Genomic DNA, 72,089 nt, shown 5'->3' on the forward strand with positions numbered 1-72,089 from the left:
CATAGTGTCTCTTCACAGCAGTAGAAAAGCAACTAAGAAATTTCCCAACAGTGTCATCAGTTAATGACATATGAGTTTTTGGGAGAAAATCCAAGTTCATAATATGCTAAACAAGGACTGAGTGAAAGAGGTAGTCAAATATATTAGTTGTTACCTAAAGAATAAATAGGGTATGCAGGGAAACACAGATGGAAAAAAAATTCCATGATTTTATTATTCTATACAGATAAATCTGCAACAAAAAATACAGATAACATACAGTTTCATGAAAACCAGATATTATAATGGATACAAAGCTGTCTTCCTTTAACTTAGAGATAACTGCCATGGATAGCATATGGTGACTTTGAAATCTCTCTCTCTCTCTTTCTCTCTCTCTCTCTCTCTCTCTCTCTCTATATATATATATATATATATATATATATGTGTGTGTGTGTGTGTGTGTGTGTATGCATGTATAAGTATATACATATATACGTATAGGTGTGTATGTATGTGTGTATATATATGATATATATGATATATATAATTACATATATCATTTAGGCATGTGATTGCTTGTAGCCCTCACAAGCCCTTTCAGACATTTCTTGAAACCAATAGGACCACCGACACAGCCCTCACTCCCTAGAAGATGAATATCAAAAGCACACCTTAATATTTACATTTGTCAGCAAGCACCATGGGTACTTTAGCTAAAGGATGTTAAATAGAAAGGGAAACTTAGGTTTCAGTCTGTTCACAAATTAGATTTATCTGATTATATAGTTGTTCTTCCAGAGTTAAAACCACTTAATGTGTCTATTTTCAAAGCTTTTTTGCATTAATTTTAGACAGAAGAAACTTTCTAATGTTCTGTGTAAAACTGGCTTATTTATGCCTCAAGCTAGCTTGAGTATAAAGTTTCCAAGGAAGAGAAACACAATAAAGCAACAAAAAAACCAAAAACACAATGGGACTCAGGAGCACCTCGCTGATCCATGATAGAATATTGACTCTTAATCCTGTGTAATTCTTATACAGGCAATTACAGCTGATGTGAGCTCTAGAGTACAATATTCCTATCAAGTCCAGAAGATAGTGCTTTGCTTCTGTATCCCTTGACCTTTGTCTCTTACAGACATTTCTGCTCTCTCTTCTGAAACATCCACTGATTCTTGAGGGAGAGAGGAGGGGTGTGGTATAAATGATTCATCTCTGAGCACTCCACTGACACTTATTTTCTGTACTTTGACCATGAGTGTCTGCATTAACCATTGACCACTATATGAAGAAGCATCTCTAATGAGTACTGGGAACTGCACTAATCTAGAAGTATACAAGGGACACAAGAGAGATTCTGTCCTCTGCTTACTAATTTCAGCTCTGTTTTACCACTAACTTCATTTAGCTTCTCTTCTGTGGAAGCCCATGCTGTAATCCCATACTCCTCCACTCTCTCATCTTTCATGGTGGCATCATCCCTCTCTGGCACTATGTTTCTCATAGTGTTTTCCTTCCACACAGACTCTTGAACAGGGTGACATCAACTGTTCTTTGCATGATCCATATCGTACCCAGAAAACCCTTGACTCTTTCCATTCTAAGAGTCTTCATTTCTATTTCTCTCAAGCTTCATCTTCCTTTGACCAAACTTTAGTCAGCTTGAGGCAAGAACATCAACCTGGAAGGAAAATGAGGAGCCTGCTTTCACCTTCTAGATACCGCTGGCTTTGTTCTCTCATCCTTATATATGCAGGCATTAATCTCGTCATGACCTCAGTAAGGATAACTACTCACTTTCGCAATCCTGGATGTTCTCCCTACTGTCACTTCCCCTCAGGGTGATGCTCTAATCCCTCGGTTTCCAGGCAACATAAGGTAAAAGTATGCCATAAAATAACCCTGTGTTAGCATCCATCAGCTCGACCCTCACTGCCACTGGTCATTTGTTTCAGTCCTTAGCTTCTGTGAAAGCCAAAGACCTACTTATCTCAAGCCCCCAGTTTAACCTGCTGTGCACATTTGCAACAAAATAAAATTTTAACACATTTGAAACCAGGAATACTCTTCTCAAGTAACCATTTCTCATTCCTTTTACTTTAAAGGGATCAATAAGCTCTCATTTTCTATACTTCTTGTTTTCAAGTTTCAGAGATTTATTGATCTGTGCAATAAACTCCAAAACATCAACAGGATTTTGTGCATTCATAGGAAAAATTTTCCTGCTTAAGTGGAAAATTGTGTGGATGGCTTCTGAAAAGTCCTTCGTCATAAGCAGTATTTTGGTGACACACCTGGTTTAAAAGACAGGACCTTCCTTCAGTTTGGTAGTCAATGATCACGGAGAGTTTGTTTTGCTCATCGGGATCAGTTTGTTTCAATGTTTTGGATTATTCTTCCTGTCCTAACTGATGTCTGAATTGAATAATGTCAGACATATCACATACAGTCATGCTCCAATCTCTCTTGTTCCAATGAATACAAGGAGAGGAAAAAGTCTGACTGCTTCTAGGACTTCCTGAAGATCTGATGGAATATATTTGCAGCAGAGGCTTATGCTTACAGAGACAGGAGAATAAGCCCAGCACTGCAAACTAAGCAGCCTTTCAAATAACCAATTTTCATGCCTTTTACTAAAAAAAAAAATCAATAATGTTTCATCTGTGTGTCTCTTAACTACAGTTCCCTTATTAACATTTAGCACGTGCAAATCATTTACTTAAAAAGAAGTAGCTAACGACCTCCATTTGGACAAATAGATTTACTAGCCTCTTACCCAGCTTTACACTGCTCAGTTGTTCAGAACTATTTCATCATTTCCACAAAACATTTGCTAACATACAAAAACTTGTTTTTTTTAACTCTTCCCTGGCTGCCATTTTAACTTTATTTTTCCTGGTATGTCTTGCCCTCTGCAAATATCTGTGATGTTATTACCACATGGTTTTAACACTTCCTAATTTCTATTTCTTTGCCCCTCTCATTTCCATGCCTGCTTCTCCTTTCGGCATCTACGGCATTAACACCAACCATCCTCTTTAGAGCTACAGTTTTTATACCTCTTTTGCCTGATGTCATTTTCCTCCTTTCCAGATCTCAAACAGACAATATTTTCCTTATTCTGATCCAGCTTCCAGGCTACAAAGCATCACCAGCAGTAGTGTAACCCAGCAATAATACCTCCATTTTGCATATATTTTAAGGGCAGCACTTGGGTTCTCCGGGCACTTTACCTGTTCTTTGATTGATCTCATATCAAACCTCTGTATCAGCATTCCCTGAAATTCATTCCTTGGAACACTAATGGTGTGGAATATTAATAATTTCTGTGTAAATAGGTGACTGTGAAAGAAATAAATAAGTTTGGAAATGTGGGATTAATGAAGGCAGCTAATTTTCTACCACAGAAACTGAGTCCTTAATAATTCTCATATATAATGTGAAAGGTATAATATGATTCATTTCCCAGTGTATTTTCCCTAGAAACATTTTTCTCATTGTCTTCTAGAATAATGTTTTGAAAGATATAGTTTGCTACAATACTGCAATTTAATATTAATCCATTTCTATTTTCTTTTGTCAAATCTCTTCCATGCATTTTCTAAACCCCAAAGCCTTTGTGGGCCTCTCAGTCTTAGTGGATGGGTTTTTATCCCTCACTTCTCTAAGCAAAAGGTGAGAATTGCATGGAAAAACCCTTTTATAAATTTATACCTCCATGTGCAATATGTAGTCACTCATCATTGTTCTGGTTTTTGATCCTGACCACAATCTTGCTTTAGCTCACCATCGTCATCTTCTTTCCTCATTCTCTTAGGAGTCTTAATCCTTTACCCCACACATGGGTTCACTGAAGTGCCCCATGCTAAAATAAGCAAACCAAGTTCAGCAAATAATCATTTGCATTCTTGAATTACCTTCCTGTCAAATTCTCGAAAGTCTAGTCTGAGATTGCTGCTTCCTTTCCTTCAATGTGTGCACAATTTACCCCCTCCAGTCAACCATCAGTCTTCACCGTAACCAGTATGATTATAAACGTACATAGGGTTTCATAACCGTCTGTCCAAAGATATTCTAAATATTCAACTCAAAGCATGCTCATCATTATTCCACTGAAGGCTGACTATCCTACTGTCTTCATGTTCTCGTCTCAAAGCCTTTCCCATCCATTTTCAGTCTCACTTACTGAATCTTCTTACATAATCCATAACCTTAGGAGCTTTGTAGAACTCACTCCTGCTCCTTTACCTCACTCTACTCTCCTCATCTAAATGGACTAATCTCTTGTTGTGTTTTGATTCATACACTTCTTAGCATCAGGTTTAATCAAAGGTATACAAGTCATCTCCATTAATATTCTTACACAGACGAGCTAATGATTTTCAAATCTTTCAAAGATGAATGGATACAGTCACTGGGGACAATACTTAGAGGCTCTTCACAAAAATAAATGTTCCAAGTCACATTTACTTTATCCCATACTCTCTGTATAAACTTGTTCCATACCACATATAACTCAAAAGTCACTATATTCACTTTCTGCATAATGCAATTTATATTGCATATTGGTCATCTAACTGCCAAACCTTTTCCCAGTACCCTAGTAAAAGCCTGAATCATGAAAAGGTACCTAATCCAATTTCTTGCAATCTTATATTTACCTCATAGGCACTTAGTATATGTAATTTTTTAATGTCTTTGTTTTTTCGAGACAGGGTTTCTCTCTGTAGTGTTAGAGCCTGTCCTAAAATTCGCTCGGTAGCTGGTCTCAAACTCCCACCTCTGCCTCCTGAGAGCTGGAATAAAGGCCTGTGCCATCACCGCTCGGCATATGTTTCTTAATAACATGTTTACCCCATCTCGTTAATAGAACTGACTTTGGACTAGTGGTTGCTTTGATTTGTATTATAGCCTTCTCATTCCCTGGCTTTTGAGTTTGAATAATTGAAACAGCAATTTCTTTGTATTTAAGTTTCTACATCTGTAAAGAAAAAAATAACAAATGCCCCTACCTTGCAAGGTTACCCGATTTAAGTAAATGCATGCAATATGCAATAAGAAATATCTGGTAACAGTCATTATCATAAGAATATGCTTTCATATTAATTATGATATGGACTGATTCATATAAAATTTTCATGCACTATAGTTTCTACTATCATTGGAACAGGCCAATAACTGTTCTAATAGAAAAGGTCTTCTCTAGACTAAGCTAATCAAAGATCCTATTTTGGTCAACAAGTCACTTAAAATTGACAACATCAATACTAATTTGAAGGCAAGAGTTGGAACAGACAAGCTTTAATTCACTCAAACTACCTCCTGAAAATTCAAAGTTGATTGTCTGTGTTATGGTATTTTATCACAGACTGCAGACTAGAGCAGTACTTTCCCTTAAAGACCTATGAACTTGTGTTGCAGTATTGAGGAAGGAAACTATGGTGGGTGGAGTATAGATCAAGTCCTAATACTAAGCATTGAGACAGGCACCAAAGTTTAGTAGAAAGCACCAGGGACTGTTGGATTTAGACTCAAAATATCTAATTTTGAAACCTTATTCTTAGCTTGCTAGAGTGAGGTTGCTTAACCAAAATCTTAATTTTTTGTGCAATCATGGGGTTATGATGTAACGAAAACTCCTTTATAAGGTAGTATTAAGGATGGAATAACAAAATCCTTCTCCATTTTTTCTTGCAGTGTGTGTATCAACTTTCACCTTTACTTTTTAGGATCATCATCATCATTTTCTCTTAACAGAGATCAAACTACCTACTAGCCTGTAATTAGAGGTTCAAACCATTGTATGGCTCTTATGATAGAGCATTCCAAATCAACCTGCATTGTACTTGCTTTATCCTACCGTATTTATTTTTCTTGTTGCTATGAAAAAATACTTTATAGAAACAACTTGAAGGAAAGAAAGGCTTGTTTGGGATCACAGTTTGAGTATATAATGGAAGGGAAGTCTCAGGGGCGGGAACTTGAGGTCACATTCCATTCACAGTGAGAAAGCAGAGAGAGATGTACAGTGATACTCAGCTCTGTTTCTCCTTTTTATTTAGTTCAGAACAGGACTTCTTCCTATGAAATGAACGGTTTGACTACTAGCCAAGGGTTTGACTACTAGCCAAGGGTTTGTCTACTAGGTGATTCTAGATCCTGTCAAGATTTTAACCAATATTAGCCAATGCACTTACCCTGTATTTCTTACACTACCCAATCCCCCATGTTTTTTTTTTCCTTAGGAGTGTCTATGTGGATTTGTTTTCCACATTGGATTTATAGAATTCAGTTGCCTTAACAAGATCTTCCATGACATGCATACTCCTTTCCTCCTTATTCTCACCTGCCATCATTCTCATTTACATTTTCCCTTGATACACTGAATTGCTCAGTGTTGATATACATTATGATGCCTGTTTAAGCTGTTCATTCTACCTAGAGAGTATTCATTTAGTTAACAAATAGTTGAGCATGCCTTTCTCTCCATCCAACATTGGGGATATAGCAGCAAACACGACAGACATAATTCACTCATCATTGTGCACATATATGCTAGTGGTTATTGATAATAAATGCATAAACAAAATAAATAATGTAATTACAGTGTCATTATGACAACAGCTATGGGAAATGAAGGGAGAACATTAAGATATGAAAGATGGTATTGCTTTCATCAAGATAGAGAGAAAGGTATCTGAATGTCATATTAGTTCTGCTAAAATTATTCTATTCACCCCACAGATGTCAGTCTCACACTTCACCTCTCCAAAAGTCTACTCCAACTTACCAGATTAGGAAGTCTCTCTCTCTCTCTCTCTCTCTCTCTCTCTCTCTCTCTCTCTCTCTCATTTCCCCCTTCCTACCCCCTCTCCTTGTTTCTCAGAACAACCATGTGTATTCAACAAATAATGTATAATTTAGTAATATGTGTTCAGTAGAGCAAGGACTCCCAATCAGGTGACTGGGGACATTAGAGCATCTATGGGTAGGCTCAGTTGTACTCAAAAGTTACTTTATACATGTATACATGCATTTTTCTGGAACAAATGTTAATACTGTTTCTCATATTCTCAAACAGTAAATGGTCCTAATGTCTACTGCTGAGTTGATGGTCAGTGAACCATCCGATTTCCTTGCCTCCTCATGAGCACCGCATTAGCTCTCCTTGGATGAGCTCTATCCCCGAGGTATTTGTGGCTTAATGCTGAATTAGTACCCACACTAATTCAGATTGCTAATGTACTTAACACCCCACTATTTAGTGGCTAAAATACAACAGACACTATGTAAAGCACAGTGGGATCTAAAGAGATGCAGTCCGAATATGGAGCAAAGGAAAGGCCACACACCATTTCCTCACACATATCCATTCTCTCCTATTTGGTCATAAACGCCTGCAAAGACAGAGTCACTTGCTGTGCTTTCCTCTCTGTCTCCCTTCAGCTCTTAATGTGCATTCCTCGTGTAGATGGTGCTCAGTAATATGCTATTCATTTGGTTCCCATTTTTTTGTCAGGGGAGTGAGTTGAATTTTGTCAAATCCAGTTAACAAGGATTTGGAGTGCACTTAAAGAAATGTAATTACATATGATTTATGAAAGGTAACAACCCAGAAAATACAAATTCCCTGAATTAATGGTATGACCCCCTCCTGTATCTGAATGGCAGTACCTATGTTGTAGTTCATAGGAAAATAAGTGAGCCTCCTGAGAGGGAACTAAAATAGCCATAAAAAGATATCTTGGGGCTAAATTTATTCCCATTGGAGGCCACAATAATGCAAAAGGGCATAATTTAGAAAGCAACAGGATTACTCAAAGCAATGACAGCTTCCTGGGGGAGCACTTAACATCCAGGAAAAGAAGGTATGAGAGGGAGGCAGTAAAGGGAAGAAAGGGGAGGGGTAGGAAAGCATGTGTTGTTAGTGGCCACTGAATAGCATCTTGATTGTTTGTCAAATGGGAAATTGTTTTATTACATTCATTTGAAACTGTCTCTGAAGTAATAATTCTAAATCCCTCTCCCTCTCTCTGTATAATTTCTTTCAAACACTCTTAGTCATAACTGGTCTAACTGAAAAAGAAACAAATTGCATTCCTTCAGCCATGAGTTGTCTTTCTTAGAAAAATAGTTGAAACCATGTCTCAAAACACAATGTATACATGTATAAAATTGCCAAAGAACAAAGAAAACTATTTATTTTTTCTCCAGATCATGTTAAAGACTTATTTTGCATCTTTTCAGCTTTTTAAATAACCAATTATGAGAATCCAAGAAATAAAATATCTAGCATTGCTTTTTTATGAAAATTCAGCTTTGTGAAATCATATTTGGGAAGAGGATTAAAAGGAATTTGTGCTCACTTTTAGACAAAGATTAAAGAAAATCATTTTGTCAAGTGTTATGCACAAATATACATGAACTACTAATAAACTGCTTAAAGAAAAACTTTCTTGAATAAGTTTTAATTAAGAAATGATTCAGTTCATTTATAATCATAATATTATTTGTGAGAGGGCAGGTACAAAATTTGACCTTTTAAAGAAGAATTCAGCTTCTTAAAATCAACATTTTTTTCTATAAACCTGTTTTGCCATTTCCCATTGCATGCAAAGATAAAAAGCCAGGATTTTCACATCCCCATAGATTTCTAATTTAATCATGGTTTATAAAGATGACTGTTCTGTTCTACCCAGAAAGAGAACTGTCTTAGTCACTGTTCTAATGATTTTAAAAGGTACTGTGACCAGAGTAACTCTTATAAAAGGAATTATTTAATTTAGTGCTGGCTTACAGTTTCAGAGACTTAGTCCATTATCGTCAATGGTGAGGGGTATAGCCGATGACATGAGTGGTGTTGAAGAAGTAGCTGAGATCTTTATATCCTGAACTGTAAGCAGAGAGAGAAAACCTGGGCCTGGCATGTGATTTTGAAACTTCAAAACCCACCCCTCTGACATACTTTCTCTAAAAAGACCAAACCTACTCCAACAAGAACACACCTCCTAATCCTTTTAATCCTTTCAAACAGTGCCACTTCCTGGTGGCTAAACATTCAAATATAAGATCCTATTCAAACCACAACAAGATCTGAAACTCCTACATATTCCAAGAAGACAAAAGTGTCAGTGAAAAGCCAAATTTCACATAAATAGCAACATTTCATACTGGCACTTACAGAGAGTCTTCCAAGTACAAGTCCATATATAAAAGATGACTATGGCACATATTCCCAACTGACAGATATCACATTGTATATCTGCATATAAAGTTTTCATAATTCAGCTCTAATACAACAAAACTATCCAGTTAAGACCCATTTTATTAATTAAGCATGTAAGTCATGATTATTTTATTGGTTATATCTGATAACTGCACTTTCTGAAATTCATTTCTCTAATCCATTTTCTACTAAAGTTTCCGATCATATTATCAAATCTCTTCTTATGCCTGAATATTTTTGAATGAATATTCAAATAATAATGTGAAATGTAAATCCATTAAGATTTTAGATTATGTTAACTTCCTTCAGAGATTACTTATGTTTCTTTCTTTATAGTAGACATTGACATTCTAAGAGCATCAAAAACTCTGGACCTGGACCCTTTTATTCAGATTTGATTTTAAAATGAAGATATGCTAGGTTTTAGGCCATATAGTGCCTATTACTAAGTTTTTCTTTGTACCTAGGACATATCTTATCGGGGTCCCAAGCTGAAACTTGGGCTCTTCTCAGAGCCTTCCTCTTTGATCTGCACTGGCCTTCATGTTTATGCTTTTGCTCCATTTTGCAAATGTTACTCTCCTTCTCAACCTCCTAGGTACATTTTGAGAATCAAGAAATATGTCACAGGGAACTAGGGAAACAGATCCTCATGTTTGCAATGTAAGCACTTTACCAACTGAGAGAAGTTCGTGCCTCGGAACCCACATAAAAAGACAGGCCTGGTGGTGCACAACTATCATTCAAGTGCTATGGAGGCAGAGAACAGAAGATACCTAGTGCTTACCTAGTCTACCTATCAAAATGCCTGATCTACCTATCACAATCAGTGAGCCCTGAGTTCAGTGAGTGACCATGCTTATTGTCTCACGATTAGCTACAGAATTATTGGTAATTTATAGCAGCTAGCAGAAGCACAACTAGTTGTTTTTTATTTGTTTTAAGCTGTGGCACTGATAAGCTCAACATGCTCCAGTGAATGACCCAAAACCTAAGACTATATATAGGTGGCATTAATGAGACTTCATCAGTTTAAAAAGAATGAAAACACAGAGTTGGATATGTGTGGAATGGTGGCTAGATGTGGGATAAGATGAGGGGATGGATGTGATAAAAATAAAATCTCAAAGGATAAAGATACTTTTGAAAAGCCTGAATGAAAACAATACCAGGTGACAAGCCAACAATGACAGGAAATCTCAATAGGCCTCACCCTTAGATGAAGAGCTACAGGTAAATGAATGCTGGGACAGAGAGAAATAGTCTTCCCCATGGGTGAGCTCCCTAATTGGTTGTTTAATGCCAAGTAGTCAGTGCTGAAACATATACATACAAGCAACACTAAATGAATTCTGCAAATTATGTGTGTATGTGCATAAATACAAAGTAAAAATGAAACAAAATGAACATGGAAAAATAAATAAGATAGTGATAAAGACACCCACTAACTATCATCTCTGGCCTCTGCTCACACAAGCATACATATGCACATGAACCTACTAATGTACTTATACAGACACACACATATACATGTACACACACACACATACTATGCTATGATAGTGTTTTCAACAGAAACAAAGCAATGAAATATATTGTTCTTTATTTTAATTATAAAACAAACACTTTTTAATATAGTGGATGAGGGTGTGGGAAGATAGTTCAGAGGGTAAGAGCATTTGTTCTGCAAGCATGAGTACTTGAGTTCAAATCTCCAGGACACACATACAAGACTGTGCATAGCTGTGCGTGGCTGAAACCCCATCATTAAGAACAGAGAGAAGAAGACCTCAAGAGCTCACTGGCCAGCCACAGCTATAAGATTCTGATTCAAAAAGAAATGTCTCAATATAATAAAGGAAGAAAAAATGATTGAGGTAGACACAGTATGTCCTGCTCTGGTTTCTGCATTTGGACACCTCACACACATCTGCTGGCATGCAGCAAACAACACATACACACACTCACACATACATACATACATACACACACACACACTCACATATACACACACATACATACACACACACACACACACACACACACACACCATTTTTAAGCATGCAGAATGAGTCAGTCTGTGGAAGAGTAGACCCAGTACAAGAACGAATCCTGTTTCTATTCAATTCAACAAGCCTAACAGGCCAAAATACACATCTTGTAATATTTTTTAAGTATGCTGGTTGGAAAATAACCAACCATGATTCTCAAAGTCAATATTATAGCCTACAACACAATAGAGAAAAGTACCCAGAACAAAGACCCTCAACAATGCAACAAGCCCATGTCAGATAATATCATTTCCCCTATTATCTGCAGGGGCTTAGAGACAAATCAATAAGCATGGAGCCAGGACCCTATCCACACTGCCACTGCCTTTATTAATATTGCTTTTTTCCTATTTCATTAATATTGCAAATACCAGTAAACAATTTGTGTTTAAACCATCCCCACTCTCTTTTATTAAGGGATGACAGTTTAAAAGCAAAGAAGAGTTATATTGGTCTGAATCCTATATACTTGAATTCTAGAATAATCCTCAATAGCAAAGCCATTTTCTAGCTAGATCAGTGAGTTACTTAGATCACATTCTGACCTTAGGAGGATAGAGTGCACAAGTAGAAAGAAGATCCAGGGGACTTTGTGTTTTAATAACTGTTGGTCACAGAAATAGTTCCATGCAATTCCATTCAGATGCTTATGAAAAAGTGGAAATAGCAATCCTCTTGGAGCTAGGATATCAGAGTTTGGGGGCCACAAGATAGCTAAATACAAAAGTTTAGTGAAATCCTTCCTCTCTGGATTGCCATCTCCTGTTCATTTGAGAGGAATTTAGGTATTTCTAAGAACCATTTTTAACTCTAAACATGCATGGTCCTAGCCTTGATTTTTATTTTTTGCAATACATAGGTTCTTTACAAACTTCCTCAGCTTCTATGCTACTAGAATTGCTTATGGGCCCTACCTCTGCTTGATAGTTTTATATCAACTTGACACAAACTAAAGTCATTGGAGAGGAAAGAACCTCAACTAAGAAAGTGCCTATTAAAAAATCAGGCTATAGGCAAACCTATAGAGCATTTTCTTAATCAGTGATTGATGGGGGAGGGCTCAGTCTATTGTGAGCAATGCTATCCCTGGGCTGGTACTACTGGGTTCTATAAAAAAGCAGGTTGAACAAGCCATGATGTACAAGCCAGTAAGCAGCACCACTCCTTGGCTTCTGCATCAGCTCCTAGCTCCAGTTTCCTGCCCTGTTTGAGTCACTGTCCTGACTTCCTTCAGTGATAGACTAGGATATTAAAGCATAAGCCAAGTGCACCCTTTCTTCCCCAATTTGCTTTGGTCATGGTATTTTGTTGCAACAATAGACACCCTAAGACACTATCCCTTAGTGTCACTCAGTGACTCGGGGTACCACTAGGTTGCTAATATTGATCAAATATCAGTAACTATGTAGCCATGTCAACATTTTTAAATTTTTGCAGCTTTTTGGGGGTTGGTGTCTAAAAATGTTTTATAAGCACCATCGACTGGCAAAGAAAGATTTTGAGGGGGATTAGAATGCGAATGAAGTAATGACAGAAAGATATCAAGATACATGAATTAATTTTAAGCAGTGGAGAAGCCACATGTATTATCAGTAGAGCCTTGCTCTGTGAGGAGCAGAATACTATTGGAACACCCAGTGGCCCTTACCCAGAACACATTTATTTTTCATACAGATAGTCTTTTATCTTCTGGAAGACTTAGACAGCACAGACTGTCTGCTGCTATGACAAAGAATGGTGCCAGATACTGGAACAGAGATGGCAAAGTTCATTCACATAAAGTATTGGGTAGGGTCTACAGTGCTGATATTAATGGGGCTGCAGTACTGAGGTAAATTGCTATGACTACAGAGACAAGAAGTAAGAAGAGGGAAGGGGGAATTAAAATGCTCAAGGAAAGAGGCCAGTAGGCACAAGGCAAACAGAAGAAAGTAGAACAGATAAATAAAATGATCATGAACTGAGTTCTTATGGTTTCTTATTATCAAAATTAACACTGCTTTATAGTCAAGCCCATGAATTTATTGCATGCTTTTTCTGAACCAGAAATACTGTAAGGCAGAGTAAATCTATTTAAAATTTTTGAGATAAAATAATTTACTCATTCTTGGCACGCAACAGTTGGTCACATATTTTTTTCTTTCATATTTTAACTGCCTGCCATTGTCACTTCAGAGCTGTTCTGACGGTTCTGGTGCTTCATCCAACTCATATATACATTTTAAAATCACTCAATGGGTGTGTATATTCAATCTAGTAATAGGTGGCTTTCTTTTCTTTCTTTGCTTTTCAAAGTCTCCACTACAGGAGGTGGCGCCAATAGTAGAGGGGCTCACTGAATTCACTGTTCTTTGTCTCCAATATTGTTGTTGAGGTACCAGTATCCCTTAGAGCCTGATGCTCAGGTCAGCCATCTGGCCAAGCCTTCCCTCAATCTTCTTCTGCTTACAGAGAATTCTAAGTACATTACCTCCACTGTGTAACACGTTCCCAAATGTACCATAAAGTATAGTGAAAAGACTATATGCTTTGGACAGAAGTAGAGGAAATCAAGTCTAGGTACTGCAACAATTCAGTTGTTTAGCACTGGGGAAACAGGCGTGATGATTCATGCTTTTCAGGCTAGCACCCATTAGCAAAATAATGAATGTAAAGACCCTGGAACAGCATAAACATTCAAGTAACACACATTGTTATTGTAATCATTGTAACAAAATATTCTTCCACTTTCTGTTGTTAGAGTAAAATACCTAAAACCAAATGACTTATATAGAAGTTTACTTGGCTCTAAGATTTGGAAGCTGGAACGTGCTAAAGCATGGCACTGGCATCTGCTTAGCAACAGGAGACAGCCTTGTCACGACAGCGTATCATGGCAGAAAATATCACACAGAGAGGCAGGGCCAACATGTTAGCTTGAGTCTTTCTTCTTATAAAACACCCATTTTTCATTATGGGGGCTACACAGGCATGATTTCATTTAATTTCCTCCAAAAGACTACAGTTATAATACCTTAACACATTTTTCGGTGTTTCATTTCCAACAAATTAAATCTATAGGTCACATTCAAGCCCCAGCAGCAGTAATTGCTACTAATATTATAATTGCTCTTGTTTCCCCCTCCATCAGCCTAGAGCTGCATGATCATTTAGCATACAGTTAGGTCAGTGGCAATGTCTCTGGCTCACCATGCAGGAATTGCTTATTCTCAGATTCCCCTCCTACCTGTCTTAGTCTACATCTCCCTATGTTCTTGAGTCTTCTAAGCTGACAGCAAAGCAGGCTGCAAGCCAGAATTCACCAGCAGGGACAAGGGGCTAATGGCCCGACCAGCTGCAACATCTAACCCTAGAGAGAATAGAGAAATGAGGGCACCAAATATATAAATAGGCCCTGTCTGGACAGCTCATGAGAATTATCAATAAAGGATTGAGGATGCTTTGTGTGTTCATGTCTTCTTGGTTATGGGAATGATGGTTGTGATGTAGCACATCCACTTAATTGCTTTAGCCCATCAATTACTGCCAAGGGAGGGCAGGCAGCATGGCCAGATGCCAGGGAAGATCTGTAATTGATAGTCACCGAAATAGCATAAATCAGGTCTCACATTAAGTATGAGCCATTAAAAAGGAAGTTGTACTGGGAACAGGCAGGTACTACATCAGGTTGAACTCTCTCCCACTTTTTAAAACTTGACTGTAGCAATGCAGCCTGGCATTGCACTATTTGATGTACCCGTGAGGAAAGCCACCCTCAATTGCAGCGTTTGGACATCAATTATCAGGTCTCAGGTGGAAGGGCTCCTGTCCCTTTCACCTCTTGTCATACCTTCAGAAGGAGTTGCTGACAAACATGAAATGCCAAGTCTCAAAATGTCCCCTCACCAACCTTTTGAAAGTTAACATACTGTCCTGTCTAATAAGATCTTAATTGTCACTATTCCTTATAATATAGCATTAAAAGCTCACAACCAGGACTCCATTGTAAGTAACATCATCTCAGATTTCAACTTACAATGTTAGCTGCCACATGCCACTATATGTTGTACTTGGGTGTCTGTGGTCTATTGAGTTAACTGTTAACTTTTTTCCTAGGTTTTTTCACATTTGCTAAGTCCTCTTTTCTTTGTCCCGGGCCATTTTAAACTCCATTATTAACATATGGGTGACAGATAATAGAGAGTCTATGACCAGCTTAAGTGCATGAATCTTCCTCTTTTAATTTTGTTTTTTTTTTCTTAGCATCACTCACATAGATCTGAGGGTTTTTTTTTATCCTAGGGCTACATGCTCCCTGAAGGCAGGAATCATGCCTTGCAATGGCATCCACTACAAACACTACAAAAAGTCCTAGTAATAATTAGCAGCATTATACCAGTCATTACCTGGTAATAATTGAGTGTAGATACATGATTTCAAGTAAATGGAACATGTAGAGAGCTCTATACTTGTTAGCTGCATTCTCATTGCTCTCATTTCCAGTCGCAATTCCTACAACTAAGAATGCATTTGAACCATCAAAGGCACTACACATATATTCATAGGGTCATAATAAATTTCCTAAAACTCTTAGGTTCCTAAGTATTATAGAATTTAGAATATCTTTTAGGTTTTCAGAAAGAAGATACATTAGTTTATACAATAAGCCACATCCACAGCACGATCTAGATAGGGCAGTGGGTAATAATCAAACATATTAAGCCACCTGTAGTGAAACAATGGTACATTCACTTCAAGCTGGATTAATGAAGAACAAAAAATGCCTCATAGAACAGATGACACTGTGCTTTCAAATCAGTTGGGATACCAAATTTACAAAAACAAGCTAAGCATCATATTTTGGATCTTCAGACCATGGATAGACATATGGATCTGCACTATATAAAAACAAGTTGAAACAGACAATCTTCACCCTCAGGGTCCATTTCAGAGCAGGAAAATGTTTGTCTAACTCCTAGGTCATGTTGGTTCTCTGGGTCTTACATCAAATTTGAACAATGAACACCCAATGGTCACAGACATTCCCTATTCAATATATCTTCTAAGGAGGTCAGTCATCTTACCTCACTTCATTTTTTAGCTTCAAGATGTGTACGGATAAAAAGGATAATGGTACAGTTACAAAGCCAAAGCTGGCAACTGGCAACTCTGCCATGCACACAGAACTGTGACCTTGAGCAAAACCATTCACCATTCTTTTATTTTTGAGATTGTAATGTATCAACTCCCCTCTTCTTTATTCTTGCTACAAACCCTCTCATGTACACATCCTTTTTTCTTTCAAATTTATGGCCTCTCTTTTTTCATTAATTGTTGGTACATGTATATGTACATGTACACACACACACACACACACACACACACACACACACACATATATATATATATATATTCTTAAACAGAACTTGTTATATCTGTATAATGCTACTCATATGTATGGTTTCAGGGCTGGACATTTGGTATTGGATAACAAATTGGTGTGTTCTTCCCTGGGGAAGATTATTTCCCCTATTCTCAGCATTCCCCAGTTGCCATAATTCTTTATGTGGGGTTGAAGAGAACCTGTAACCATCACTTTAATAAACCTTCACCATTCTTAAGTGACATATCCTCTTCCATAAAATTAGTAAAGATACGTTTCACATATGGATAGATAGCTAGTAGCTAGAAGAGCCTTCCTTCAAGGTATGCCATTACCCATATTTTAACAGATAAAGGAGCTAGAGCTCAAAGGGTTACAGAACTCAAGTCCCCTTCCTCTCTATTGAGAAAAAGACAGTTGAGAGAATGGAGGGAGGAAAACTGGCAAGAAGCCAAAGTGCCAGAATGCACAATAGAACAATGATGACAATATTATAACAAGCTAGAAACCCAATGCCTCTGCCCAGTTATCTGCTAACTTTCTTACCAGGGTGGGCCAAAGCATCCTTAGCAAGGATAAGGTGTGAAATTAACAACTAAAAAGGAAAGCGATTGAGATACAAATATACCACTGTGAGAAAGAAGCAAGGACCACTTAATTGGAGAAATCAGGGGACATCCTTTACTCCCAGTTGAGAATGTAAATGATGTCCTCATCAACTCTTTTTTGGCAATATTTCTTAGTATTCAGAGCGCAGTTGTGTGGTCTGAAAACAATTTAAACTGAACAAAAACTAGCACTACTTTGACTGATTCTGATATTGGATTCTTCCCTTCCCCTACTTACAAACACAGTCTCTACGATGAGGACGCAGTGAGTCAATCTGATATATCTTGATGGTTGAATAAGCTCTTTGATTTTTGAATTATTTTGAGATTAACTGAATTTGAAATGTGGGCTGCCTGCAATGTCTTGCTGGCACAAAAAAGATGAGCTTTGTTATTGACAAAGAAGACTTGCAAACGATATTTTTTATCATTATTCTCCTGTGCTGAACTCCTATTTTCTTCGGCCTACCGCAGCTGCCTGGATAGGTGCTTCGAGGCCAGGTTCAAAAGTGCAATTTATAATCTTCTCTCTCGATTCCTGTGAACTGCTGCACAGTACGGGGTGACTCTTCTGCCTGGGAGAACAGACATACTTCTTGCTGCAATCAAGGAACATTGTCCATTATATTAGGGGTTTTGATAACTTGCATAATGCTCCAAATGAATAAAAGCTGTCATACAAGAATCATATTATTGGTAAGTTGAAGCAGAATGTCACTGGAGCTGCTTCAAATATTTGTGTGTGAGCCTTATATTTATGTCCTTGGTTCCAAAGGAAACCTAGTAATTTTTTATCAGCCTTTGGGCCTTAGTCTATGGATACCAAAATAATCAAGCATTCCTTATCTTTTATTTATTCTTTGTGCAACTGATACTTTTTCTCTTTTCCTTTCTCCCTGAACTTCCTTTATTGAACCCAGACTGTGCTATATACTGAAAATGACTGCTTATCTATCAACAAGACCACCACTGCCACCCTACAATCTCTTTTTCTTTGACATTTCCTCTTACTTTCAACACTCTTCTTTTCCAAATTCTTCAGGGATAGCTTATCCTGTAGTCTTCTTTGAGTTTTTCTTCAACTTATTTTTTTCTAGCTTATCTCATCCTACTTCCCCCTAAGCAAAAAAGAAAGACTCACTTGATTACTTCCTATACAGTGACTTCTTCATATGCATATAGCAAGCTATCCATGGTGTTAACACAACTAATTTGTTTATTTGGTGACCTGTTTGAAGATCTATTTGAATACATTGATAAAAATTAATTTTAAATGACTGGACAGCAATTTGCACAGGTCAGTATTTCTGGAGTCCTTTCACTCTGTGCATCGCATTACACCCAGCACACCCTAGGTCCTAAGCATTTATAAAATAAAGGATTGGGGACACAACTGTGCTAAAAGGAAAGGAAATAAAGAAAGTCAACGTGTTTCAGAAAGACTTCTTAGGAAACAATCTCCCAATCAGTCAACCAACTCTTGATCTTGATTAAAGTACGAGGGAGAGTCAAACACAAACACAACAATCCCAAGACCTACTCCCTTAAATAAATGACTGTAGGACATAGTGATGCCCCTGACAACTGACAAACAGCAACTTTCCTATGCATTCCAATGGGACCTCTGTACCAATACTATTGTCCAGTCAATGTGTACACCATTGTGAAATGATTCCTCCTTATTGTTTTCCCTACTGGTCCCAATAGGCCCCAAGCTGAACTCAGTAGGAAGAAACACCTCTTCCTCACAAACTACACTCTGCTTTTAGCCCATGTAGTAGAAGTAATGTGTACTCCTAGGGTCATATATAAACTCGACAGATATGACTGGTTTTGCTATTATCCCTACCATTACTATAATTGTAAGCAGCTTCAAGCAAGAGCTATGTCATTTCTATATCCCCTGGTGCCTCTAACATGATGCCTATCACACAGTTGATGCCCAATAAATATGTATTGGATTGAATTGTAGCAGCCAGCATCATTATAAGTATTAAACTATATTCATGTTTTCCACTTTATTTGCTACAGACATCCGCAGCTGCTTCCTTCCATGCAATTTTTCCTTTATTACTAAAGACAAAGAATGAAACTGTCACTTTAAATCCAATGGCCTTCCTTTTATTGAAAGCTAATCATCCACAAGGTTTTTCTCTCTCACTACTACCATACAAGAAAACAATTAGCAATATTTTTTCTGATGTCAGTAAACGACCTCAATATTAATCTTATCAGGCTTGTCTCTTTGGGGAGTTTATTCAGAAATCAATTTTGGTTGCATTATAAATCAAAAAGAAGAGAAAAGCAATTCTTAGCCTTCTTTTTTGCTAATGTGAACACATCACTTAAGTAATATCCTGATTAAAATCTGGGATTCTGTCACCGATGATCTATTCTGTTTTTTTTTCTTTTCTAGCTATATATTTAATTTGCTAATCTTCTGAAATCATTTGTTCCAATAATTGCTTCCAGATCTTCTATCTGCTAACTCATTTTCCACATGTTTTGGGTTCTATTTAACCCCATCATGTTGGATACATGAGCCATTATCTTCACTCTGCTTATGAGCTTAACATCCAATAATGGAATGTCCTATAAATCCAAGTTCAGTTCTGAAATTTGGCAGTTCATTAAATGTCTCCTTTGGGCACTCTTATCTCTTTTGTGTTCCTTTCGGTATTACCAAATATTGGTGAGTACAATGATGATGTGCATAATTGCTTTCTAAGTCATCACTTTTCTGTGAATCTAAGGACCCAAACTGGCTTTTGTGAATGTGCTAAGTTTAGCAAATTTTTTATCCAGGTTCCTTCTACTCATCAGGATGTTCTTGACCTCTATGACTCTTTCCACAACAATATGCTCAATTTCAAGATTGAAATGGGCCCCAAGTATACAAAGACATAGTCTCAGAATTGTCTAATTAGTTGGCAATGATGCTGTTTATACAGTTCCTACAGCCTCTATTTCTGTCAAGGTTCAGTACTCTTCAACCTTTTGGCCTCCAATGAAACATATCTGACTTCCACAAATCATAGCAGAAGAGTGTATTTTAAAAATTATTTGTGTATCCTCCCCTTTCTTTGATCAATATAATGCAGTTAAAATAGTCATTGTGGAGACAAGTTCATAGTTGAAGTTCTTTTGTTCATTTAGTACCCAATAGAATTATCAAGTATTAAGTGTTCTATATAATAACAGGGGTGAAAGCTTCCTAGTTAATGTTGCATGAGACATTTGGGTCAGATTGCTCAGCCACTGAAGTAATTTTGACCTCAAGACTACAATGAGCTTACTTAGGCTCTACTGATGTCACATTGACTGCTATAAGGGTGTAAACCAGAGAGTCAGAAAACAGGGAGATGACTGAAAAGTTCTTTTGAAACATTTAGGTAAATTTACTACTCATAGAATCTGACAAAGGGTATCTAACTTCTCTGAGCCTCAGTGTCTTTTATTGGAAATCAAATAAATTAAACAGAGGGAATAAATAAAAATCAGATAATAAAGTATATAGCACACACTGAAAAAATACATATTCATGTGTGATTCTTTTTATTATTTCTGAATACACTCTGACTTATCAAAAATATTTGGAGTCTTAGATTTAACAGTTAAAAGCTAATCTAGATGAAAATGGGTGTTTTCTAGGGTCAAAAGAATAGCAATAGAGATGCTAAAACGGGGTAAGTTTCTGGATATACATTTTAATGTAAGCATAAGATTTTATGCCTGATTAATCTGGAGTATGGGAGAAAGGAGTTAGAGATGGTAGTAAGCATTTTAGGTATAAGAAACCATAATTATCAATTACTAAAATAGGCAAAATGAATATAAGGTCACTAGCCATTTGATTCTGAGTCTTGGGAAGAACCTTAGCTAAAGGAGAAAAAAAGCATTAGCAGACAACATATAAGTGGTGGATAAAGCCATGTTACCAGATGAGATTACCAAATGAATGAAGTTAAAATGTATTAAATGTGGTTCCTTGTTGGAACTCTTCTACACAAACAAAGCAATCTTTGAAAACAATACTAAGACACCAGAAACTTCATCTTTCTCCCTTTTGTCATCCAGCTAAAAATAGGTGATTTTTCTTCACCATGAGCCTCCATCACAGTTTTTAGTCTCAATATTAGCCCAAAATAAATGGACTAAAACCAATTATGAAAAAATGAATTAAAAATAAAAACTATTATGAACTGATATCCAGTACTGAAAACTCAAATAACCTTTTTTTTCTCTTTATAAGTTGATCATTATAGATATTTCATAGTGATAGAAAATTGACTGATAGACTATTTAAACATAAAATAGGATAAAATTGTATCTTAATAGGCAGATGAATAACATGTTCCATGGGTGAGAGATTAATCTTTCATAACAAGTACTGCTAAAAACACAAACACAGTGAGGGCTGAGAATTAGCCAATGGATTTGGCAATTTACTGACTATTTCTGACTTTAATAAACCATTTCAGTGGAAAAGTAAGTATAAAAGCTTAAAGATATGTGAATTCAATAAAAGAATCTATCGAGAATCATTCATTACCCCAATAATAATTCACTTTGGAGGAAAAATTTCTCCCTCATTGTGGGTAGACTTACTTTGACAATTTCTTAGTTTTGCCTCTCTGATCCTCATGTAAATATTCAAAATGCTAGATCCTTCTTCTACCACCCCCACCATACATCCAGAAAGCAACCATGTGACAAACAGAGGCAATCATACGCTTTATCAATAATCTGAATTTTTAATAAGAGAAAGACGGAAAGAAAAGTCAATATTCATGGTGGATGTATGATGTGGCCTTCTGTTATGTGTTATTTTCATTGGTTAATAAAGAGACTGCCTTGGCCCTTTGATAGGACAGAAAATTAGGTAGGCGGAGTAAACAGAACAGAATGCTGGGAAGAAGGGAAGTGAGGCAGACGCCATGGAGCCAGCCACCAGGTCAGACATGCTGAATCTTTTCCTGTAAGCCACCACCTCGTGGTGCTACACAGATTATTAGAAATGGGTTAATATCAAGATATGAGAGTTAGTCAGTAACTAACTCTCTAGATATAATGGGCCAGGCAGTGCTTAAAGGAATACAATTTGTGTGTTATTATTTCCAGGGCTAAGCTAGCTGTGAGGGAACCGGGCCGGGTGAAAAGCAGGCCTGCCCACAGCTCCATACTACAGATGTAGTGTCTACAGCAGGTGCAGCAAATTTCTAACCAGACAAGCTCTGCGAGTAATTCCAAACAAGATACTAGTCCTAAATAGTTAGCCCTAAGCACATGCAAATAAGGGCAACATTATTTGGACAGGGTAGTGTGTGTGTGTGTGTGTGTGTGTGTGTGTGTGTGTGTGTGTATAGAAGAGGGAATGATTTTAAGAGAGGATCATTACAGGGACATGGGGAACTTGAAGAAGAAGCAATGAACATGTCCTATACTCATGTATGAAAACAGAAAATTAAAGATAATCTATCCTACATATACACGCACATACACACGGAGGTAAGCACAACTTATTGACAAATGATAGGATATTCTTTGAGTAATGTGGGGACACAGAGGTGAAAGTACATTGATTTTTGGGAAGGCCTGGATTGTCCTTGGTTTCTGCTAGCCAGCCCTCCAAATTTTTTCCCTCCCTTGCTCTCCAACAGTTAATATGACATTTCTGGCATGCGGCTTAGATTTCCCACTCCTATTCATTTCTAACCATTTGTCTGCTGATGAGGGTCACTTATCTCTTGGCACAATCTCAGAAACAACGGCAATTACTCACTCTATATTGGGACATAGACATGGATATAACTGTTGGTTGGTTGGAATTTATGTACAATCAGGGTGAGCCATATTGACCCCATTCAAAATAGTTGATGTAATAACAGCAAAAGATAAATTTAAAATAGAAGGAAAATAGAAAATTATCTCCATTGGCCCTCTTCCTCTTCCTCAAGGCTCATGGACTTCAATACACAAGAGGCTATGTGGGACATTACAAATGCATTATGTACCAAGAATGTGTGGCCATCTCAAAATATAAAATGCATCAGTGCTTCAAAAGATTCCATTCTCTTAAAAGTTTAAAGTGTTCAAAAGTCCCAAGTCACAGAATAACCATCCCCATTTCAAAAGAAAGGAAGAATGGCATATCAAAGAATAATTCAAGCAAAGACTAATCCCCAGCAGGAAAAACAACAAGTTCTGCCAAAATTAGGTCTTGTTCCTGGGAATTTGGATGGCATCATCTTGCTCTAGGCTTGGGTAGTATGTATTTCTTGTTATGTTATATATAACACATGTACTCTCTCTTCCTCCAGCTCCATTCTGTCCCCACAGCTTTCTTCAGAAGATCCCTCACAGCCCTACCATCTTTGAAATGAGCTCTGCACTGCAATCCAGGCTTAGCCTTCACAGCTCACTCATGAGCTCCAGGCTGAGACTCTGAAGCTCACTCATGAGCTCCAGGCTGAGACTCTGAAGATGCTATACATTGTCTTACCTCAACAGCTTTCTGCAACCTTGGTTCAAACCTCCATGAATCCATAACTCTTGCACTCTATATGCTTGCAAAATCAGCACTACATAGACAATGGCATCTAGTTCTGCTGCCAGTAGAACTGAAGCTTGGTCCCCTTAGACTACAGCTGCAGCTGCCTCTGAGAGTACCTGCCTGGTGAAACCTGGGAAAACTTCCCTCCATAGTCCTGTTGGAGCAGGATGCTCCAGATACTCTCTTTCTTTTACAAATAAGTTTCTAAATTAAACTTTTGCGACCAAATTTGTAATATTTTGTCCTGAATCATGGGTCGAATATTGTCATTAAGGAAACTCTCCTACTGCATGGATTTAAAATGTGAGGCTTTTCTTTAATTTCGCCAATCTCTTTAAAAATTGCAACCACTTTGCCGTTATCTACACTCTCTTCAATTTGCACCCCCCAGCTCTTTTCCTTGCCAAATTGTATATTATTATTGTTGTTGTTATAGATTTTCTTCCTCCTTCTCTCCATCCTCCCCTCCCTAATAGGCACATATACATACACAAGTTAACTAAGAGATGTTAGCAGAAACCATGCCATAGCTCACATGTTATGTTGCCTTGCAATTTTCTCAAGCAACTTGGTCTATTACTTTTCAATTAAGTTTCACTCTGAATTTTAAGACACATAGCGAACATAGTCAGATCTTAGCTAGACCCCTGGATACCAACTAACAGTGACCCACTTTTTCCAGCAAGTTTCACAGAAGTTCCATATCTTCCCACAATGGCACCAACAGTTTGGGACAAAATGTTCAAAAATATGAGCATAGGTGGAACATTTCACATTTAAACCATATTGAACAAAATAGGTCTTCAATAACTGTTTTAACAATAGACAAATTGAGTTTTTACTCTTCTTTGAGAAAAGAAAGATATTTTACATTGAATTTTTGTCATAGTTATTTCTTAATCCTTTGAGAAAAGGATTCTTTGTCACTATTTGCTACTGACTCAAAATAAGTCAAAGTTGTGATTTCTTCGTATGAATAGGACAATTGATTATTTTGTTACTGCATTAATCATAGGAAAAAAATATTTTTAAATCCAGGCATGTAGAGATTTTTTAAACCAATGTAGGAACCAAAAGAATAGAGAAAAGAAATGTGTATCTATGTGCATATTTGATGATGAAGTTGGTGAGAAGGCACAGTAGAGAAAGACACTATCATCTAATCCTGGCCACCTCAGGTCAGTCCCTAGAACTCATATAAAGGAATGATAGAACAAAGCTAGAACTATATAACTTAAAACCTAAACGCTCACCTACTCAGCTGTACTCTTGCCCTTTAATATAGCTATCATTTTATCTAAATGTGATTCTAGCAGTTCAATAGGTTGGAAATGTTTAATAATAACTTCAACAACATATGTGAGAATAATAAATTTAAAACTGTGTATACATAATATAATGCTATTGCAATATCAGTGGATATTGCCATCATTAGCTTATCTACTAAGCACTTAGTAAACACTCATGAATTCACTAATGATGGTACTAGAAGATGAGGAAAACTATGAGCATGAAGGTATTGTTTTTAACTGTAAGGCTCCTACAGTCCATGGACTGAGTGATAAATAGAGATTAAAAACAAAGAACTATAATTAAAGTGGACTTGACAGAGAAATATCTTCACAACTGTTATGATATATAGAGGCTTTTTAAAAAAAGGTTTTTAACTTACCCTATGAGTGGGGAGAAGAGGCAGAAACTATTTTCTTAGGACCATAGAACTATGCTGAACCTTCAACAAAGGTCATATTATGTGAACCAGGAAGGCATAGAGAAAGAAAGGTTTTCTAGAGAAAACAGATAGCATGTGCAGAGTATAAAAAGCAAGAATTGTTTAAGTGGAAGAATAAAACCTTTTCAACGGTAAGACTAGAAAAGTCAGCAAGATAAGGTCATATGCCATATTAGGTAGTGGTGTTTTATTCAAGATTTGCAGCTTAAACCAGAGGAGTGATAAGGTCAGGTATCATTATTTAGAGACTTCCCTGGTGGCAGCAAGGAGGGTAGATTGGAGGGGAAATATCAGAGGTCAATTACAAAACTATTATAATAATCTAGAAGTTGGGTGTAGGAGACTGTTAGTAGGGATGAATAGGGAGGACAGATACAAAGAAAAAGTCAAGCAGCCTGAGAGATATCCTAGATGTTGGAGGTAAATCTAAGACAGGGATAAGACATGTCTTTTTAACAGGGTAACTGGGTAACTGGTAGAAATCAAACGGAATGGGTTTGAGAGGGGGGAAGGTGAATTTCATTTCAGGCACACAGAGTAGAATTGCCGGTGAGATATTCAACAGAAGATGCCTGCAGGACACCAAAAATATAAGCCTGATATTTTAGGCTATGTTTGGGCCTAAAATATAGTTTTGGGAATTAGCAGCACATAGGTGAGGAGATGATGACATTGGCCAGTGAGGGGATTGACCTTGGCAAGCAATTTTCATCGGTAATAGCAGAAGGAGCCAGTTTCCAGAGCGATGAAAAGGGAATGCAGGCGTTAAAGCAGAGACAGAGTACAACCGACTCAAGAAGTCCAAATGAGAAGACAAAGGAATAACTGAATTGGAGGAATCAAGAAAGACATTTTGTTCATAGACTATGAGAGATTTCTGTTAAATGTTGGTTGCAATCTCTTTCAAGGTCACCTTAAGCTAGTAGCCCTACCGGCAAAGGGAAAAATTCAGATGTCTAGTCATGTATCACACAAAAGAAATTCAGCTCCCCAGTGTTTTGAGAAATGCAGTAATGACACTTCTGAAAGGTGAAGTTGACAGAAAGTAAGAAGGATTATTTAAGAATAAGACAAATAAACCGGTGATCCACTTATTGGTATTTTTGGATTGTTAATAAATGTTTAACAAAAAGGGGTTCAATAATTCAACATCACATTAAGCCAAAAGAATATTTTAAAACTGTCTGTAGCTGCCCATAAATTGAATTGTGCAGCATGTGATCGACTTCCTGCCAAGAACATTTGCTTGTTCCAACTTAGTCTGCTTTATCTAGATACAGTAATTATTTCATTTTGGCAAAGATGCTTGTTTGAAATTATCACTTACTAACCTTTACATTTTTCCCCTTCTGAGTTCTCCTCATATCCCATTGTCTGCTTAATAAGCCTGTTTATGACAAGGTCTCCATAGCACTGGCCTTCCAGAAAATATTTGTCTCCAGATAGAGGCTCACAGAGGGGAACCATAACACTGGTCACATGGGTCCGGTATGCAGTGTGCATAGGGTGAAAGAGCTGAGCATTTTATTAAGCACAAACAGTCTCTGAGAAAGGATGGCTGCTGCTCTTCCCAGTTCAACTCAGGCTTCTTGGGCTTCCACAACTCGGGTTGTATAGATGTTTTCAAAAAAATGTGTGGGAGGGAGCGTGGTCAGTCTGGCAGCTTAACTTAACCCTGATACTTTCTTCCCACAAGGTATCATTCACTCTGTCTCTGTTATCTGGCATCATGAGACAGTTCTAGTAAAAGAACAGCTTGCCTGATCAGAGAACTGCTTTTTTGTGTCTGTAAACCCACAGGATATCAAATGGCAGATACATGGCCCAACTACATTCCATACAGAAAAGGAGAATCCCTTCAGACAAATGAGAAGTACCCAACAACCCCCTGGGAGCATTTGGGGAAGAGTCAATCACAATTAAATAATATTAACAATTGCAATGTTAATGATAGGTCTTCATTATAAGCATCTTTTAATGTTTACTTTACTTTGAAATAAGCCAAAATTTTGGATGCAGACCAATTTGATCCTTAGAGTGGAAGCTGCCAGGCCTTTCCCTTATGCTTAGCTGCCTTTAATGGAGAGCCATCAACCAATAGAACAGTTCCTCTTTTGGCAAATGGCAGGCAGAGTCAGTCATTATGGCATCTAAGCTGCTTTGACTATTTCATAGTCACCTCTGGGAAACAATAGTCCATCTGCAGGGTACATTGCAACCATAACTATTGCTGAAAGCATGACCAAAAACTAGGAGCAGCTTTGAAAGGTTCTACTCTATGCAAGAGGAGCATGGATGAAATCTAGATGGCCCTACCCTATCTATTTCTGTCTCACTCAGAGCAGGAAGGGAATTACTTCTTGAGTGACTCAGCCAAAAGTCTGTGCTTGTTGCAATTATAACGTTTGTGACTGTTTGAGTGAGGCTTGTGATCACAGAAACTAGATGCTGTGCACATGTAGACTTATGGTGGTTGGTACCACAATCTATATTCTGTTGGAGTAGAGGGCCGCTTGTTGGTTCCCGGCCACTTAGCGCCGGAATAGTGACACAGAAACTGTATTAATTAAATCATTGCTTGGCCCATTAGCTCTAGCTTCTTATTGGCTAAATCTTGCATATTAATTTAACCCATTTCTATTAATCTGTGTATCACCACTTGGCAGTGGTTTACTGGCTAAAGTTCTATCTGGCTCCGGCAGTCTACATGGCTTCTCCCTGACTCTGCCTTTCTTTTTCCCATCATTCAGTTTAGTTTTCCCCACCTAGCTCTGTTCCCCCTATATCTCTGCTGTAGGCCCAATGCAGTTCCTTTATTAACCAATGGTAATCACAGCATACAGAGGGAAATCCCACATCAGCATACCATGTAGGCAACTTTCTATATAAGCAGACTATTTTCCATTACTTTCAGGTTATACTAGGAGGCTTCTCACCTTTATACTCGCCCCAGGTGTACATTTGTAAAGACTTCTCACAAGTAATCGCTTTTCACTTGTGGGCTTTAGCATGGGTAGAACGACAAAATGGAAACAAATGCCCAGAACTTGTGACCTCAATGGTGGCAGTAATGGTAGCAGAAGCAAAATAAAGAGGTACTTGGCAAGTTCCAGGGAGTCTCCAAGAGCTAAGAACTCCTATTCTACTAAGCTTAGAAGTCTAACACAAAAACCCAGCTCAGCATTCTTGAGAGAATAGGGCCTGATACTCAAGGGCAGAACTGAAATAGTAGGAGACAAATGAAGAGTTTCAGAGAGAGGCTATGAACAGACTCTGCAAGGAGCGAAAACTACAATGGATAGTGGAAATATTGAGAAAATGAGTGATAGAGAAGCCGAGAAGCTGAAATTATGGAAGAACTGATTTTGGGAGCTAATACTGAGAATGCTGCAGGTTCCAGTCACTAAAGAGTTAAAGAAAAACAGCAGGGGTGAAAGAGCCAAGGTTTCTGATTCCTAACACTCAGGAGCTGCAAGTCTAGCCAGTGGCCATTGGCACTCTAGCCTACTGCTATACAAATAGCTTCTACTGTGAGCACCTACAGCAGTAAGCTTGGGTTTTAGATTTGGAGGCATAATCCTGCAGTTTTAGGAGAGTCAGAAAGAGAGGGAGGAGGATAAGAAAAGGTACTGGGGATAGGAATATGACAACAATACAGTGTACACAAATAAGAAGCTCTTATAATTTTAAAAAATAATTTTTGCAAACCTCCATGCTACTACCACTTTACAGAATCAAAATAATTAAACCTCAAACATTAGCATTATCATCCATTCTAAAAAGGAAGAATAACCTTACATTAGCTTTCCTGAGAAAGAGAAAGGGGCTTTAACAACTAAAGTTTGGAAGAGAAAGAAACACATAGAATCTTGCCAGATTTGTCTTGTACTTGTTAGAACAACAGTCCCTGTCATAGGTAGGACTGACCTATTCATTAGCTACACTAAGCATAATTATGGGGCCCACAAAAATATTTTCTTTGATTCTTCTTTCTCCTTTTATTAAAAATAATTTTTTCTCACATAATATATCCTGATTACAAGTCCCCTTCCTCTACTCCTCTCAGTTTCTCCCAACCACCCTTCCCATCCAGATCCACCCCCTTTCTGTCTCTCATTGGAAAAAAAGCCTTTTAAGAGATAATAATAAAATACAATATAGTATGATAACAAAACAAAAACTACTACTTCAGAATAGAAAAAAACAAACAAAAAGAAAGAAGCCTAAGAAAAAGTGCAAGAAACAAATATAGACAGAGACCTATAGGATCAAAAGACAGAGAATATGTCTGTGTGTGTGTGTGTATGCAAAATAAAAAGATAAAATCTAAATAAAAGGAAAAAACTTGACATGACATTATGAGCCAAGAACCTTCAAAAACATTTGTTTTCTGTTGGCCATCTACTGCTGGGCATGCAGCCTACCCTTAAGAATAATCAACTTCCTCAATGATACTTCCTTGAAGAAAACTAAATTTTCATTTTCAAGTGGTTATCAATTGGAGATTACTTCTGAGTTAGGGATGGAGCTATGTATCCTCTTCCTTCACTTCTAGGACGCCATCTGATGCAGACCCTTGCAAGTCCAGTGTATGTTGCCTCATTCTCTGTGAGTTCATATGAGATTTGATCGTGTTGATTTAGAATGCCTTGTTTTCTCAGTGTCCTTCATCCCTTCTGACTCACTTTTTTGTCTCCTTTTCTCTAGGGTTTGATGAGCCATGGTGAGAGATGATAGATACATCCTTTTTATGGCTGAGAGGTCTAAGGTCTCTCATTCTCTGCATAATGTCTAGCCGTGGGTCTCTCTATATTTATTTCCTACTACTGCAGGTGGAAATCTCTCTGATGGTAGCTGAGCAAGGCACTGATCTATGAGCATAGCAGAATGTCATTGGGAATCATTTTATTGTTACATATTTTGCTTTGTTTTGTTTTGTTTTTAGATGAGTAGTATTTGGTTTTACTCTGGATTCCTGGACTATCTGGTCTCAGGTTCTTGGTTACCCAAGAAGTGTCAGGTATGGGTCCATCTCATAGAGTGGGCCTTAAGTTAAAAATCGTATTGGTTGGTTATTCTCACAAGCTTTGTGCCACCTTTAATTAGGATATCTTGGAGGCAGAACACAATTGCATATTAAAGAGTTTATGGTTGGGTGTTTTTATTTGTTTTATTAACAGAAGAGAAAGATAGATATTCAAGAAGAATTTCACTGCATAAAGTGAGTACATGACTGTTCCAAGGTTTGGTTTTTTCAGAAGTATCTGTAAGAGTCCTTAGCATGTAGAGAAAGTATGAGACTGAACATGGCCAGTAGATTGAACTGGGCCATGGGGAGTGGGACAAGAAAGCAAGGGAAAAAGAGAACGCAAAGAGGAGAGAAGGCAAAGAGGACCAACAGAGAAGAGAAAACAAATGATTGAAATGGTAGGATTATATAGGAAGGAGAAGGTAGGGGAAGGGAAGTTTATGAGCTAGAGAAGTTTAGGGTAGCAGGGCAGAGTGAGAAGAGCTAAGAGGAATCAAAGGCAGTGAGAAAGCCTGGAGGTCAGCATGTACTACGGTATGCTAATGGGCACCACAGTTAGCTATTTGCTTCTTTTGGAGCTAACAATAATGTCTTATCATATAATAGTAATATACTCATATTTATGTCAATATGGTAGTAAGATACTTTCAAATGTGTTCTTATGATGGAAGAGGTCTATGAAGGCAAAGTTTCATAGGGCTCAAAAAAGTCATAGCATGGAAGTGGACCCAGGTTGTGTTTTTAAGGAAGCAAAAACGAGGAAAGAGTTTGACATTTTAAGTACATAGCAGGAAGTTATCTGCAATAAGCAACATCTGTATAAGAAAAAAAGGAAGCCCAAAGAAACAGAGAGAACAGCTATGCTGCAAGACAAACTCAAGAACAGTCTTGGTCAACTACACAGGGAATCCTAGAGGCAAAATGGCCCTTCAGAGTTATGTCATGTTGACCTGAGAAGATAGTATTATTATCTCAACACAGTAAATATACAGTACTCTGGGGGATAAATATGACCTAGGCGAAGAAACCCACTCAAGCTAAAGAAAAACTTGAAGAGGACCACAGCTGGGGGTCTGCTGGCCTCACTCCCATTCTATCCTTGAAGAAGGAGCTAGACAGTGGACTAGAGTTTTTATTCAACCTCTTAGCCTCAGCCCAGAGGAGGAGTGTCCAGTAGTCAGGAATCAATACTATCTATGCTCGCTGGAAGCAGGGCCCACTGGCATTATAGCCCCACTTCCAGTCTTTTAAGAACAGCCACAGGAAAGACATCATAAATTAAATCAAATACATTATGTAGTGCATTTATTTTTATCTCAGTCTATAGCCCTTGGGTTATTTTTATCACCTTTTAAAGAAAATCCAGCTCTCCCTAGCCATCTCATCAATTTGTCGTTTCAAATTCTGAAATCTATATATCCATATAAAATTTACATCACTCCTAGCATATTTTTATCCTCACATAAAATTTATGTCAGTAGTGTTTTGCCAATATGGCTACCATAAAAATTTTGTTTAGACCAAAAGAGTAAGCTCTATACATTGTGGGTAATGGTTTCCTTGGAACAAGAATCAACAATAAGTTACAAGGCAGGGAGCCTGACGAGATGCCTTCTGCCCAGATTTATTGGCATGAACATGTTCATATTCTGATGAGATATGAAACAGAAAAAGTCCTATCTTACCCACAGTACCCTTTACACACCTGCCTTCGACAGGTGGAAAACCCAGAGAAACAAATAAAATCAGCATCAAGCAAAATGGAAGAATTAGTTGACTAAAACTTATTACAGGAAAGAGAAAGACCAAAGGAGAAGTGTGGTTCTGGAGAAGAGTTTGAGCAAATGCAGAGATTTGTTTTTTTTTTTAGAAGATAGCATTTGTTGATCTCCCACCTGCAAGTGGTGGAGGTAAGATCTCTTGCCAAATTTTTAAAAATTATCATTATCTGAGCCATCATTTCATGGAAGATACAATAAAATGGAAATGCCTATTTTCCTCTTTAGCACAATACCTGTCACCTCTTCCTTGGTTCTTCTCCTTCTAAGATTTAATTATTTGGAGGTAACTTATGAAAAGCAATTTCAAAATCTGTACAATGCCCATGTTAATTTTCTCAAGTATTATTTTTAACGGGTTTTTCACATTCTGAGTTTCTGATTACATAATCATAGACAAACTCCATGATCCGACTCTAGCAATTGACAGACACAGATTTGATTATGTGATCCTGAGTGGCTAGGGAAAGCTTTTTATTCTTCTTTCAAACCCATAATTGCCTAAGCTTTCTTTTGCAGCTGACTGCCTTTCGGCAACCCAGTTGGGTTTCAGTTTGCAGGCTGCTAACTCCTAATCACAAACTCTAGTTTGCGTGATGGATAAAACAGCCATGCGGCACTAAAACAACACACACGGATCAGCTTCCATTACAGAAAAATGGTGCAAAAACTAAATCTTATCTCTACTTCACAAAGTTCCTTATTCAGGCATTTCATGGCCCACATATTTAATTCCAAAGAATCTAATATAAGAAAATCCAATTTTATTAAGTATTAGGCCTAGATGATTTGAATGGAGATGGGTAAGAAGGAAGGAAAAGGCAAGACATTTAAACTCATACATTTGATCTAAAGAAAGAACTGCACAATACTTCCCAACATTCATACCCAGTACATTTAAATAGACTCGCAGGTCTAGATATGCTGGCTTGTAACCTGCTGAGTCATTGCTTTTATGTTCCTTTATTTTATTACTCTAGGGCATGGTAAAGTAGCCTGTATGTGAATATATTGACAGAATAAATGAACATAGAGTATGTATTGTAAAATGGAGCATAAATGTAGGCATTACTAGCTCTAAACAGTGACAAAATGTGCAAAAGTACTTGATGCAGAGCCCAGCACATGATACATGTTGATTTTATGAAGTTTTCTTAGTAAGTACAAGATATATCAAAGCATATGCAACAGTTAGAGGAAAAGAAGCGTATCAGTTGGGGTTCTCTAGAGGAAAAGAATGAATTAGTATACACTTCACAGAGAAGATTTACAGTATTGGTGCATATGATATTGTCTGAACTGTCCAAACACTGGAGAGGCTGAGAACCCAGTTGTTTCTCAGTCCATAAGGTTGTATGCCTCAGTACTCCCAATCTGGCAGCAAATGCCTGGAGGATTCCTAGAATCCTGAAGTGGAGTCCATCGGATGATCCTTGCAGCTGGGTATTGAAGGAAGGGATAGATATGCTCATCAGCAAGAAGTGAATGCATGAAACAAGCAGCATCTCTTTAGATGTGGGCCACTGGGAGAAGGTGCTACTCACTCTAGGAAAAGTGTTACCCCTCAGTTAATCCTTACTGTAAGTATCCTCACTGACCTGCTTACCTTTTCATTGATGCCATGTGTAATCATTTCACAATCAATAGTAAACATTATGGCATATCACATCAAGTATAATTCTCATGATGCTGGATAAAAATTATTTCCAAAATGCTGCATAATATTTAATGCAAAGGCATTAACCATATAGGCATGAGTAATTTATTTTTAAATTATCAATCTTGAAGTTCAGACAACAAAATAATCACATTAAGAATTACTGAGTGAGCATGTAAGATGATTCAGCCAGTAAAGGTACTTGTAGCGCAAGTTTGATGACCTGAGTTCAGTCACTGGGTCGGACATGGAAGAAGGAGAGGATTGACTCCAGCAAATTGCCCTCTGATCACCACATGTGTAGTGACATGCATTTGCCCACACAGATACATATGCTAACTAATAAACAAAAATTTAAAAATAATTTAGTGGCTGAGAACAATATTTATATGCTGGATATGAATATAAATCCCAATAAAATCTTTTTTATTGAGGAAAATGTATATCTTGGAGGGGTTATTTGTATGGTAATTAAGAAGATAGCAATTTTCAACAGGTTTGGAAATGTTGTTCAAGGGTTTGCATCATGGTAGCCAATTTTATAGCTTAAACTTCAAGGGAAGGATGTTAATTATGTGTCTTGTTTGTCAAGAATTAAGCCAAAGGTCAAAATATCTTGTAAGGTATTGAGTACATAGAGTTTAAGGGAACAATAGTGACAGCTTCACAAACTGTTTGTAATGTCTAGTGATTTCCATTCCAGACATTGTTGCTCAGCACAGTTTACAACTTCAGTGGATACATTAGATGTGAAAGTACAGACAGCAGGGTTCAACAGTTCATCTGTGGATGTGCCTGAACCTGATTTAACAAGGCCTCCCCACTCCATTTTTCACTCATTCCATTTTAAGTGCCCAGAAATAACACTCCTTGTCTTAGTTAGATTTCCATCGCTGTGCAGGGACACCGTGACCACAGCAACTCTTATAAGGAAAGCATTTAATTGTGGTGGCTCACTTACAGTTCAGAGGTTCAGTCCATTATCATCATGGTGGGGGGCACAGCAGTGTGCAGGCCGAGATGGTGCAGGAGAAATAGCTGAGAGTGCTACATCTTGCAGGCAGCAGGAAGCAAACTGTGACACTGAGGTTCGCTTAAGCGGGAGACCTCAAAGCTTGTCACGACAGTAACACACTTTCTTCAACATGGTCATATCTACTTCAACAAGCTCACACCTCCCAACAGTGCCAATCCCTATGAGCTTATGGGGACCAATTATATTCAAATTACCACACTATTCCACTCTTATTTTCTTTCCTGACAAATCTGTGCATATATACACTAACCGTGTAATGAATAAATATAGGACTATCAATATAAATTAAAAATTTTTAAATGAAGAAAATACTATTTTGATCTTAAATAAAATCAAAATCTGAATGCAATTGTTACATCTAGAGCAGTGTTTCTCAAGCTGTGGTTTGAAGGGGGTCTAACGATAGTGACCATATATCAGATATCCTACATATTAGATATTTACATTATGATTTGCAAAATTACAGTTAGGAAGTAGCAATAAAAATAATTTTATGGTTTGGGGTCACTACAACATGAACTGTATTAAAGGATTTCTACTTTTGGAAAGTTGAGAACCACTAATATAGAGGTAGTTCCCCATTTCTCTTAGGAGAGCATTCTCATTATATAGTATAAGCTGTGACCCAGGATTGTCAATAAAAATCTCCTAAAAAAAAACTAAGATGAAGAATAAAAATAGTGTTAGCTTGATTTTTAACCTTTGATAATATATTGTCAAATTGAGTCACTCCCTAATATTTGGGGCTTCTCAAACTACAGGAATGGTATTTGTATCTTTCCCTCCAAAGCCCTGAATTTCCTGTAATGTATACTAAAATACCAAAAGAATATGAATACTCAGACACCATGTTTGGTGTTCAGGAACTAAAATAAAATACCAAACAAGACATAAACTTTCATGTCTACTCACTCATTTAACTAATATTTTCATGATGCTAAAATAATGTTAGCAAGCTCACTCCCAGTTTTAATACTACAAAAATTGATGAGATAAACTTAATTCCCAAACTTGACACTTCTAAGAGTGAGTTAACTTTGAAGCTTGTCAAAAGACTGACAGTTCCTCTTTACAAATAAATGACCCAGAATATTAAGCAAAGTTTTACGCAGACATTGTCAGAGCACAATCCAAAGAATGGAGTCCTGTGAGAATCCTGAATGCTTGTGAGAAAATTCCAAAAACGAAAGAGTCTTGTGACTGCCATGTCTTCAAAACACAGAATTGTTCTTGGAATGTGCATTCATGCTCCTGCCATCCGCAGCAGATAGGAGTGAGTTCATTTGTTGTTATTCATATGCCTCTATAGAAAAACATGCTTTTGCCACGGGTGGTTTTTGCTTGTGATTGAACACCTTACTTTTTGATTTTCCTTAACACTCAGAGAAAAAAATTGTCTGATGCTCTAAATAAAGTTGATTATCACATGAAATTATAGTCCAGCTCATTTTTTGGCCCTGTTCTCCCAGGGCCAACTAGAGTAGTAAATAAGACAATCTATTTGGGTTTTTTTTTTTGCATTATTGTAGAAATTTCCAAGAAAAGTTCTTGAGTTTTGAGGGTGAAAATTTAAGTTTTTATTCTATAGATGTATTAAATTGCAAATTTTGAGAAATTGGTCCTGTTACAAAGGTCTTAAAGGTTTCATTAATATCTATGCTTTAACAGCATAAATTTCTCTGCCCTTAAACCTCATAGTTTTTTCAAGAAATCATTGAAAGGTGAGATGAATATTTATTATATGGGGAAACAGAGGAAGATGTTGTGCCTTCAAATACTAAAAGTCCAGTAAGAAGCTGTAACCTAGCTTTTCTCTTGCCAATGCAGTAAAAACAAACTCACTATGGAAGACACAGTGATCAAGTGCTAGTGCCATGTTAGTGAATCAAATGACTCTCGATGGCAGCACTACAAAACTGAGTCCTGGGATGGGGGTGGGAGAGTTCTGAATGAAGTTAGGCTTTCTCTTATCGTGGTTGTTGGAGCACTGCATCAGAATCACCTGGGGGCTGTCACAAATGCACATAGAAAGGTCACAGAGCAAAGTTAGTGGACTATAATGTTTACCGAGAAGAGACCTGGGACACACCACATTTTTAGCAGTCACCCCAGGTAATGACTGCATACAATCAAGTTTGGAAACTACAAAATTAATGCTAATGGAAGTGAACTGGCACTGTTTTTTTTTTCCTTAAGACTCTGTGTTTGAAAAGTGACGTTGTTCATTCGTAGAGAAAACACTGAAAAGAGCACCCAAGACTGCAGAAATACTTTTGAACAAATGTTCAGCAATTTAGAGAAAGAAACCTCAGCACTCCAAGTTTTCTCTTCCCCAACAATAGGGTCTATCGTTGCTATATATTACATAGTATATTTTCAGATTTCTGTGCCTTTTCTGACAGATGATCTCTGGATGAGACTTAAAGAATAATGATCTGACCCTGCCTATTCAATTTGTGGTCATCTTAGAAAGCTTCTTTTAACAAAGACTATAAAACAAATGACTGAAGTCTTTTATAATTTCTCATTAGCAAGAGATGGAGTAGAGCTTGTATGCGGAGCCTGATGTGAAAAAAATCTTCCCAATATGTCTTTCTTTTTTATTTCTACAAAACTCTAGACTTGTAAATCCATCTGAATGCCTCTTAGAGTACCCATAATTCTGCTTGGTCTCATGCTTGCCCACATGTACAGCATAAAGCTGTACCTATAGGAATGATAGCAAAAATGGGCTAGAGATATTCTAGCTCTGTGAATTCCACGAAAAAAAACACACTGGTTTTAATAATATTCAAGCATTTTGCAAAGTCATTTTACACTCTCCCTCAATCTATGCTATTACCATCTGCCTCGTTTCTTCTCAGAATAGGTTAGGAGTTGAACAGTAGGAAGAGAAAGAAGAGGGGTTTCTTTATTTGTGATTTCATGTGCCTACACTACCGTAATTCCCAATGTTTTCCAAGAAAACTCCTTCCCTGAGTCATGAACAATACTCTAATGTTATCAAAAAAGTTTGAAAAATGCTGGTTATAAAAAGTTAACTGTTTCGTACGACTCTTAGCGGTGAAAAAAAAAAGTTAACTGTGCCACATAAAACTGCTTGCTAAACAATTATGTTTACTTCCACAGATTAATGTTGCTCTCTGCTCTGGTAGAAGCTTCCTTTTGCAGTGAGCAACAGCAATTGCAGAGACTCACTGGTCAAAGAGAGGACAGTAAGTGACAGCTTGATACCCAGACACAAACATGACTACTATATCACATTCTGAAAGGCTCAAGAATGTCCTAGGAGAGAAGCCAGAAAGAATTAAAGAGCTGGAGAAGAGGGTGCAGAACTGAGGAGTGCTGTCTTCCAGACACGGCATGACAAGGACACTCATGGACTCACAGCATCTCTGATCATCTATTCCAGATCTTCATAAGATTGAGCCCATCAGCAACTTGTCATGAAGGAGAAAATAATACTCTTGTTGTGATAGGAAAGGGGTTCATGAAGCCACACCCCACCCTCAGTATTTATAGTAGTTATCAGTTGTTGTAGGAGAAGACATTCTTCCTATGGCGTAGCCAATTGTAAGTACCCATGCTCCTTTAAACAATCTCTCACCACTGCTCCTGTAAGCAGCCTTAAGAAAATTCATTTTATTGTCCAAAAAAGACATGAAAATAGAAGGAGTTGCTGAGAAGAACATTTTAAATGGAAATGAGAAAGAGCATGAGTGTGATGTGTTGAGATGAAAACAGATAAAACTGTCGTGTACATGGATGAAACTGTCAAATAATAAAATAATCTTTTTTTAAAGTAGAAAGAATAATACTCCATTGTGTAAATGTACCACAGTTTCTTTATCCATTATTCAATTGAAGGGCATCAAGGTTGTTCCTAGGTTCTGGCTCTTACTAATAATGCTGCTATGAACATTGTTAAGCAAGTGTCCTTGTTAAGGTATGATTGAGCATCCTTTGTGTATGTACCCGAAAGTGGTATCACTGGGTCTTGAGGTAGATTGATTCCCAATTTTCTGAGAAACCGCCATACTGATTTCCAAAGTGGCTGTACAAGTTTGCACTTTAGCAGCAGTGGAGGAGTGTTCCTCTTACTCCACATTCTCTCCAGCATAAGCTGTCATCAGTGCTCTTGATCTTAGCCATTCTGACAGGTGTTAGATGCTATCTCAGAGTCATTTTGGTTTGCAATTCCCGCAAGATTAAGGATGTTGAGCAATTCCTTAAATGCCTTTTGGTCATTTGAGATTTTCTGTCGAGAATTCTGTTTAGCTCTGTACCACATTTTTAATTGGATTATTTTGTATTTTGATGTCGAGTTTCTTGCATTCTTTATATATTTTGGAGATCATCCCACTATCAGATGTGGGGTTGGTGAAGTTCTATTCCCATTCTGTAGGCTGCTGTTTTATCTTATTGACGATGTACTTTGCTTTACAGAAGCTTTTCAGTATCAGGAGTTTTCATTTATTAATTTTTTATCTCAATGTCAGTGTTCCTGGGGTTATATTTAGGAAGCTGTCTCCCGTGCCAATGTGTTCAAGACCACTTCCCACTTTCTCTTATATCAGCTTTAGTGGAACTGGATTTACACTGAGGTCTTTGATCCAGTTCAATTTGAGTTTTGTACAGGGAAAATGGATGGAATTAGGAAAAAATCATCCTAAGTGAGCTAACCAGTACCCAGAAAGAAAAACATGGTGTGTACTCACTCATAAGTGGATATTAGCTGTAAAAGATAACCAGGCTAGAAGTTAGGTAACAAGGAGGGCCCAAAGAGAGATGCATGAATTACACTGTTAATGGGAAATTGAAGAGATCTCCTAGGTACACACGGGCCACATGGGGCGAGGGGCTTGGGAACATGAGTGATTGGTGGGACAGACAGGAAAAATGATGAAAGAATGATATCTTGATGGGGGCATTTTGGGGATAAGGAGAAACCTGGTGCCAGGGAAACTCCCAGAAATCCACAAAGGTGACTATAAGAGAATGGGATTATATGTGGATCCTCAATTCTATTATATTTATGAATGTATCTATTTTAGGCCAGTTCTTTGCTATTTTTACTACTATAGCTCTATAATATAACTTAAAACCAGAGGTGTTGATTCCTACAGCAATGTACTTATTATTTGGGCTATCCTGGGTCTTTCATGTTAACATATGAATTTTGAAATTATTTTGCTATTTGTGCAAAAATTCAGTTAGAATTTTTATAGGAATTGCATTGAATTTGTAGATTATTTGAGTATGATGGGTATTAATCTTACCAATCCATGAGCATGAAAGCCTTTTCTATTTTCTGTTATTGTCTTCATTTTTTCCTCGGTGATTAAAGGTTTCATTATACAAGTCTTTTACTTCCTTGGTTAGATTTATGTCAAGGAATTTAAAGATTTTAAGGCTATTGTCAATGGAATTGCTACTGTGAATTTATTCTAAGTATATTTGTCATTTGTATAAACAAAAGCTATTCATTTTGTGTGCTAATTTTATATCCTGTTACTTTGCTGAATGTACTTATGAGCTGTTGCAGATTTCTGGTAGACTCTTTAGGGTCTTTTATGTATAAAATCATATCATCTATAAATAAGGAGACGCTAACAATTTTTTTCCCTCTTTGTGTATCTTTTATCTCTTCCACTTGCTTATTGATCTAGTTGAAACCCAACCCTGGCCCTGATTATCAGGGTTAAGATGTTGTGTCTAGATAAGTCATAGCACCCAAGGAAAAACCTACGACTATTACTCTGCGAAAGGGGCATAGTGTTTAACCAACTCCTAATGTCTTATTGTTATACCCACAGATTAGTGTGTATTTCAATCCTCATCAGAGAAGCTTCTTGAAATACATGACAATTAACACATCTTGTCAAGGTACACAGAGACTGCAAAGTGCTCAGCTCTAAACATTTATATCATAGCCTCTCTTCCCAAGGCTCAGAGATCATTGTAGAAGATAGGGCAGAGAGATTGTAAGAACCAAAATCAGTGGATGGATATAAGAAAACAGTGTTTTCTGGACACAGCAGGAAAGTTGAACAGATGAGTTCACAGCAGTTGAAACAGCATGCACAAGACACATACAAGCTTAGTCCAGACAAAATCCCAGCATGGAGCAGTGAGTTGGGTATGAAGCCCCACTCTTAGCTAAGGTGCTATTGGCAATTGATAGCTACTGGGAGAGGGAGAGTCAGGTTGGGTTATTGGGTGTGTGTGTGTGTGTGTGTGTGTGTGTGTGTGTGTGTGTGTGTGTTTTAACATGGCCCCTGTGGATTAACCACACTTTGGTGAAAAGCCATGCATTCAAACGTATTTGGGCAATATTAACTGTACTTGATGAATTTAAAACAAAAGTGGACACAAAAAAAAACCCCTGAGTAGTAAAGAAGAATAGATGTGGGATGAGTTTGGGGGGTGAATATAGTCAAATTTCATTTTATGAAATTCTCAGAAAACTAATAAAAATGAGAAAAGAAAAAGGAAAGGAAATCTGTTGAATTCTTTCCTGAAGGTCCTCCAAGACCTTTACTGTTTGAATTTTCACTTAAAACTCTAGATTGAAACTATAGCATGCAGAACCTCAAATATTTATATAATGAGACATTATTTTGCATATAGAAACTTATGTGTATAATTTCCCACCCACACTCAGATCCCACTCAATACACCAAAATTTTTGTCTATATGCAACAGAAGCTAAAAGACTATCCTGACCATTTTATTTAAGGTAACTTTCAATTTTACTCTATAACTCTATGCTTCTAGTAACCTATATTTGTTCCATTGGGATTTATGATAACTTGACTAAGATACAGTCTTTTTGTTTGTCCATTTTTGCCTATCTTCCTAACTAGGACATATGTCCATAAGAGTAGGATTTATGTTTCTTTATTACCATGACTATCATTTCTACTATAAAGAATTGTGATTAAAATACAGCAGATATATTCAAAGTAATAAACACCCTAAACACCTAATATAATGCCATTTGGGTCACCCAATACTAAATAACATTATGAAACCAAATGCCCAAATGACTGATACTATTGATACCATTCAAAGCACAAAAAAGTCTTTCAAAGTCATCAAAGTAGCCTTTCCTAATTCCCTTGTAAGCAGATGTGAACTATAGTTCTCTGAAATGTCAAACCCTGAGATTTATTCTATCTTGCCAAGTTTCTGCAGGATGTCTGTGTCTAACACTCTGATACTACTTCACTTAGAAAATATAAAAATGGGATATTTCCAGATTTGGTAACACATTAACAGACTGAACTGCTTATGACATTAATTTGTTATGACTAATTTCTCCAAATTAAAGTCATTTATGTATTAGTATAAATACCTTAAACCATATGACAGATTAGAAAACACATGCTTTGGGCCATCCTAGACTAATATAATAGAGAAGATAAAGGATCAATGTTATAGCAGTTCCTATGTAAAGGAAGCCAGATAAATAAGTCAGTCAAAATAATTCTAAGGGCATGGTAATACACTTTACACAGTTCAAACAATGTATTTTTCCACAATTTAATAAAAGGAGCAATAAAAATGTGGGAAAAAATCAGTGACCAAATAATCACTTGTATTTATTTCACTATCTGAAGAGTTGCGACCAAGAAAAATCAGAATCACAGTTTTTATTGCTACAGCTCTCATCCTGGCTCGTATTCCTATGACCTGTTGTAATAGAAAGAATGTGAATAGACTTTTAAAAATACTGAAAGAAGTTTGAAAGAAATGAAGCTCTAGAAAAATCCCTTAAAAAGAGATGCTATCACTTATTAACCTCAACGTTTTCCAAAGACTTAAAAATCAATGAGCATTCATTTTGATTCTTGCAAATCAGGAAAGAAGATTGTGTGAGATGGCATAACAACCATAATCACTCACAACTAATATTTAGATTAATAAATGAGAGAAAGCAAACTAAAAAATAATTAAATAAGACAAAATCACTTGAAGAAGGAAAAGACTCAGAAAGACGCAATTAAGCTAGATATAAGCTAGGTGTGATGGTTCATACACTAATTCCTGCAACATGAAAGAGGAGAATTGCAAATTTAATAAGAGCCTGAGCTACATGAGAAGTTCCAGGCTAATGTAAACTACATAGCAAGACCATGTGCCATGTATAAAGGAAAAGAAAGAAGATGCTCTTGACCATGCCAGGATGAATTTCCCCTTTTGGAATACAGGATAAGAGCATTGTGGCAAAGATCCAAAAGTCCTATAAAGTCTTCTCTGCTGCTGGGAGGATAAATGAGGAAAAGCTGACCTTTACATGGCTTTTATTTTCTAGAAAGAAGCATTCTGCAGCTTTATTTTGAGTTTGGGGATATCCTGAGCTCCAGGATGAAGGAACCCTACATGCTGTTACATTAGTATCAGTGGCTCCCAGTCTGAGTTGTGTCTTAGACTCACCATTTACAGAGCTACTGAAACATGATCCTCAGGCCAGGACATGAGAATCAGAATTTTGGCATGTGCTACTCAAACTTAGTTTTGGTTTTCTTTTTTTTTTTAAAAAAAAAATCTTTTCTTTAGATGACTGCGATACTTAGCAAGGTTTAATAATCACTAAAATGGATATTATAAGCATTTTAGAAAAATACAAACAGCAAGCAAAGTTCCATTAAATGTGACTAACCTCCCAAAAAAAGTGACTCTAACCCCAATATCTTGTCTTGCAACTTATGTTCTTCATAAGTCATAAAAGAAGGGAGTGAAAAATGCATGCTGATATTTCAATTTCTCAGAAAATTCTGTAACATAAGCATGAATGCAATGAAAAGATATAGAAGGACAGCTCCATAAACATATTACAAGAGTCAATATGGAGCAAGGGTAAAAGAGAGAGTAGTGAGGAAAGAAAGGAATGCAGATAGTAAACCCTACTTCTAAGAAAACATTCCTTGAAAAAGAAGGAAAAAATTCAAAAGACTATAGAGTCGTTTAAACACGGTATCAAAGAAAAATAATACAATAGTGGGATGCGGGGAATAAGATGAAAAGAGAAAGGGCCAATTAAGAAAACAAACTGAGAAGCAAAACAGCACGGCTGAACTATAAAACATATTACATACCATGAAAATGATGAAAGAAGAAAGCAGAGGTCATGATATTAATATCAGCAAAGATTGAATTCAAGGGGAGGTATTTTGATAAAGTAAACCATCCACAATGAAGATACAGCTGCTATAAATACTCATGTACTAAATCACAGAATCAGAATACATAAAACCAAACTACATAAAACGCAAACAAAATCTCCTAAAACACAGTAGCAAGATTTGATCTTACATTTCTGTCATCTGCAATAGATGAAGTAGATTAAAAAATAAGCAAGGATATCTAGGGAAATTCTGGAAAAAATCATAAGAAAATGGAATTAAAACCATTATGGTCCTGCCAACTTTGAAAGATTTTGATTAAGAAGAAATAGCTGGATCAAAAGAACATAATATACTACAGGCCCTTTTAGACCGTTATACATATGGAAAGGAAATCTTTGATGAATTTCACATTTCACATGAGTATCAAAACCATGGGAAATGTAACTATTTCACAAAACAGCAGTCTGAGTTCCTTGCTTTTTCATTGTACTAAAATAAATCCCTAAGAGATCAAAGGTTTTAATAACATGTAAAATGCTCAAAATTGATGGGTAAAAACATAATAGGAATAATTAATGAACTTGAAGCGGGAAGCACTTCCTAAGTAGATAGGAATCGTAGACACTAAAAAAAAGCTCCAAAATTTCTTTCATGTTTCTATAAACTATACCCATTGCATATAACTGAGAATGTTGAAAAAAAAAAGACAAAAGACAGACTGACTGAAAAAAAAAGTTCAGCATAGCTGACAAACAACTCTGCTCTTACATTTACAGTAAATTTGTACAAATTGGGTAACAAAAGAAAATGAACCAAATAACAGTACTAGGCAGCTATCAGATAAAGCAATACGAATGGTCATTAAGCACATGAAAAGATGCTCAAGCTTATTCATGATTAATGAAATGCAAATAAAAACAGCAATGAGGATGCCTTTTTTTTACCCACTGGATTGTCAATAATTTAAAGGCTCACCAAGATGAGGAATAATAGGCACTCTCTGACACTGCTGGCCAAAATGCAAATTGTTGCCACCTCAGGGGGCAGGGAGGATAACTGAGCAATAGAGGCAACTCAAGTATCCAAGAATAATCACTATTGGGAAAGGGGCTACTGAAAGGAACTCTACATCAAAACAGAAATCAAGATATCACCGTTGTTTTTTTCAAGTGTTTGATTAGAAATTTATATTTAAAATATAAAACTATAAAAATGGAGTTTGTTGTACATTGTTTAAAAATAAAGTTTTAGTACAGCTCCACATATTCTTTGAAGAATAAGTGACCAAGTGTTCACTGCAGATCTTCCAGCATAACAGGCATCCTTCTCAGTATATCACAGCAGGATTCTAAAGAGTAAGTTTTACAAAATATTAAAGGTCTCCATCAATTTCCCCAAGAACCTCTCTTCAAATATGCTTTTTCAATTATTTTCTTTCATGTAAGGTATTCAGTAATTTTGTATGAATCTTTTCTAGTTCTGAAAAGTTACTTCTGCTAGGCCCCCAACTTGTCAATGGCTTTATTTAGTAGTTAGGTAAAACTCTGTCTCTTTTATTAACTTCATTAAGTCCTATGCTTTTTATACCATTAGAAATTTCTTTTTGAATTTCATCTGTACTCTTTTTCCACTGAAAGATAGGCATAGATATTTATACAATGGGCAAGGATATCCTCCAGCATTAAGTAATAATTACATAGGGAATTTTTTTTCCTAATTGGCAAGCTAACTCAGGAATATGGCTGTTTTCCTGATGATTTTCAGTGTTTAATAAAATCCTGCAATTCTAAGTATTCATATAATGACTATTTGAATAACAAGAAGTTCTTGTGCACTATTCAGACCCTAAAAATGATGCATTTAGGGTTTTTTAGGTGTTGTTGATGTTCTAATTGTGTGGCCTTTCTGGACTTCCTGACTAAGTAGAATATTTTATTTACAGGTTCTCAAAGTACTTTCAATGCATAATATAAACGGACTTCCACATTCACACAATTTCATTAAACATGGCCTTTCACAATATAATAATTAATCCACAGATACATTGGTTATATCCCTTAAAACTATCTTAATGTCATTCAGTAATGGAGTGATTAATTCTGTTAGGATATGTCCAGTAATTGAGCATGGCACTGGCTAGCATTTGGAATAAAATAAGGCTCCCAGACTATAGGAGGCTTGATCAGGAGGACCAAGAATTTGAGACCAGCTTAGGCTGAACAATGAGACTCTGTCTAATGAAATGAAGTATAGCGTCTATACATTATATAGAGTGATTGTATTGTTCATAATAAAAACCAGGATATAAAAGTCTCTTTAAGGTTCTACTTGTAAGACATGCATAGTGGTACACACTTGCAATTTGAGCACTCAGGAAGTATAGAAAGGATTATCGGAAGTGTAAGATCACTCTTAACTACCCAGCAAGTCTGAGGCCAGCCTGAGATATATGAGAATCTGTCTTAAACAAAATTCTATTCTAGCAGTGTACATTTTCAAACACACACATGCGTGCGCGCGCACACGCACACACACACACACACACACACACCCACACACACACACATTCCTACAAGTTTTCTAATAGGTACAGTCAGAAGTTATTTGGGGGAAGTTATTTATTTGGGGAAATTAACTAGGGGTTATAAGGAAGAAGGTATTTAGTTCCCATTACATATTTGTGCCTGAATTATTTTACTACCCTTGTGTGCTATTTTTAATTTAGCAGAACATTTCAGGTTGCTTTTTGATATATGAACAAGAGACAACCAATAGAGTGTCTTCAAGAAGTTCAGAGTCCTTGCAAACATCTGGAGGCCATACTGTTTCTATCCTAGTTGTTTGCTACATTTTGCCAGAGAACCCAAGCATCGTCCACTCCTCCCCCGTCTAACCCTTCAGATCTACTCAGTTATTAGGTCCTATGAATCATGCCATCTAAACAGCTTTCTAGTCACCTCATCCTTTGCTCTTCCCAGTGTCATAACCCTAAATCAGGACCTTCTCTCATCTCACTTTGATGACAGCAATACTCCTTTCTTCCTGCTCCCAGCTTTCAGTCTCATAAGACACTCCCTACCTTGTGGTACAGTTCAGTCATTTTGGTGTTCTTTCATTCACTCTGAGACAGATTGTCCTTTGTAGGCCTACCGGAATAGTTTTATGTATATCTTTCCATGTCATTTTTATCCTTCCCTTTTCCACTTGCTTAATGTCTACTCACATTTTGTTACTTTTTCCATAATCCTCACCCCTCCAACCATGTCAGTTTTCTTCAGACTCTTTCCATCTCCTTGAGAATACTCATCAGATTTGTGTTTGCGTTTTCCCATACCTGTATTTCACACACTTGACCTTAAACTCCATGAAGAGAAAGACCCTAACAATAATGTCTGGCCAAAAGATTGGCACATGGTGGCACCTCAGTAAATTCTGGTTAACTGACTGACAGGAAATTGGCCTATACTACTCTCTTCCTTAAATCCCACCACTTATTTCTTACCATGTGAAAAGGAAAGTATAAGAGTTACTTGATTATACTTCTGTTTGCTTCTTCAACTTCATCTGCCCAAACCTAAGCCTTTGTCTTTTATTCTTTACCAATTTTGAATCACCCAGATTCCTAGAACAAACCACATTCATCTGCACAGTTCTGTATAAGCTGTTCATGGTCTGTATATTACGCCTCTCACTTTGTCTGTTAAGTATATATGGAAAATTCTCCTGCCTTCATAAATTATAATCAGATGTGACCTCTTTATACGCATCTTCCCTGACTCCTATGAACATTCACCCATGATGCCACTGTGTTCAAACTTTGTCTTGTAAATTTTTTCCATGTCTCTTTGTAATACATGTAACATATTTTACCTAATTCCCCATTACCTAATTCTCTTTGCATTTAGTATCATGTTTCACAAATGCTTAATTCATTACTATAACACAGTAAATACTAATGTTTACAGTGAACCGAACAAGGATTGCATGTGAATATAAATTATTGATGGTGTATCTATTGCAACCTCTACTCTTATGTGTAATATTTCTAAGCAAAAGAAAATATTATCAAGATTTTATATGTAGTAACTCCATTAACTGCCCTGAAAGAATAGCAAATGCATTTTTTTTACATCTAATAAACCTTCATGCTGCTGGTTGAAAGGCTACATAAAATTTGCCTCCCTGGGCCACAGCCAAAACTAAGGCTAACCAACTTCTTTTCTCAGATCTAAGGTTACAAATCTGCGTGGCAAGGAAGGCAAAGCAAATAAATGGTCTTTGTAGACCATGCAATTTAACAGCAGGGAAAAAAAATGAGCCATTTAGTACTCACACGAGCATTCTGTGCCATCGTCTCAGGTCACTTACAAGAAGTAAGCCTAGCATATTTAACAACAGAGACTTTCAAATTCACAGTTACTGATTCAAAATTAGCAAAGCCTAGCTAGTCACTGTCACATAGACCTCAGCACTTAGATTAAGAGTTATCCTCAAGGTTCACAGTAGAAAGTGGTTAATCAAATAACTCTAGGCTTCTGGATCCCTTGGACCTCTCTCCAAGGTATATCAAGGCATTTGTGACTATTAAGCTCAGTTAACATTTTCTAACTAATGTTAAAAGAGTCTTACAACAGAGTGCAGTCCATTTGTAATCATTTAGGGGACCTATCTTTACCCCTAGTAACATTGGACTTACTCATATCATTACCAAGACCATAATAACCTAAGCTTTGTGCACAAAATTTCTGAGGTTTCCAGAAATTTTTCTCTTAAAAACAACACCAAAATACTAACATCTTTCATGGCTGCTTTGAATCTGTTTGGCTACTAGAATATAGTGTGCTGAAGTGCGACAAATGGAGTTGTGCAGGAACAAAGGTATTTATTTTCACAGTTCTAGAGGCTTGGAAGTTCAAGATCAATACTGACATTGTCTGATGAGGTCTTACTTTCTGCCTCAAAGATAAAGTCTTCTTACTGTGTCTTGAGATGGGACAAAGGGTGGTATCTTTACTCTCATAGCTATATTTTATGTAGGCACAAATCCCCTTCATGGCAGCTCTAAGCCAATAGGCTAACCATCTCCCAAGGGCCCAGCTTGACAGTTTTAGACATTTTACATATGAATTTTGGGAAATAGAAATATGCAAACCATGAAGAAAGCCAGTGTAACATACAAACTTGATGAAGGCTTTCCTTGTTAACCCGATTACTACCTGACCACCATTATGTGGTGCTAACAGTCTGCACCCAAAGACTAAAATTTTGAAGATATAGTGTTTTGTCTTATTGGCCAATAATTCAATAAAATTTAGTTTTGCTTACCAAACAAAAATGGTAGGAAGATCCTTGGAGCAAGTAGTTAATTCAAGTCCAGTTCAAAAAGCATCATCTGGAGTAATGATGACAGGTTCAATTGTATTCTTTAGGACTGTTTTAATGCTAAGCCACAGAATCCATTTAAGAAAACTAAGTATAAAAAGTGACTTGATTATAATGATATGGACATGTCACGTGAGACTTTATGAGAAAAATATATTTGTGCTTGAGGAATGGAATAGTTTAATTCTTATTTCTCACCTTGCAAGACTTTCAAACCACTAACCTACCTTAAACACTAACAAGGTAGAAAACATACTTACTAGTGATTCCTGTATATACCCTACTTATCCAGCCATTTAAAAGATATATCTTTCTCAAAATCTCAATTCAGATTTCTAAAATGTAAACTCTGACCCAGGTTAGTTCATAGTATCTTCACCAAGTATGTGAAATATGGCAGAAAACTCTAGGTTTGGAGACAAACATATAGCCAGATCATTTGAATATTACATAAATATCTAGGGCAAATACATTTATACAGCTGTCAGAGCACAGAATATAAAGACTCAAAGAATATTGTTGATGGAGAATATTTGAGGGTGATAAAACACCAAATCGTTGCAAGAAGAGTTAACTGCTGGGGAAGCCATTCCAAGCAGAAGAGGTCTTATAAATCAAGACATGGGTTCATGAGACAGAATGATACCAGTGAGGATCTACAAACGACGTAAAAAGAAATGATATAACATGTTTAAAAAGAGGCACTAGATGTAGATAGGCAGTGTTAAATCCACAAAATGATTGGAGCATCACATTAGGAAGACTGGTTGGACATTGGGCATTGTATTACATAGGTTATGTTTTAGATCACTCTGGCAACTGTGTGGAGAATAGACTGGAAGTGGAAGATACTCTCCATCAATCTAGCATGAAGAACATACGGAAGCACACTATGCTATGAGCTCATTGAGCTAATTCAATTGATGGCGTACTATTTTGGGTCAACGGTTCTCTCAATCATCTGTTTCATCACTGCTATTTCCTGTTCCACTCCCATCTCTCGTGTGAGTTCATTTATGATCTCCAATGAAAAGGTCACTAGCTTTAGGTTTCATTGTGTTCTGGGGAGCTTTATAAGGTGTCACAAAGTCATAATTAGAAATAAGGGACTTCAGACTTTAGGAAAAATTCTCAGCTTGGGGGCAATGTAACTCAATAGGGTCTAGTTAAAATGAGTGAATCAGTTTATGTGGTGGGATTTGGTGAAGAAAGAAAAATGCAAACTCCTTTTCAACTGCACCCTCTCCCAATATTTCACAGACACACATGCTTAGTCTTTTGAAAATTCTTTTTCATATAACATATATTCCACTTCAACTGAACACAGCCCTAAATTTATTTCCTATTTCCTTCAGCAATGGTAGTCTCTAACCTCTCTCTCTGTCTCTGTCTCTGTCTCTGTCTCTCTCTCTCTCTCTCTCTCTCTCTCTCTCTCTCTGTGTGTGTGTGTGTGTCTCTGTCTCTGTATCTGTCTCTGTCTCTCTCTCTCTCTCTCTCTCTCTCTCTGTGTGTGTGTGTGTGTGTGTGTGTGTATGTGTGTGTGTGTTGTGGAGAATGAACATCATTGTGCATCCAAAAATACCATTGCACAGATTTGGAGACCAGAGTCAAATGTCTTTGTCTATTGCTTCCCACCTTTACCTATAAAACAGAGTCTAACTGAATTGAAAGCTCACCTGTTTCTGCTAGGCTTGTGGGATCCACTTGTCTTCATCCCACAATGTATATGTTAGGGATGTGAGCAAAGGCCCTCATAACTTTTACAACAAGCACACTTTCCCACTAAGTCAAGCCCATTCTCTGACCACTTAATACATGATAAGAATATGCCACTGCAACAGAAGTTATTACAAATTAGAGTACATTTTGTCCTGATCATGTGTATAAACAAAATATTGAGAATACACATCACACTTATATCATTATTATAATTCTGCCAGCCACCACGTTCAGTGCCAGTTTTCATTTAGGAGATTGGTTTAGCTCCAGTTCTCTTTGACTGTACAGTTTTCAAGATGTCATTTATTCTCTATTCTTTCTCCCATTGTTTCTCTCACTAGAACACTGTATATGAGAAAAAATAAACTCATATTGGCTACTGAAGTTTACAACTCAAGGGACCCACTCAAAGGTCACCAAAGTTAGTGCCTGCTGTGCCTTACTATCACAGAAAGTGGTTTTCATTTAGAACATATAGAGTTTTAGTGTTGTTAATGTCTGTGGTCTGTAAAATACCCACTTCTCAGCAGCAGAGTCTGTGGACTCCTGTCAAGGTCCAATATCCAGCTTAATTAGTCTTCATTTTTAAAATTCTGCCTCCCATCTTTTTCCCATATAATCTGCCCACTGATGACTGAGGAATCCAGAGATCTCCTGGCACTGAGTCTAACAAGCCAACGCCAAGCTATTTTTCCTTAGAGTTATGAGTGCTCTGTAAAGTGAAATGGACATTTTTCAGCCAAAGAGCTGTTTCTTTATAAAGAAAAGTCAAAGGAAACTGAATGGATGTTGGAAGCTAAGTAATTAAAGCCTTATAACCCTCTCCAGATATATTTGTGCATGTGTGCATACAATACATTTATCTACAAAACAGTGAATGTATGTTTGTGTTTCTGTGTATGTGTGTGCGTGCCTGTGTGTGTCTGTGTGTGTTTGCACTAAAACATAATCATCAGGGGCTGGAGAGATGACTCAGTGGTTAAGAGCACTTGTTGCTCTTGCAGAAGATATGGATTTGCTTCCCAGTATCCACAGAACAGATAACTATTATTATTATTATTTTATTATTATTATCATTATTTGGTTTTTCAAGACAGAGTTTCTCTGTAGTTTGGAGGCTGTCCTGGGACTAGCTCTTGTAGACCAGGCTGGCCTTGATCTCACACCCAAGTGCTGGGATTAAAGGTATGCTTCAGCACCTCCTGGCTGACAACAACTATTTATAATTCCAGTTTCAGATTATCTAATGCTCTCTTCTAACAATCAGTGTATGAGGATTTGCACACTGCAGCGTGTTTCTGTTTTATATTCAGAAGCTAGTGAAATTGTTCAACACAACACGGTTACATGCGTCTGCTAAGAAATACCTCATATTAATCACACATTTGATTTTGAGATAAATTTTGATCACAGTGCTTTCAGAAACCTTTACAGAGCATCCATATTTTATAACCACCAATATTGAATTATGCAACCACGTGGACTCATGAGCCAGTTTAAGAATCTTCGAGACAAACATTGTGTGAAACTATATTATCTAGGGAGTCAGAGTTACTTTACAAAGTGTTGGCTAATAGAATCAGTGTGAGGATTAAATGAGATGATACATGTAAAGGTTTTAGAATGATACATAATAAACTTGGTTACTCATTTTGTATCCATTATTTATTATTATGTGCATGTGGAGTCCATTTTATTTAACTCACCTTTAATTCCTGGTATAATACTGTATTATAATGGTTATCCTAATGTAACTAAGTAACAAATGAATGGTAAATTATTAGGGCTCATTTGGTTTATTTCAACAGTGACTTTTAACGGATAACTTCATGAAAGGAGTCCTGAGTTTTCCCATTTTGCTGATTATTGTCAAGCACTACAAGATGCACTGGGCTTATGTGGCAACACTATAGACAAATGAAATCCAGATCGCCGGTTGCGTGTTCTCTTCTACATGTCAGTTTAACTGGGCACCACCCCTGGCTGCCCAGTGAGCTGCTCTAATCACCCTCCTACGCTTGCTGGTATGAAAGCAGTGGTGCTGAAACATTGATTTTTCACATTTCCAAAAGTTAAAATGATATGACTCAAGTCAATCGTGCATTTTTATGGATTATTCAGCAGCCCTGGAATAAAGTGGTCACCTACCTCCACTTACCAATACCTGGCTTCTAAGACTGAAAGCATATCCCAGAATTGACTAAACTCTGTATTTGATCCAACATTCATTTCTTCTTCTAAAACTAAATCCTCTATCAGGAAAGGAACGATTTGAAAACAGAAAAGTACAAATCGCATACATTCAATTTCCATATGGGATATGAGCTTGTTGTCATGTATAGCCCAACATGGGGACAGTCTTTCTGTCTACATTCTCACCATCTAAACAAAGAAGTATACAGATTATGGCCCATTCTTATGTTAGCTTGCTTTATTATAATACACCATGTAGCTCTTTACTCTGTGGCATCCTTCCATTTTTCCATAAAGAAAAATTAATAGCTACACTCCAAATTCATGTACTATGTAAAGTACCATTGATAAAGTCCTCAAGAGGGAGAATGGCAGCAGCTGTGATATGGTGAATATGAATTGAAGAAGAATACAAAGGCAAAAAATAGTCCCCAAACTCCCAGAAGCAGACATTTAAATATATGCTATGATGATTTCTGTATAATGCCGATATTAGAGTGGACTGCTGGCTGAAAATTTTACAGTATCCTTATTCTGACAACAAGCACCATTAACAGTATGAAAAGATATTTGATAAGTGGGAAGCAATGATGACCAAGGCAGGAGCTATCATCAGTTATCACTTTACACACTAATGTTCAATCCAACTAAGTGAAGCAATGAGAGCAAAAGATTTGCTAAACTACAATGATGGCTGAAGTAGAGGTTCTGGCTTAGCATGTGGCACTTGAGTAGGTACTCACACAAGAAAAAGAAAATGTTGTGCATTATCCAAGAGGATAATGATGGTGTTGATATGCTTTCCCATAGGTAAACATACCTGATCTTTGTGGAATGCATCAGAATTTGCACCAAGAGAAGTACTTCAGTGAAGAAAAAAATCACAATATACACTATAGCTATTTTCCAAAAGAGCGGTAATAGGATGCTGTACAAGATACACAGACAGGCCTGATAAACAGAAAAATATATTATCAGCCAATTTGGAGGAGAGACATAAATCATGTCTCAAGCACAAATGCCTTGGCTGTTTTTTCTTCTTAAATGTAAACTGTGCAAAAAGGGAAACGTAAAACTTCAGTGAATCAAGCCTTAAATGTTACTCCTGCAGGGAGTTTCAACAATTTACTGGGAATATACCAAGCTGTAGAGCTAACATAAAATATAGATCTAGTGACAGACATTCTCGTAAGGGAGCCAAATTTATGAGCCAAGTTGCTCTTTAAAGGTGAATGAACTTCAGCCTTAACTATAGTATCTCCCTAACTAGCAAACACCCTCCACTGATGCTAATTTTGTTTGTTGTCAAAATAAGAATCCTGCCAGCATCTTAGCTAGAAATGTATGCCGGTGTCAATGTCATATGGATATCACTTGACTACCACATTTAGAAACGAAATGTGGCTCATTCTTCAACTGCTTCCAATCAATACTTCCAGAATTTATATTCTATAAACATCCACACTTTGCGTCTAAACAAATAATTTCATCATAAGCTAGTTCTCAGTAAAAACTACAATAAGTTTTCACAATATATTATGGGAGCTCTGGCTATTCAGTTCTAAATAATGGCTCCTTTTGCTGGACAAGTAAATTGAAATTGATTTGTTTCAGCAGCATGTGCTGGAACACACAATGCCTGCTTACAACAAGCCTATTGACTTCTTCAAACACTACTCCAGTTTGCTTCCTCAAGGACTCCCGGCAGGATTTTTAAATCATCCCAACTTCTCTTCCCTAACCCCCAGAACAAAGCATCCATTTAAATAAGGACTCTGCACAATGTGTCCAAAAAAGGGAATGTGAACAAGCTTTCTTTGAGATCAACTGAGCAGAGCCCAAGGTGAGGACTGAGCCCTCAGAGGAAAGAGTCAAAACGGAGACACAGACTAAAAGTTAGTAGATCAACTGCTTCTTAAAAATCATAAGGAGAATGGATGGGGAGCAGAGGGACAGGCAGAGAATTGTTGTCTTCAGTATCATACCTCTATCCATCTTCCCTCGGGACAATGCTATCATCAAGATAATCTCATGCAGACTCATGGGATATTTCTCTTCTCCAAAGGTACAGCTATAAGCAGGGAAGGAAACAGTTCAGGTATACAAATGATGGCTCCCCAAGATGCTACATACAAAGCTCATGGTACTTCCAATTCACTCAGAAGGGAGGCCCAGTCACATGGAAGAGGAGCCTGGTTTTTTGTTTGTTTGTTTGCTTGTTTGTTTTTTACTAGCTGCAGAGGAATCTCAGATTGAGTCACAGGCAACACAGAAGTTTCTATGTAGGGAGATACATCTGGGACCAGAGCCAGCAAAACTGACCTTTCATTATTACCTCCTGGGATACTTTTAGTAGAGCATCCACAAAAGCACTTATCCTTGTTTGGTCTAGGACATCTCTGTGGATTTTTATCCAAGAGGGTTTCCCAAAGGTTATTTCTGTTATATATTCTTTGACACCTTATATCATACTGTTTGCACAGCAGGATAGGTATTCTCTTTTCTATTTTATGATATGTTAAAATAATAAGGCCAAGAAATGAACAGAATTTCTCAAAGAGCCAAAAGTTTATAACTATCAGTCCAAAAATTTGAACTCGGACCTTACAACTTTAAATCAAGTACCTTCCTTCAAAATATTCATATTTTATACACATAATCATTTATTTTTTATATTCACTCAACAAATATATTGAGATCTGACTTTGTGGAAGGTAGTAGGAGATCTCAAGTTCAGTTTAGAATTCACCTTCAGTAATAGCTATTGGAGTTAAGGCAGAATCTATAGTCAATGTGATGGTTCTTAAACCGTTTCCACTAAAGTCCAACAGGTTATTTTTTTTCACCCCAGCAGAAACAGTTGTCCTGTGCATCAACACTCTTTTCCCATAAGCCTAACATCTGGCAAGATGTTTTCTGTACATTACTTGTCACCAATATCCCTTAAATAGAAAACTGTCACTCACCAGACCTTCAATTCTAAAGACTCTCTGAAGATTTCTCCTCAAGTATGGGGTTACAGCAGGCTGACTCAGGAACACTCATGAAATTGGCACAAACCTCTCACATTTCCAAACCCAGAAGTGTCTCTTGACCAGAGCCCATTTGAGGAACCTACTCTCGGCAGTAGCTCATCATCCAGCACTTCTGTGCTTCTGCTATTACTATCTCCCCGCTCCCTAGAAGCTTTCTCTTATGCTGAGGAGTTAGTGAAAATAATCTCTTCTGACGAAACTTTCTTGTCTTTTCTGAGGGCCCTGTGCTTCAGGAATGTATTTTGCATAGTACATGTGTGAGGCCCGTGGCAGACTAATGATTAGAAAGATTCCAAGTGGAAGGGGGGGGGGCTTTTCGGAGTCTTGTTTAATCCATAGCCCAAGAATAAGGCATCTGTCACACTTCTCAGTAGTGAAATGAACACCAGAGATGGTTTTCATGCTGTGGGGATATGTTGGAGGTGTTTGAAAGGGCAAGGAAAATCTGTCCTGTAAGGCTTTGGCCTCAAAAGTCCTAAAAAAAGGACAAAGCCCACAATTGCTGACTCTTCTTAACTCTTCATTCCCTCAACAGACCAGATGTTGTCCTAGAATAGCTTCTAGATAAAATCCATGTTGATAGCTGAACTTTTGTCAGTGTGGTCTCCAGTGGCATGTACTCTTACAAACAAAATCCAGCCTAAACTGATGACTTCACTTCTAGGTTCTACAAGGTCTGTCTATGACCTTGGGTTTCAACAGTACTTACTGTCTCACAAGACTTATTGGTGTCCATTTGGTCCATCTTTTCACAATTTTATACACCACTTAGAGCTCTCCTTGCACCACTCTACTAGTATTTGAAAAGGTTTGTCCACCCACAAGGTCATGGTAGCCATCTCACTTCTCATTCTGATTTTAGGATTTTAGCAAGAACTTCAAAAATATATGAGTGAGATAAGTCTTTTAGCCTTTCTGCACGAATTCTTTGGGAAGAAGAGACCCTTTAGCGGGCCAGAGTTGTGTTTTTTTCTATGGTAGTAGCTTCTCACCCAACCCTCTATTTCCAGTCTGATCCAGAACTTCGCCTCACCACACTGAAGTTACTGAAATTGATATCTGAGTCCCATAAAAGTCCTCTTGTACTGGGTGGTGGTAGCACATGCTTTTAATTCTAGCACTCAGGAGGCAGAAGCAGGTAGGTCTCTGAGTTCAAGGCCAGCATGTTCTACAGTGTGTGTTCCAGCACAGTCAGTACTACACAGAGAAACTCTGTCTCTAGAGACCAAAGAAATGTTCTCTTTCATCTGCTCCTTCTATGTATGGCTGTAATATTATGCAACATTAGTTCATCTGAAGAAACAGATTTCCATGTAGAATTGCTCTGCTCAAATTCTTTCACTGATTCTAGTAATAGAATAATGCCCACCCTCCTCAGGTTTGCATTCAAGGTCACCCATGCAATGTGTCTATGCTACCTACCCAAATCTGTCTTCACCGGCTTCTCAGGGGAGCTTTGTGTCCCACAGACTGCAGCTTCTCCTTGCCCCAGGCATATACCGTGCTTTCCTGTGTTCATTACAAAGTATCTCTCCTCCCCCCTGAACCACAGTATACCCTTACCATTCTTCTCTGTCAACCAAACCTCACCAGTTCATCCAATGTTCCACTCAAGAACCTCTTCTTTCTTAAAGCCTTCTCTTATTGTTCACCCCAGGCCACAGAAGGATATCATAGTCCTTTCCACTTGTACACAATCAGGATCTATATTTTAAATAAAATCTTTGAGTGATTTTATTTACATTACAGATGGAGGTACTCCATCATAATTACTCTATGTTCTCTCAATAAAAGACATCTAAAATTTCTGAAATTACTACAACTAACCCTCCTTTACCTTTAACCCAGTCCATTGTACTTCCTGTTTTATGCTACAAATTCTTTCAAGCTTATGGAGGAAAAGAACAATTAGGAAACTTTGTACTTCACCAACCACATACACCAACAACCTGTCCCTCCTATCATTTGTATGTCATATGAGGACACACATTCCCTAGGTATGACTCAGTTATGCCTCGTCACTCAAGGATGAAAAGTTTTCCTCGTGCATTGTGCCATAAGCTAACTGTAAGTATAGTTATCTACAATGACAGTCCTCCTCTGAAGAAGAAGTAGCTAGCTTATCGTGTCTAAAAGCCTTGGGCCGTGGAACAGGGAAGTGGTTACCAGACAAGGTTAATTCGCTCTACCTAAAATGACAGTTATCTTTGGGTAGCAGCTCTGGCAGTAGAGGGACAGCTGTGAAATGCTTTCATGGCATGTTCTGGGTTGGGCTACAAGGTAGCTGCTATTTCCAGCTCTTACTCTATGCATCACCTTATATCTGGACACCTAAGGTAATTACAATGGGGAGATGCTGACTAGTTCTGTACAATATCACTGAACAGAGGAAATCCAAACACTCAAAGATGGGTTCATACTGCAAATTCCTTAAAAAAACCTCTCTCCTTCCTGTCCTCCCTCCCTTTATTCCTCCCTCTCTGTCTTCCTTACTTTCCACTCATTCTCTCTCCTTCCCTCTTTTTTTGGATTCTAATGCTTTGGAATTAATGAAAATAAAATAATTATTTCTTGGGAGAAATCTGGTGGCAATATCAAGAAAAATTAGGCTGGAGAGTTGGCTCAGACATTAAAGGGTAGGCTCACAACCAAATATATTTTTTAAAAAACCCACAATTTTTTATTTGAAGCCCATCTTTATAATTTTATTCCATTGCACTCATTACCTCATGAAACCTAATTCAACTATATCTCATTACTCATCTGGGAAGGCTTTTTGAATTACAAAGTCATGACTATGTGCCAAAAGTGGATTTCTATTCATTTATTCAACATCATTATAAATTTGGAGACATGAACAATGTATATAAGACCTTATACAACTTATCACAAAGAGAGGAAGGGACCTCAACATACACCATTAATTTTTGTACATGGAAGTAGTGGGTAGCCTGAGTTTGCAAACATAATCCTTACAGAATCAGAGTAGACTGTAGCTAAATCATTCTGTCTGTTTATGGGATTCTACTAATTAAAGCAACCCCATTTTCACAAAGTATAACACAATTTTCAGTTTGAGTCTCATTTCAATGAACACAACATTGAATTCAAAACAATTATAATGAATTGTAAGTTCAGTATTTTTATGTCGCAATGTTATAACAAATTAACTGTGAAACACTTGCTAACTGTCGAAACCTGGCCGTTTTTCTTCACGTTTAGGAGCCATGGGATATCCAGCATTGTGAGACTCACTCCTTAAAATAGTCCTCTGCCACGGTCCTCTTAGACTGCCTGGTTTTCCACAGTATCTTGTTAACCTGGCTGCTATTGCAACTGCTGTCTAACACATGATCCCTGGAAGACACCAAGGGCATTTCCTGTCTTCTTTACAAAGCTCTACTAGGCATCTCTGGTGACGTTAAATTTGGATGTCTTTAAAAGCTTTTCCTCAGAGACTCTTTTTTCATTTTATTTTATTTATGTATTTATTTATTTATTTTTTACTGTCACTGACTATCACATCCAGCAGCACATTCTGCAGCCAGTGAAAGCCTGGTCCTCTCCCAAGCGAGAGGTCTGGCAGAAGGTTCAGACCTTCAGGTTAAACATCAGACGTGACTAGACTTGAAGTTCCCCTCATGCAGAGGTCCTGACTATCGATGTGGCCAGGAGACTGTTCAAGGTGGTTAAGACTTCAAAACACAAACCATGTTTTCAAGGGGGATATAATGAACACCGTATCTGTAATTCCCCAATCTGTATTCCAAAATGCCTCCTTTTAAAACTGTTCAGAAAAATCATGCTTGACTCTGTGTGGGTTGCAAATCAATGTTATGAGGTATGTGAGCTTTGTCTCTCAAGCATTAAGTGTCCATGTTTTCTCCTGGTGTTGTCAATCTTTTAGGACATAATGCCCTTCTCTCTTCATGGAGGACACTGCTACATTTGTTGCCTTAGACTGGACTGGATCTTAACCTGCACATCACTTTTTGGTCTCTGCTTTCTTGGTAGTTCTTAGCTTCCATTCTGAGCACAATGTGGTAAGTTCTGGAACATATAAGTAAATGTCCTTTTGTATTTCAAAGAGAGTTCAGTCAACGGGGGGAGGGGGCAACATCAACTAATTACTCGTTGTGTTATCTAATACCTACCTGACCATGGTCCCAAACTAAGCCTCTAACATTAACCACACATTGATTTTCATCCCTTTCCACTGATGTGATAATTCTTTTGGATTAAAAACTAAAATGACCAAAAAAAGAACGAGAAGGAGGAGGACAGGAAAGAAGAGCAGGAAGGAGAGAGGGAATAAGAAAAGAAGGAAGAAAAGAAGGAAAGGAGAGAGGGAGGAAGGAAAAAAGTGTGGGAAGAAAAAATGAGGAGCTATAAGTTCAAGTCAGACTGGTCTACATCATGAGCTCCTAAGCCGCCCAGGGCTACATAGTAGGACCCTGCTTCAGAAATGGAGTGAAGAAATAAAATAGGTAAGGAATAAGGGAAAGACTCAGAAAAATTCAATGACCTACAAGCAGAGGCAGGGTTCACAGGCCGCATATTATCTACTTGAATATAAATTACTAGTGCTACCTTTCTATAAGAAGAATATTATGTTGCCAACAGTAATTTATAACCCACCAATAAAAGGTGAGGCAGACATAGAGATGGGTAGCAAAAGTGTCTCTGTAGATGAACAAATAAATTGAGACAAGCAGAGCCTCCTTCACCTAAAGCATGCACCTCCCTGCCGACCATATTAAGATGTACTTTTTACTATGTTTATTGACATAACCCTGACTCTGTTCATATTGGAAGAAGAAGTACTGAACCACGGTGTCTGAATATTCACAAAAGTAAATGTTTGTAAGCAGAACAGACAATAAGTGTCTGAAAGCAATAACCCTAGGAGCACCCAAATGTGAAACGTCTAACACTGCAGCCATTTGTTAGAGCTCTGAGTAACAAATAACAGTTCTTAAGACAAATTCCAGTCTTCTAAAGGTAGCATATTTTAAGTACAAAAAAGAATACTTTAATGACCCCCAAGGAAGCTCATTTTCAAACAACAACATTCTGCTTCCTATTAATTGAAGATTCATGCAAGTGCTTTATTTAATATCAGGCTCTGAATCCAGTCATTTCTCAATCTTTCTGATGTTGATCATGCCTCCCAAGAGACTTCTAGCACTCCACATGCTCTGGGAAGAACTCTTCCAGAAATGATGTGTGTCCCTATGTTCAGCAGTTGCTGACAGTATGTAAATTCATGAAAAGCAGAATTCATCCATGATAATGAGATTGCATCATGTTCAGGACTGTGGTCAGCAATTATTTCCATTAGAAAAATTAAAAGAAAGGTAAAGGCTGTCTTTACTAGCCTTACTCATCTTCTCTTGACCCCATCTCCCAAGGCAGCAATATGAGGTCTCCCATATTCTCATTTCTACCTGTTCTTCCACCACAGCAGAAGGGTTCCTAAGTCATCCTCACAAATGTCAATAAGGCAACAGGGGGCTGTACCCCAACGTAAACTATATCTAGCTATGTCACCTTGGGGATGGCACTTTTATATTAGGCTCAATATCCTGATACTTGGTGTCCTAAATTTATCATTTTAATAAAATGAAAGTAAAGAAGATCAAGGAAACTAGAATTTATACAGTTCTTAGTATGTACTAGACCCTGTGCTCAAAGCTATTTATATCAATTATTCCTTTAATCTTCTCAAGCAGTTATTACAATGCTGACTCTAGAGATAAGGAATATTAGGTTCAGTGAGGTTATATGGCTAGCTCAAATCACACAAGGCTTGTGAGTGGGAGAAGAGGGATTTTCATCCAGGTCAGTGTATGGCGACTACATTACCTCCAGGGGCTTGGCACAGCTAATCCCTAAGGTTCCTTCCAGCGTTAATAACTTGAGTCTGTAAAATCCTACCATGTGCGCAGCTGTATATTCCACATATTTAAGGTGCCAGCTTCATAAATATTTGTGAAAAGAAGAGAATTGAGTGTTATAAATGAGAGATATTGGGCAATGTATATTTGGTGCCTGAATTTAACTGTAAGAAAACAAAAGAAAAGAAATCCAATTGTCCTTTAGAATCTCATTAAAGTAAAATGTGAGAGCTTGGGAAGATGGATCAGTGGGTAAAGTACTTTGCTGTATATGCACAAAGACCTGAGGATGGGTCCTGAGAACCCATATAAAAGACAGGCATTGCCATGATATGCATCAGTATCCCCAGTGCTGGTGACGAAAGAGAGAGAGAGAGAGAGAGAGAGAGAGAGAGAGAGAGAGAGAGAGAGAGAGAGAGAGAGGAATGCATGCCAAGGGGTTACTGGTTAGCCAGTATAGCTGAAATAGAAAGCTCTGGGTTTACTGAGAGAACTTATCTCAAAAAGAAGATATAATGGAAAGAGAAATACAGATACTCAGCATCTACACACACACACCACCACCACCACCACCACCACCACCACTACCAAAAAAAAAAAGAGAGACACACAGAGCAGAGATCATTATAGGAAACTGTCTAGGTTAAATTTAAAAATAAGTAGACAAATTACCTTCTTTTCTATGAAAGAAAAGGGGAAGCTATGTGGATGCTCAGATTCTGTCACCATTCTCTTCCTCCTTCAATAGAAGAAAACAAGAGGTCTATCTTCAAGCAGATAAATGAGCCAAAAATGAGTGCTAACTTTTCCCATCACCAGAATCAAAAACATTATACTTCTTTAATTTTCTTTGTTTTCTTTCTTTCATACAATACAAAGATGTATTCCCTTCCTACTCTCGTATTCTGTGCCTTTGAAGCCATACTGTGGAATTCAGATTAGACTAATGTGACAGGGTATCATCATGAGGCTAAAATTAAATGATGCTAGCCAGGATGGAGATGTTGATGATAGAATCAACACAATTGGATACCAAAAGTTACAAAGTAAAAGGTTTCTGACTTTTGCAATGAAAAAAAAAATAACAGAATTGGTCCCCACAATAATAAATATAAGATACAAAGCCAAGATTAAGAAAAATTTGTAGACTGAAGCTCTACCCCAATCCTGGGGCATATCTACTGAAATGACTTATCAGGCATCACTCACCTACTGTTTAAATCTACAACTCATGGCTACATAATTACTTCTCCAAACTAATATCATAACTTATTTTGTCTTCCTCCTCCCATCTGTCCTCTCCCTTGTTGCCAAAGAAGTTCAGCCAAAACACAAATCTCTCCACAGAAATTTCTTACTTTGAACCTTAGTAATTCCTAAATTCCATTAGCATAAAAGCTGGCACCCTCCCATAATATCCAAGTACTTCATCTCTTTGCACACCAAACTTCTTGAGGGTCTTAGGTAACATTTGAATTGACTTGACCTTGTTCATGCAGCTTCCTCCACCAAAAACATTCTTTTGAGATCTGCCATCTTCCTGATGAACCTTAATACCATCAGATCATGTTTGCCTGTTGGGTTCCTTGAGGACAGGCCTTCCCACCCCCACTTGATCTGTTTTGCACTCTTGTGGTTGGTTGCTTTGAAAACAGGAACAAAAACAGGAACAATCTGTTGTTTTCAGCAATATTTCAAAGGATGTTTACCCCTAAGCCATGTGAGTTATGGTGATGATCTTCCTGCTTGCTGGCTTGGCCTCCCCTGCTGAGGGCTATATATGTACTGTGTGAGAACGTGGAATAAAGGCTTGTCTGCAGAACCTGAAGTTGTGCTGTGTGCTAATCTCGACATCCCTTGCTCAGAGAACTACAGTTGCCATGCTGGCGCGGCATTTGCCTTTTCTTTGTAACTTGCCCTGACATTACTATCATGATCAAATTTCTGCCCCCACAACTAAGACATGCATGGTTTTACCACAATAACTTCAGCACTTTGTTGTATATATGTTTTTTTGGCCCAAATAGAGATGATACCTCCTACGAATAGTGATTATGTATGGTATTGAGATAATTCATTCTTCTTAATGAAGTACTGAATTAAGAGATAGGTGAGTGGTTAGATGGATAAATAAATGGATTAAAGAATAAACAAAAAACAGGAAATGACGGCAATGTTAACAAAAACTATCCATAACAATTTGCATAGTCACAGTATTCCAGGCTGCATCAGAGTTTGCAGGCTACTTTAAACCTTTCTAATTTATCCCTGATAAAATCGTGAGTAAGAAATGGCATTTGGATGACAATACCCTATCATGGCTAGGATTCAGATTGCCAGAATTATTCCCAAATTGTATCGTTGGTGGTAACCAAATGCTATAAGGAAGACAATTGTTTGTCAGTAGATGATTTTTCTCTTTTATGACCTTTCCTCCCTAAATCCACTTTCTTAATGCATTTGCTTTGAAGCCGCTTCCACAATGCCATTTTACATTTCGACTCTTTGACGTTCAGCACCAAGTCAGGTCAGTGCTCCCTGGCCTTGTCAGCACTCACAGAGTACAACAGTCCAGGGCACAGGAGAAACCTCGAATGTTAAAAGGCCTATTGCAAGTCTCATCAGAAAATCAAATACATAACTCTAAAAATATCCCCCATGATCTATGCATGTAGCCATGGTGTCTGACAAATTCAATTAAATCTGTCATACATCATTCTCCACAGTGTTATTGAGAGAGACATAGTAGTATCGAATTTTAATTATTCAGCTCCTATTGATCCCACCATAATCTGGTGAGAATCTTTTGCAAACTGACAGTCCCTTCGGGAGACAGCCACTATTATCTAATTATAAATCTCATAGTGTCATTTGATAAAAGGTAAAATTTTATCATCCCCTCAAAAGAAAAAAGTAAATAAAAGCCGAATTTTTGCTAAGGAATTCTCATAAACAACCAAAACACTATATAGATATTTCTTAAACTCATCCGTGAATGGAGCCTATTTTGTGGCACCAGTGCTTTTCTCCATTTTGCCCAATTCTGTTTCCTCAGCATCCAGAAAGGTATGTGGACACCATTGGCACAACCTCCTATGGCTTATGATCAACCCTCCCTCATCCCATATCATCATGATCAACCTTCTCTCAATGTTTGCCCCAAAGACTGCTATGGTCTAAGCTATGTTTTCTTTGCTAATACAAGCAATACTGCAATAATAGCTTTATTCATTCAGTTTTCTGCAAAGCATCCATACAGAAGGGTGAAGAGTGGGGGAATCTTATGTACCTGGAATATGGCTGGAAAGACAAGGAGAAAAGGAGTACCACCAAGGTTCAAAATGGTAAATAGCTGTGATAATTTCCCTACTTGCTAAATTCATTCTCTTTGTTCTCGTTCTAGTTCAAAGCCAAGATGTATGTGCATATCTCTATGAGTATAAAGTAAATATATATTTATGCTTGAAACCAAAAAGAGGCATCTTGAGGAGACTAGATTCCAAAAGAATTCCTAAAAACCTGAAAGTCGCCGGATTATACTAAAGTAGGCAATGACAGCCTAGGACATGTACAAATTAATGTCCATAAGCTGTCTTCACATAAGGTAAGAACAACAAAAAGAAAATTCCACTTTTGAAAGCCAGCAAACCTGAGGAGGAACTTCACACAGGGCGAAACAACACAGTTACTTAAAAGGTCAGAGAAGTGATTACAGCAGTCAAGATCTGTGTATCCCCTTGTCCTTTCCTTACTGTGAGCCAAGTAATAGCAATGGCAATGTCTAGCTTCAGACACATGCATAATAGCATCTGTGCAGGCTGGGAACTTCCCAAAAGAAAGAGGAGTGGCTGTAGCCTGATTGCACACTGTGAGAATATTTTTCCAAACAACACATTGAAGGAATTTCTGCACAATTTCTACGTGCACAGAAAATAATACAGGCATTTCATGGAGAATAGCATAAATGGAGGCATCAACAGATGAAGCAAGAGATTTTGTCTCTAAAGATAAATTCAAAATTGAAAATCACAAATACATGAGGAGCAATGGTTGTAACGAAGGACAAGGATTTTCACCAGCAATGACAGAAAAAAAAATACAGTGGAAGCAGAAGGTAATACATCAACAAAAGCATAGCAGAAAGAATTAATAGGATATGCCAAGCTTAGGATGCTACAGGGAGATAAGTCTGGAGGAGTACAGTGGGGCCATATTGTGGAGGATTTAAGATATCAAGTAGAACCATTTAGATTTTATTCTGTCAGCAATGAGAATAGAGATAGTGGCAGTTTATGAGGAGGAGGGTGGCATGATGACAGCTGTGCTCTAGAAGATAACTCTGATGGGAACATAGGATGCGGCTAGCAGTAGAAAGAGTAGAGCCATTTAAGTATCTGCAACAGACTAAAGCATAGACAACTAAGGTCTAAGGGTAGTGACACAAGAAGAGAAAAGAAGAAACAGACAGATGTTAAAGCATCTGTAACTGATTATGTTTAAGGCTTTAAAAGAAGCCCTGTTCCTGTTACATGTCTTGCAACATTCAGTGATTTATGGAACACCAAGAGATTTGCTTTGGGGTTTTGCTTATTTTTGTCATTGTTGTTATTATTTGATAGGGGGAAGTTATCCTGTAAGTAACTTTGAGTTTGAGATGTCTGCAAGATATTTACCTGAAAATATCCTATAAGCAGTTGGAATTTAAAATCCCAATTTTAGGAGAGACATTAAAACTAAAATATACACATTGGAAAAGACTTTTCCCCAGAAGGTTAGATCACCTTCAGAGGGAGTAGATGAGGAAATGTGAGGAGCTGACTAAAGACAAAGGTTCTAAATGAGGAACAGTTATCTTAGGAACAGACTCACATCTGCTTTAGAAGCAGCAAATTGATTTTATTTTAGGTTTTGTTTCTACTAATCCAAAGCAAATAAGTTGAATAAATAATCATGGGAAAAACTCACTAGATACAAATGTTATGCTAAAGGGTATGCTCTCTCAACACATACAAATGTTTTGCTTGAACTACATTGGCAAGAAATCCTGTGTATTACAGTTGAAGACACTAAAGTACACAGAAGTGAAGTTGTATCCTTTAAAATCACACAGCCAGAGTGATGGAAAGGCTAGCAGCTAGCTCTTATGTATGATCCTTTCAGGGATTCTTTTCTCTCAACAATATGCCCTGAATCCTCAATGCTTTATCCTGCCACAACTAACAATCAGAATAGTCCATTACTGCATCTGACCCTAAGAATTAAAACTATAATCATAGGTGTTTGGCGTGGTTAAGATTGTTGTAGCAGATTTAAGTCTTCGGTATTTAATCTGTACATTTGCTAGCACGAGAACCATGACAAGGATACTTCAAAACAACGGATACATTTTAAAATCACTTGCTTTTCCTCTTGTAAATGAACCTTAAAACAAAGAACACATTTTTATCTCATATGTGAAAGTTAATTAGAAGTAAATTATGATATGTATAACAAAGGACCACAGTAGAGAGTCATTAAAGCCATTTTAGAAAGAAGACTAACTTCATGGAATAATTGACACCTGACTGGAAATCTAAAGTATAAATAAAAGTTTATCTAAACAAAGTCATGAATATAGGGGAATGACAAAAGACAAAGCTAGAAAGAAAAGGCATGCAAAAATCATGCGAGGCATTAAGAACATAGAGTTGATTGGATTTCAAATGTAAAGAGGCAGAAGAGGACCCTAAACCAGGCAATGGTATGATTTGATTTACATTTTTCTAAGATAATTTTTGGCTGCTGAATTGAGAATGGATTGAGAAAAGATGGTATAAGAGTGTCATCAGGGGCCTCTCTAGGAAACCTCTCCTAGCCGTGCTATGATTTGAATGATTTGAGTATTCCTTAAGGTTCCACATGCTGATTTTGACTAACACTGTGAGATGTTAAAAGGGTGGAAACTAAATCTGACTATGATGTTTAAAAGTGGGGCCTTTGAACACAGATAATAAGATTAATTCGTTAGGGCGGAGCTGCATTACTGATCAGTGGTAGTTTTATAAGGATACTTATCAGAGCAAAAGGGAGCTTCCTGAGTCCTTTTAGGTAATGTTTTGTACCTCTTTGTAAAGCTTTGAGACTCTGCTAGCAATAAAATCAGCACAAGATAAAGCACCTAGACAGAACATTCAGAACTGCAAGCCAAAATAAATTCCATTTTCTTAAAAACATGTCCTACATATATCATTTTATTTTAAATGTGGATTAAAACTAGTAGTTGATGAAAAAAGGGTAGATTTATTTAGAGTAATAGCTTCGACTATTTATGCTAAACCAAGGAGAGTTCTATAGATATAATTAATAGGGACTGAACAGTATTAAGAACTTGACAGGAGTAAAACTTGCAAGATAAAAGAACTGATTGGATGGTAACGGTGTTACTACAAGTCTCACTGAAAAACATGATTTGGTATTTGGTCCTCAATGGCAAACAGGTCAAACTCCTTTGCATACAAGTTTTATCTGTAGCTAGTTAATCCCCTATTCATATTCCATGATTCTTATACTATTGTATTGATATTGTGCCATACTATCAGGAATAGTTCTGGTTGCATATAGTAAGGTGAGGGAAAAGTGAAGGTTTACCCCTAGTTTCTTTTTTTTTCAGTTTTTTTATTAGATTAAAAAAATACCACTCCAAATTCCCACTCCCTCCCCTCCTCTCATTCCCTCCACACACTCTTCTACCCCACCTTCTGTAATCCTAAGAGAGGGAAAGGCACATTGCTTTATGGAAGGCTCAAGGCCCTCCCTACTACATCTAGGATGAGCAAGGTATACATCCAAAGAGAATAGGATTCCAAAAAGCCATTACATGCAGTAGAGATAAATCCCAGTGCCACTGCCAGTGGCCCCTCAGTCTGCCCCAGCCATACAACTGTCACCCACATTCAGAGGGTCTAGCTTGGTCCTATGCTTGTCCTTCCCAGTCCAGCTGGAGTTGGTGAGCTCCCATTAGCTCAGGCAAACTGTCTCAGTGGGTGAACCCATCATGCTCTTGACCTCCTTGCTCATATTCTCATTCCTTCTACTCTTTAACTGGACCTTGGGAGCTCAGTCCTATGCTCCAGTGTGGGTCTCTGTCTCTGTTTCCATTTGTTGTTGAATGAATGACCCCTAGTTTCTAATTGCAAATAGTGGGAAGCATGGATTTTGTTAAAAGAAGCAATAAGATAAAAAAGTAAGTTAACTATGAGGTCAAGGTGTAAAGTTAAAGAAAGATGAGCTTTGTTTGAGATGCATTTTCATTTGCACTCCCTGTATCACTTACCCCTGCATATGATATTCAGGAAATGTGTGATTATTATTTTTCATACTTTACAAAATCTTTGCATTATAACAAGTAGGCCATTGAAATTGGTCAGCAAGTAAGACATTTGCCATGCAAGCCTTATAGATGGTTCATCATTTGAAACAGATGTAAACATGGAAGAGAACTGCCTCTACAAAGTTGTCCTCTGACCACTAAACATGTGATATGCTTTGTGTGTGACTCCCATCATACACACAATAATAATAACTATTTTAAGACTAAGCAAGAAGAAGATGAAACCCTGAAAGATTCTAAAAAGGCATGTTAACTTTTAAAGACAACACATAGCATTCACTGAGTTCCCTTAGTATTGACCACTGCTTTAGATTTACAGTGAAAATCCAGAAAATGAGCACAAAACGTGTGCCAACTGGTCAGTTTTTGTCCAGATTACCCGTCTATTGGACAATATGGAGATCACCTACTATTTCTGAGTTGAGGTAAATTATTGTATTTAATTCTAGCAAGTATGCTTTTGATGACTTTGGTGTATAAATGTTTAGTATTGTAGTGTCTTTTACTTGATTAGAATTAAGTATCCTTTAACTTTTCTGGTCATTTTTGTTTGAAGGCTATTTTTCTCATCTGCAATTGATACATTCCCAAAACAGCCCATATTCTTAAGACTCAAGGAACACCAAGGAAGCAGGAACAGGAAGATTGTAATAGTCAGAGGACCAGAACAGCTGCTGCTAGATTGTGTAAAACCATAACAAAAACTAAATAAGCATATATGTGCGTGATTACTTAAAAGTTCAGGTTTGATTTTACTTACGCAAGTGAAAACTGCATGTGATAGCAGGAAGTGCTTATACTTGAAGAATAATTACAATGCTAATGCTTTATTGTTAAGCCATAAAAATGTGAAAATTGTATTGTTTGACTAAGAAAAATAGTATGGGTTCATATAAAGCTATGGAAAAGCTGCTATGGACAGAGCTGAATCTCACACTCTGTACTGGAACAAAAGCAATGGTACCTTGAAGGCAAAATTCTACCCATCAAGTGTTGTAATGCATAAAAATGCAAATGTATTTGAAATGATCAGTCTAAAATGAGAATGTCTGGGAACATAAAGCCTCCAGGGCATCCTGTTAGAACAGGAAAGCTCATGGAAGTTTTTGTTTATTTTTTTATTACAGGTGTATTTATGAAAGTACAGAGATTTTAGGGGCTAGCCTACATCTCAACCTGGTAACAAAATTTTGTACTTTTTGCAGGCATGCAAAATGGAAGAACTACATTGACATGGTGACCTGATATCAGTTCTGACTCAACATCACCGTTTTCCAATTGCCATTATAATGTGACCACCTCCAGATGCCCCTACTGCCTCAACCATAAGGCACTACCATGTCTTTCCCCAAAACATACCATCTTTCATCATTATTTATTTCTTTCAAATGTTTTATCACAGCAACAAAACCCATAAAATACAAGAAATTGATACTGAGGAATGTGGCCATTGCTGTGATAAACCTGACCAAGTGTTTGGTGTTTTTTTTTTCAACTCATTTGCAAGAAGAAATTTGAAGAGTTTGGAAGAGTTTGTAGCTATGGGATCAAGAGAAATTTAAGGATGCCTTAGGCAGATAATAATGGGCCATTCTGACACATTCAGAAGATCAGAGTGCCAATAGGAAGACAGACAGTGAAGATGGTTTATGAGGTTTCAGAGGGGAAGAAGAAACCTACCAGGAACCAGGCTTGAAGCCATTCGTGTTCAATTTTAGCAAAGAACATGGCTATGTTTTAGCCATGTCCTGAGAATTTATGACAGGCTGAATTCAAAATTAATGGACTAATTTGTTTGGTGGAAGAAGTTTTAAGACAGCATAGCATTATTAAAGGGAGTGGGGCCCCTTGTTCCATCCCTTCTGGCTAGCTTACACCAAAAATAACCACATAGAAATTGTATTAATTTAAACACTGCCTGGCCCATTCACTCTAAATTCTTACTGACTAATTCTCACATCTTGATTTAACCTATTTCTGTTAATCTGTGTAACACCACAAGGTCTTGGCTTATTGGGAAAGATTTAGCATGTCTGACCTGGCGGCTGGATCCATGGCGGCTATCTCTGTCTGCCTTTCTTCCCAGCATCCAGTTCTGTCTACTCCATCTACCTAATTGCTGTTCTATCTAAAGGCCAAGGCACTTTCTTTATTCAACCAATGAAAGCAACACAAATACAGAAGGACCTGCTACACCATTTCCCCTTTTCTGCTTAAACAAAAAGGCTTTACTTTACCATAGTAACAAAACAGTTACCACTCAAGATAAAATTAATAAAGCAAAGCAACTAGAAGGGGTTTAATGCATTAGAGGATTCTATTTGAAAATAATAAATCTACCTATGAAAA

Source organism: Myodes glareolus, chromosome X, assembly GCF_982192425.1.
Source record: "Myodes glareolus chromosome X, mMyoGla1.1, whole genome shotgun sequence".
In the NCBI taxonomy this organism is placed as follows: Eukaryota; Metazoa; Chordata; class Mammalia; order Rodentia; family Cricetidae; genus Myodes; species Myodes glareolus.